The sequence below is a fragment of the Akebia trifoliata genome, chromosome 6 (genome assembly GCF_017979445.1).
Source record: "Akebia trifoliata isolate Shusen 1 chromosome 6, ASM1797944v1, whole genome shotgun sequence".
Taxonomy (NCBI): domain Eukaryota; kingdom Viridiplantae; phylum Streptophyta; class Magnoliopsida; order Ranunculales; family Lardizabalaceae; genus Akebia; species Akebia trifoliata.
The window spans coordinates 8388810-8460898 of record NC_141380.1 but is presented as its reverse complement, the minus strand read 5'-3'; the positions used below and the strand labels follow the sequence as shown (position 1 = coordinate 8460898).

The 72089-nt window shown below is 33.3% G+C and overlaps 4 protein-coding genes, 1 long non-coding RNA gene, 2 other non-coding genes and 1 pseudogene across 12 annotated transcripts; 7 read left to right on the top strand and 1 right to left on the bottom strand.

The window, feature by feature from the left end:
* The first annotated feature begins 3360 nt into the window (after nt 1-3360).
* Nucleotides 3361-8459, top strand: LOC147400081 (dihydrolipoyllysine-residue succinyltransferase component of 2-oxoglutarate dehydrogenase complex 1, mitochondrial-like; annotated as a pseudogene).
* Nucleotides 8460-9119: 660 nt separating this feature from the next.
* On the top strand, nt 9120-9721 carry LOC147400080 (uncharacterized). Its single transcript, XR_015179531.1, has 3 exons — nt 9120-9332; nt 9464-9491; nt 9658-9721. It is a non-coding gene; the product is annotated as an uncharacterized LOC147400080 (long non-coding RNA).
* A 5920-nt stretch (nt 9722-15641) lies between these two features.
* LOC147400079 (uncharacterized) lies at nt 15642-16551 on the top strand. The gene has a single exon (XM_086446642.1). It carries the CDS (start codon nt 15858-15860, stop codon nt 16467-16469), a length of 612 nt encoding a protein of 203 aa, XP_086302768.1. The 5' UTR covers nt 15642-15857; the 3' UTR covers nt 16470-16551.
* Nucleotides 16552-34815: 18264 nt separating this feature from the next.
* On the bottom strand, nt 34816-43056 carry LOC147400078 (uncharacterized protein At2g38710-like). The gene is made up of 5 exons (XM_086445692.1): nt 42679-43056; nt 41737-41856; nt 38503-38617; nt 36024-36117; nt 34816-35266 (listed from the first exon to the last, which is right to left on the bottom strand). Exons 1-5 carry the CDS (start codon nt 42780-42782, stop codon nt 35070-35072), a joined length of 630 nt encoding a protein of 209 aa, XP_086301818.1. The 5' UTR covers nt 42783-43056; the 3' UTR covers nt 34816-35069.
* Nucleotides 43057-52904: 9848 nt separating this feature from the next.
* On the top strand, nt 52905-58369 carry LOC147400077 (DExH-box ATP-dependent RNA helicase DExH11-like). The gene is made up of 9 exons (XM_086446583.1): nt 52905-52971; nt 53941-54025; nt 54218-54566; nt 54751-54906; nt 54998-55108; nt 55780-55833; nt 56266-56512; nt 57748-57857; nt 58078-58369. The coding sequence occupies exons 1-8, from the start codon at nt 52905-52907 to the stop codon at nt 57777-57779; spliced, it is 1101 nt and encodes a 366-aa protein (XP_086302709.1). The 3' UTR covers nt 57780-57857; nt 58078-58369.
* A 3064-nt stretch (nt 58370-61433) lies between these two features.
* LOC147400074 (Pentatricopeptide repeat (PPR) superfamily protein) lies at nt 61434-68053 on the top strand. Of its 6 annotated transcripts, none has more exons than XM_086445691.1 (5): nt 61434-61610; nt 63346-65506; nt 65749-65797; nt 65891-65937; nt 67433-68053. In XM_086445691.1, the coding sequence occupies exon 2, from the start codon at nt 63457-63459 to the stop codon at nt 65350-65352; it is 1896 nt and encodes a 631-aa protein (XP_086301817.1). In that variant the 5' UTR covers nt 61434-61610; nt 63346-63456; the 3' UTR covers nt 65353-65506; nt 65749-65797; nt 65891-65937; nt 67433-68053. The 6 variants fall into 6 exon arrangements, with proteins under 6 accessions (XP_086301817.1, XP_086301815.1, XP_086301813.1 ...); XM_086445689.1 differs by having other exon boundaries at nt 65691-65797; XM_086445687.1 differs by having other exon boundaries at nt 67390-68052.
* LOC147400076 (small nucleolar RNA Z195/SNORD33/SNORD32 family) lies at nt 61968-62045 on the top strand. The gene has a single exon (XR_015179566.1). It is a non-coding gene; the product is annotated as a small nucleolar RNA Z195/SNORD33/SNORD32 family (small nucleolar RNA).
* On the top strand, nt 62145-62230 carry LOC147400075 (small nucleolar RNA Z196/R39/R59 family). The gene has a single exon (XR_015179567.1). It is a non-coding gene; the product is annotated as a small nucleolar RNA Z196/R39/R59 family (small nucleolar RNA).
* Nucleotides 68054-72089: the final 4036 nt, after the last annotated feature.

The window sequence follows — 72089 nt, the reverse complement described above, 5'->3', positions numbered from 1 at the left end:
AAATTGTAGATCTTTTCGCCTCGGGATACACAACTCCCTCGGGAGACACTTTTATGGGGAATTGCAACCGTGTATACCGAGGCATACAGATCTACAATTCCGAACTTATCACATCAGTGAGTCAATTGAGTATGCCACCTGGTGAGTCCTTTTATCACGACTCCATTTTTAAAGGAGTTACAACTCCCACCTATGTAGGTGGGTTTTACAACTCCAAGCAAAAAGTTTTAATCGCAAAAATCGAGTTAACTCACCTAAGTCATCTAGTATATAAATCATTTGACTTACTTTGCACATTTATAATCTAGATTCCTATTTAAATAATTGTAATTGTTAAATAAAATAAGGTGATTAGAATTAGGCATAAATGGGTTGGATTTTATCCGAAATTCGATTGATCCGAATATGAATTTAGTGGGTTTGGATCTCTTGGAGTAGATCCAAATAAAAATATGGGTTGGATAAGGGTTGATGTCCTTTAATCTGAGTCGCATTCAGGTCAGATACGAATTCATCCCTATATCTGCCTACATCCGAATGATATATTGTTTTGAAGATTATTTTTTTTCCTTTCAAAATAGTTTTTATCTACTAGTTTAATATACGATGAATTCTTAGAAAATAAATATATTATAATAGTAAAATCGAATAATATGGAAAATAGAAAAAAAAATATAATAAAAAAAATATTGAACAGTTCAAAATTAGTCGACCCGGATCAAGTAATTCGTTGGGTCAGATCCGAATATGGATTTAATGTAATTAATATGGTTTAGATATGGTTTTAACTAATAAGATCCGAGTTGGATTCAAAATCAGATATGGATATAGATATACTCAGATCCGGCCCGAACCCAAACCATTTTAAACCCTAAATTAGAATATGTTTCATCACAAAATCATATTTATTTAAGATAATAAATATTTAAATTATCAAAAATTAATTATTTTATCAAAAGATATAAAATCCAACTAACTTTTTAGAATTTTATTGCCTATGACAATAATTTTTCAAGTAGTAGAGGAGTCATATCGGATCTCAGTCAAATGCAAATAATTCATCGACTGAATTCCTACACAAAACCAAACACTGGAGTTTATTACAACTCCAAATCCAACTAACTACCGCTTCCAAACACACCCTAAATTGATTTCTTGATTGACTCAGGCACGTGGTGAATTGCAATTTGTGATTTTACAATAGTCATTAATGACTAGAAACATAGGCCATCATGTGCCACTTACTAAGATTTCAATGTAGTAATTATTGAACATTAAACCTAATCTACTGACGGATGAATGTTTGTTATATGGAATTGGTTAAATTAAAAAAAAAAAAAAAAAAAAAAGAATAAAAAGGGTATTTCTTCTTTCTTTTTTTGCTAAGCAAGCAAATGATTTTATAGATTAAATAAATATATACAAAGATAAGAGGGCATACCCCTAGCATTTTGTTTAATTGGTAAAGCTGCTCTCAATGAGATCAATTATTGGCGATTTCAAGAATTGAACCCAGACATACGGGTTCAATTACATCTTTGAATATTTGAGATGTGGAAGATCCATCAAATCTCCAAATAAATTCTTTCTAACTCGGGTTGATGTAATTGAACATCCACAAGAGGTAATATAATTTCCAATATCTTCATGATCCTACTTCAATATGGTTGAACTCAGGTCATTACAAAATCTACAAAACTGGGTCCTTGTTATCTAAAATAAAAATATGATATTAAATATGTTACTAAGATGTAACATTTAAATCATCCTTCCTTGGACGTATATTTATCCAAAATCTTATCTTGAAAGACATATTTTTTCAAATACAATATTTTAGAAAGGGTCACAAAATCAAACAACTTACTTGAGTCAATAATGGTTGAAACATTTGTTTTCTGAGAATTAATGATTCGTTGGATTCCAACTACGATTCTATTGAAGTTTGAACTGATCTAAGCATCTTCATGTGCCCTATGGCACACGTTACGGTGCATTAAATACACATTGATGGATCTTAGCGTGTGCCCCCATACGGCACACATTTACAAAACCCTTGATCAAATTTGGACAAATTTTAATAAAAAAATCGTTGGATCTGTAAGGCTATCCTTCGGTCTAGTTTGTTTGAAAGATTGAGGTTGATGCATTTTATTTGCTTATTGATAAGTAAAATTCTAGTGTGGGACTCTGAGGTGCAGCTGGTATGAAATATGAGTCCATGCAAATTATACAAAGGTGAAATTTTTTTATTTTTTTATAAATAAAAATCATTCAATTAATCATGTTTGGTTTAGTAATATAAAATCACCATTCCTCTATGTTTTTAAGGTTAATGGATTTTTTCCAAGGGTATTTTGGGTAATGTTATTTCATTAGCTTATGATGGTAGTTGTTGTCTATAAAAGGGATTTCTCTTTTGTTGAGTGTGTGAGAAAACATTGAGTCTCTATGTGAGTATTTTTTTCTTCTCTTATAAAACCTAGAAGCTCAAGGTTCTTGAGGGTGGTCGTCACCATGGTTTAAAATTCCATTTTGTTCCGGTGTTTCGATTTTTTTAAAAACTGAAACGAAACCGAAACATTCTCAAAACACTAATAGTATTTAAAACATAAAGTCTTTCTCAAGAAACTATGGTCAAGGGTCATGGCACCAGTCTTAAAACACAAGGGTATATCAAGTATTTACCTAAACATTAGGAACTGGTCTAAATGACACAGTCTTCTATAGGAGATCAATGTCAAGGGTATCTCCACTATGTGAAAATACCCAAATATCGACGGCCCAAAATCGTCGATCAATTCGACAGTCTCAACCGTCAAATTGGACCATCGAATTGAGGTTTGTCGAAAAAATATTCGGCGGCTGAAAACCATAGAATTTTATAAAAATTCAACTATTTTTGACCATCGAATATGTGATATAAACATCTATTTGACGGCTATAGGCCGTCGAATAACGTATTTTATACGGTTATAGGCCGTCGAATCTGTAATTCTTACCATATTGTCGATAGAATAAGGCCGTCGAATTAGTTTAAACACCATATTAGATTGAACTCTTTTTTTCATTCCCAAATGCTTTTGTCTTCAACCTATACCTGCAAAAAAAATCACACATTCATATTCATATCCCATCCCATCCACTCTCATCCCCATCCATTCACATCCCATCCACACCGATTTGTATTCAATTCATAGTATCGAAAAATAATAAGATTAAAAAAAAAATTACTTATATAAGTCAAAGTTGTAAGTCACATGTTGGAAGAATTCCTGAGATCATGTTCACATACATCAATGTAATGAAATATGAAAAAAACAAATCCTACTTTCAATATTCCATTTCTCATAAGATTGTGAGATGCATACGACATTAGCACCCGCTACATGGGCAGATAGCTCTATTGCACTTTGCAATATCACCAAAGCACAAGAAGATGGGCAGATGGGCAGCTTCACAGACCGAAAAGATGGGCAGCTTCACAGACTGATGCAACTGACAAGTCCTTGGGGGAGCTGTGTGTAGACACCCCATTTTTGCATCTGCCTAATTCGACAATTCGTCACCCGATTACCGCAAATTCCTAATAATGATCACAAAAAACTCGAAGGCTTGTGAGTATTATCCCTGATTCCCTCCATTTTCAATCTTTTCATCTCCCCTACTCGTTACGACTCGACATAGAAATTTACGCACGCTTACGATCGCTACACCTTATACTTGACTTAGTAAGCACGTACGCCTTAGGTTCGATACACAGTTCGATAACTTAGAGACTTCGTTACGCTAGAAAAATATGACTTTGAAACTTAGAAATAATCACATCGGAACTGAAAGAAACCTCACGTTAAATTCGTAAAAATCTGCAAAAACTGACAAAATAACGAAAATACCCCTCATAAATTTTGGACCTCCGAAAGACTTCGAAAATACCTCCATTGCACTAAGAACATGATTTCAAGTCTAACGGGACCCAAAACGACGAAAACAGATAAATTTAGGAAAAATCATAAAAATGACCGAAATGCCCTCAACCTCCAAATTCAACTTAGAGATCCCAATCCTTAAGAAAATGTAATAAAAATCGAAATCCAGTTAAAAATCCAATCTAACTAAAAATAAAACTCAAATTAAAAATTAAACAATTCAAATTCAAACGATTGAAATTAAAAATTAAACAATTAAACAATTCAAATTAAAATCAAGCAACAATTAAATTAAAATTAAAACATAATCAACAAATTAAATCCAATCAAAACTTTTTCAAATTGATCAACTAAAATTCCAATTAGCCAATCATCAAAATTAAACTCAAATCTAATCGACAAATTTAAAAATACAAAATTAATCCAATCCAAAATCAAATTCGATCGATAAAATCAAATTGAAATTAACTTTCGTTTTCCAACTCTCTCACTCTCTCTCAAACCCTAACTTTATATGGAAGAAAATGATGAAAACGATAGGGAAGAAAAGTATAGTGTAAATCAAGGAACAACCTTTCGTTTGGATTAGAGCCTTAGAGTAGAGAAACAGATCTAGATTTGAGAGTATAGAAATAGATCTAGATCTGGTCCCAAGTGCTCCAGATCTCCAATGTAAATCTTAGGTAATTTTCAACATATTATGTTGTGCTATGTGCATTTTCACTTTATTTAAATTAATTTCTGTTAATACGCCCTTGATTTCAGGTTTTTTTTTTCTCCTTATTTCCATATCTAAGTATGAATCCTTAGATTTATGGATTTCTTCTTGAATTTCATAACTCAGATTTGAGTTTTTGCCAAAAGAAAATTTTAATAGCAAAATGCAACGATTTGAATAGTTTTCTCTTCTCTTTGTGTGTGTGTGTGTGTGTGTGTGTGTATGTATGTGTATATTTATGTATGCGTGTGCAATTTATATAGGTAACCCTCATTAGTTTGAAGAATTAGCTGAGAAAAATCTCCATCTTTTTCTGGGAGCCCTCCAAAGATGATCTCTTCAGGTCATCCTTTCTTCATCAAATTTTCTTCTTTTCTCTTTCTTTGTTCTTTGAAGAAATTCTAATTCGTAATTTGTTTTTAATGGAGGAAGAGGAGATTGATCGAAGCCTGAAACGAAACAAGCGTGAGCTACAGGTTTGTGCCTCTAAGAAGTATACATATTTCAAATCTAGGGCATTTTTTAATATTCCAATTGATTTTAGGTTTATTTTTGTTGTTATTTTCTTATGATTACCAGTTTTGATCCATCTCCTAAAAAAATAAATGAAAAAAGCAAGACCTATGTTTAGGTTTATATTAGAAGTACATGAATCTTTAGCTCTCTTGGAGAGTTCGTTATAGATTCTAACCACTTGGATTAATCAAACAATGCATGCCTTGGATTGGCCCCAAAGAAATGGTCATACAATATCTGTACGTATATGTGCACTTTATTTTATTTTAATTTCTTAGAGGAGAAGATCATAGTATGATATTTAGAAAGGTTTAAGCGAAAGAATCTTCAATATATCTATTATTGTTCTAATGAAAAACTTACATGGAAATAGACTAATGTGTGGTTGAATTTTATGTATTGTACTGCCTCTAGGATTAAGGGTGGAGGTAGCTCATGAAAGATGATTACTCATCCTCCTACTAAAGATGAAGCATGGATTTAATTGGATTCTTCCAGTGTCACCTATTAAGTTCAACTTTCTCCCTGAAAATCTCTCCCCAATGGGCACTGCAAAGTATTTTCTTCATACTTATTCAACTTCAATTGCACTAGTTAAATACCCACATGTCAGATAGTTGTTAGATTCTGATCCCTCAATAATCATGAACTGAGAGTTAACTAAGCATAATATTCCAAAGCACAACATTCACACAGATCTTTACGTGGTCTTGGGGGGGGGGGGGGGGGCTACATCAAATTGAGTCTGATTTTTTGTTTGGATGACATCCTCACAGAAAACCATTCCTTAATTAGCCCATTCCAAAGAATCCAACCATATGAAAAGTGGTCTCAAATAACATTTAAATGGGCGGTCTGAACTTTATAACTTGTAAACTAGTTTTGTAGGATAGAATTTTCAGATTTAGCTGAGTTTTATTGTTGATAATCTCCATGATGAAGATATATAAATATAAATTCCCAAGACGGATTACTTTTGGTTCATCACCAACACACATACATATATGTGCTGGAAATTTCTTTGTTGGTCCGCACCTCAAATGTGAGGATATGGTTGTCATGGTTCGAATTGGGTGGTCCTTTTCATCAAGGAAACTAAAAATTAACTAGTAAAGTATAGAGAGAAAGATGGGGTAGTGTAGGCTTGAATTAGATCTACTAGTGTGTCTGATGGGCTTAGCTCTGATGCAAGTCCTTACTAGAGAGTTCCTATGTGTGTCTTGTTTTGGGTTCTGATGTGGAATAAGTTGGTTGATTTCGTTTGTCCTGTTTATGTTCTTGTTAATTATGATTTTGTTCGTCCATGTCGCTAGTACTGATTAGTTTAAAAAGGGTGTCTGCTCTTGTGTCAACTGTTCATTGGACACATGAAATATTTTTCCAAATATAGGACCCAATTAATATTTTCCCTCTAGACTCACTTGTTGGATATCAGGTTTGGCCAGTTTTTATTTTTTTTAAATTTCTTTTTTGCCCATTTCAGATCTATATTTTTACGGTTAGAACTTAAAACACTGGGTCCGATTTTGGAAAGTTTGAATTTCTGATAATGCAAACTAGTACCATAATTTTACAAGGAGTATTTCTAAAATACCCATAATTTCAAGGAACACTTTTTGTGAGGATAGTAATTCATTTTCTGTAACTTATAACACTTCCAAATTGTGGCTTTTGAAACTTAAATTCATCTCAACTCAACCAAAAAGGGGGGAAAAAAACGGAGGGAGGGGGGGTTGTGGGGTGTGGATTCTTCATTTTTTTTAGCTTCATGCCTTTCGCTCAGAATTTGTATGGGGAATATGCAGGGAAGTTGTTGCATCCCTTCAAAAAGACTATCCCATCCTAATGTGGAGTAGGTCTTCAAACAATGGTACGATGTTTCACATGTTACCCTTGGTAGTTTTTTCATTTTTTGATGTATTCCAGTAAGTTCTTTTGGTTGGAACCAGTGTAATATAAAATGCTTTATTTCCTAGATGCAAGTGACCTGGTTGATGCGGTTGTCCCTTACATGGGGGAATCTATTACTGACGGCACTCTAGCAAAGTTCTTGAAAAATATGTTTTCCTTGTAACCATCTTGCAATGCTTACGCTCAATATAATGGTTAGTCTGTGTATGTCATCGAGTTTATGTGCATAAATATACATAAAATTTTATTTTGTAACTCATTCCTGTGATATTGGTAACAGAAGCTGGTGACAGTGTACTAATTAATTAGCCAATTGCTCAAGTTGAAACTGGTAAGGTATCTACAATTAACACAACATTTGTTTTTTAATGTTGTAAAAATATGAAACATAGATGGCCACTGTCACTATGGAATAAATATAAATATAGTTCTTGACTTGTATTAACTGTCAGGTAACCATCGATGTTGCTAGTCTTGAAGCTGGAGTTATCCAGAAGGTGTAATATCTTTTAATCCTAGATTCCCTTGCTTTCCCTTGTAAAATAGGCGTGCTTTTGAATTGAAAGGCTTTATGTTTTTTATTGATAATTGATAGTTTGTAGCCAAGGAAGGTGATACTGTGGTACCAGGAACCAAGATTGCTGTCATTTCGAAATCTGGTGATGGTGTAGCACATGTTGCTCCATCAGAGGAAAAATCACAGGTTCCTATGACGAGGCTTAGAAAACGAGTTGCAACATATTTGAAAGATTCTCAGAACACATTTGCCCTGCTGACCACGTTTACTGAAGTTGATATGTAAGTTTAGTTTCATAAATTTCATATTCACTTGGAATGTGGACTGACCATCTTTGGTTTTCACAACCCTTCATGGCTTTGAAATTTTCTGTTTAGTCTTTCCACCTCTCCGCACTTGCCACCATTATCAAGTCTAATTACGATGACAATGCCAACTATTTTTCGAAGGCGGTACATTATGCTACTCTTCTAGTAAATTTAAATACTTTGAAACTCTGTTTGATGCTATATAAATTTACTTTAGTTTTAATCTTCTATACTATATCAGTTGTTCATAGTTTATGGGGAAACCAAGTCCTTGAAATAGATTTCCATGATACTTGATATAATAGTACTTGATCTTCAAAAATGTGACCGTGATGAGTAATGGGTAGGTCGCTTGGCAGTCAGAAGACACAAATTATAGATTAGCCAATGCATTTTACGTTTGGATGCTAGATTCATGAAGGATATTTCCTCTCAAGTTCTACATTGGCTACCTTTTTGTGTTGCCAAACCTTGAAAGACTGTTTATACTTTGGCTTGTCTTCTGTTGGAAGGTTTTCCTGTTATTGTGGCCCCCTTTTGTGTAAACTAAGCCCTGATATATCTGGGGTTCAAGCAGAGCTTCATAATTTCAGCCAAGTAAAAGGCATTTAAACCCAACTGTGAAAGGATTATAATTTAATGACGAGAGGAGTATGGTTTATTTTGGGCCCATACTCACTGTTTGGTTTCATGTCGAATATGTAAAGCTGTGATTTTTCATGTGTGTGTGTGTGTGCATACGTGTGCATGTGTGTGTGTGTGTGTGTGTGTGTGTGTGTGTGTGTGTGTGTGATTTCTTTCTTATTCCTTAAGGTAGCTCATTTGGTATGCATACATAAACTCAAGAGTGCTCTATTTCAGGAACTTCGGGTTTGGTGTCAACTCTCAAATGGTCAGTGGGAGTTTGGAAAAATTCAATCAACTTCTGAGGAGGATGCTCTAGTTTTGCTTTCAGATGGCAGTGTGGGTTTACTTTTTCTTTTTATATTGTCTGAGTTACACTTATCCAATTTCAAGAACTTAAGCTAGTGGAGTTTAAATTCACTTGTGTTATGTTATTTCTTCAGGTTGAATCAGTGCCTACAAGGAATCTCTTGCCTGAAAACCCATATATACTTGAAGGCATTGATGATCTTATACAGCCAAGTTACTTGAATGAGCCATCCGTTCTTCACAACTCCAATACAGATATTGTCATGATAGGATTTATGTGAGTTTGATCTACAATCAAAATTCTTTTCCACTACCTTACTCCTATTATTGATTCTTGTTTATATTTCTATAGACTAAAGCTGGGCCTGTTTTGGTTGCAATCAATCCCTTTAAAGATGTCCCAATTTACGGAAACGAGTTCTTCATAGCTTATAGACAGAAACTTACGGACCATCCTCACGTTTTCTCTATAGCAGACGCTGCCTTCAGTGAGATGATGAGAGGTGAACATAACCATACATATTTGGAGATAATTTGATTCTTTGGTGGATTACCTATTGTTTATTAAGGAGTGCATGACTTGTTTCTGAAGTTTTTATGCTTTTTTTCTTTCCCTATTTTGTGGATTCTGCAGACAAAACAAACCAATCCATCATAATTAGGTAAGTTGGAAGTATCTGCACCCTATTGTTCTTTGAGAGTATATCTTTTTTCTTGCCAAGCTCCCTAGTCCCCCCTCCCCCCTATCGTTGTTGATCTATATCTGGAGAGATTATGCGTAAAATATTGTGTGCAGTCTTGGTGATCATATTCAACTTTCTACCACAGTGGGGAGAGTGGAGCTGGGAAAACTGAAACAACAAAGACTGCGATGCAATACGTGGCTGCATTTCCTGTTATTGGACCTTATGTTTGTGCTGAATGGAATTATGGGTAATTTTCTTTTTATACAATTAATTTATAACTATATATTTATATCATTGATTACTTTGCTATTTTTTTTTTCTATTAGGGGATTTCCTGTGTGGTTACACAATATGCCAGGTGTTGAAATCAGAACAGATAATGACGTTTTTAAGGTTATTATTGTTATACAATTTTATTTTTTGAAAGTTTTTTATAGTTCAAATTCTTGACTATTTTCATTTAATTACCTAGAATGAGATGCAAATTTTCACAACCTTGATAGTCGACATGGCGAAAAAGGAGAAGCTCTTTGCCTCACAAGGTGGTCCTATTATCATTGCTCAGGTATGTTAAGCTTTCCATAATATTTATTATGGAAATAGTTTATTATTATTATTTTTTAAATATTTAGTTATTAATATTTTTTATTTATTTATTGATACATAATAGATTGAGAATGAATATGGTAACGATATGTCTCCTTATGGAGATCCTGGGAAATCATACATTGGCAAGATTGGCAAGGTGGTCCTATCATCATTGCTCAGGTATCTCTTGCCTCACATTGTGTGAAATATTACCGTTGTGGAGACACACATGAGCTTCTGAAGAAGCATGATTGGCAAGCGCTTCTAAAAAAAGACCAGGTAAGAGATCTCTCTTGAACAACTACCATTTGATATAGTAGATAACAAAACTATAATATTTCACACAATGAATTTGAAGGCACAAATTTGTTGCTTTAGGAGAATTTTAATGTGATATTCCTTGAAATGCCCTATTGGACATTCTTTTGAACCAGCAGTGAGTAAAACACTTCTAAACTATTCATTTCTTGTAAGTCATTCTAAACAAATTTCTGTTGCTTAATTAATGATATATAGACATTAGATATGAGTATCCTAAAAATATATAATTAAATTAAGGTCTACGAATAAATTAACAAAATTCTTGAGGATTTTTAGGGAACAAGTACTTGTCTCTAGGAAATCTTTGTTTTTCCTATCATCTCAATCTTGTGTTTGATGGGGAGCCTCAAACCTCGTTTGAGGTTAGGGAAATCTCATGTTACCCATTATTATTCTCTTTTCTTTTGCTTTTCTGTAAGTTTCATATGCTTTTAATCAGTTTGTTGAAGCTTTTAACTACAATCTTAAATTAATTGGCAGCTCTGAATAGAGAGGAGAGCGGGTCGCGTATTTGAAGGTTGGGAAGAAGGGAGGATATATTTCGCTCCTACCTACAAATACCTTGCTAACTCCGACCATTATGTCGTCCAAAACTCCAAATCTAAATAAATAAAACGCACTCCTGCCTAGTAAAGTTCCTTCTCTTTTCCAATAATTTCCAATTTATTAATTACCTCATATAATGCCTAGTGTAATTATAATATGCTGACCATGGAGTATAATGCCCTCCTTACACATTGTACATGTTAGAACAATAGTCCCACATTGCCTGTGGGAGCCTAATCCATGGGTCCGTAGAGAGAATGAGTTTTTCACGTAAGATAATATGGAGTCATGGAGTTGTACATCACTTTTATATTTCTCACTCACTCACATCTTTGCTTATTAGATGTACAAAGTCTCCTAGTTTTGTTGTTTATGTATACATGTCGATTATGAGAATTGACGATTATTCAGTTCAATTCTTTGGATCACATATTCATCCTTACATTAGGTAGTAGCTCTGTCAAACCATACACACTACTGCCCTTGACACTTCTTGACTATGTTTGTTTTCTTATGATGTCAAGCTACTTTTTCCCACCTGCAAAAAGAGTCTGTTGCCTACTCTATTTATAACTTTTGGTGCTTGGTTTGAATTGGCTTAGACATGTTGGTTTGACCATCTTACCCATAAATGAACACTTAAAATAGTTCAATTTCTATTTTTGGATGACCCTCACACTCCCAACATAGACTCATTGTAGCACTAGGCCACTCCCAACGTAGAACCATGTTGTAACACTTTCAGTAACTAAGTTTTAAACTAATTATTATTGGCATCTGTTTTGTGTATTTTCTAAGTATTGAGCAATGAACATTGGTTGTGGCATATCAAAATAATTGGTTCTTATGTTGGTAGGTAATGATTGCTTATAGCCTTTTTTCATTAGTGGACTGCTCGATTACAACTAACCAAGTTAGCCTGGAATTGGTTTTCTATTGACTTATTTCACAATTCTTGAAGATTTTAATAGTATTTTGCCTTCATACAGTATTTCTTATTTTTAACATTTGTGAATAAAGTTTAATTATGTTCTTCTATTATTTTGGGTGGATATCTCGATGTACCAAACCTTTTCCGTGTAGGTACGAGAGCGTTATTAGGATTTTTTTGAGAACAGTGGTAATGTAAGGGAAATCCAAACCTTGAGGAAAATAAGAAGACATGATAGAGCTGAGAGAGCCAGAAGAGATCAAAGGCATCATGACTATTTGCTTCTAATTGTATTTTATTTCTAAGTAATTATGTAACATAATTTCATTTGTAAGTGCCCAATTACTTCAATTAGAGCTTGTTTAGTAATGAAATTTCAATATATAATATGAATTTTGAATTGTTTAGTTTAATTTGGAGCTTGTTTTATGATTTTTGTTTTATTTTTTATTTTTCTGATTTTTTTATTCTATTGTGATTGGTGAATTAGAGGACCGTCCTATTGTTTGTTAAACCTTCACATTCGACGATCATACTCTATGGATTTTTTTTTTTATTTGAAGCTCATTCTCCAATAATTTGATAGTTCAGGACCATAAAAAAAAAATTCTACAAGAAAATATTTAACAGGCATGTTTAATGGGATGATCCATCAAATTTCTCAAAATTTGACGAACTTAGACCGTCAAATATGGGTTTTTTTCACATAATGGTGGCTCCCAAATTTAGAGTTAGGATTAGAGATTAAATAGAAAAAGAAAGAATTGAAGAGGGTATACAAAGGGTGGGAGACAATGAGAGAACATAGGCAAATGATAGGAGAGAGAAATAGAGAGAGGAAAGGAAGAGAAAAACATATGGGAGAATTACAGCGATAAGTATAAGGTAGAAAATGTGGGAGATATAAAGAAAGAGAAAAATAACAAGGCGTTGAGGAGAGAAAAAAAAATGTAGGAATTTGGCTCCTTGGATATGGAGAAGATAAAATCTTTTACAAGATTTTTTTTTCTTTTCTTTCTTTCTTAATTTCTTTGGCACTCGTTCTTCTCTAAAAAATTTCTTCAACCTTTTGATGTTGAGTAATGATAATCTGGCACCCCCATGTGGCATACTTAAAATACACTCCTAACGTGGGATGTGTCTGAACCTTAAATTTTCTTTCAACGGAATACATAATTGCACAGATTTATGGGAATGTGCAGTTGTGTATCCCGTTGCATAAAGTCTATGGTTCTAGCACATGTCACATCAAGAGATTATTTTGAATATGCCACATGGGGGAGTCAGATTGTCATTATGGTTCTAGCACATGTCACATCAAGAGACTATTTTGAATATGCCACATGGGGAGTCAGATTGTCATGATTCTTTGGTGTTTTATTGCATCAAAAATATATTTCTAACATTTTTCTTACACTTAGAGCTTTCCAACCCTATAAAAATAAAAGTTAATCCAATTAATCCCAAATAATAAAATTAATAATAAGTAATAACTATGAATTAAGAAAATTATTCATCAATATATGCATTTATCACTTTTTTTCCATTTTGCTATCGTTTCTTTTACTGTTTTAATTTAAAACTTGTTTGAATTCGTTCAAAAGGGTTTGATTGATAGATGATACTAGATACTGGGCTTAAAAACTATGAATGATATCAGTATTCACTCCTACGAATAACTGAGACGAGAAGAAATTTCCTAGTAAATTTATCGTCAAAATCTTTATTTATGTTCTCATGCCAACCATCTGTTCAACTTCAGTTGATACTGTGTCCAAAAGCGCCACAGTAGAAAAGTTCAAAGGAAAAACTTAGTGGTGATTGGGTACACGGCCAACCAATCAATATATTTCTCCTCTCTCACTTTATGAGGAAAGGACATTTTTCATCTCAACCCATGATTGAGCCTGTTCATCAAACAGACGGTTGAGAAAAAAGGGAAAACAAAATTTTCTGAGTAACAATATAAATCTCAATCAAAATATAATCATATCTTTATATAGGGAAGCGTTCAGACGCCTTAAATAGAGCCAAATATTTTTCAAAATAAGGGTTAGAAGCTTCAGAATTGGCTGATTTTTTGTGAGGATGATCTATATGCTGAAGAGATCATCCTCACCAAAAATCAGCTCATTCTGAAACTTCTAACCCTACTTTACAAGTTGAAGAATAGTAGACCATTGATTTTTGTAAATTACTTTTGATGGGGTTAGAAGTTTTGGAATTGGCTGATTTTTAGTGTACTAAAGACTAGTCCCGAGGTACAAGTAATGCCCGCACATCACACGCATCAAGTAAGTGAGGGTGCACGACCTACGAACTTTTGCCTTGAGCCAACCCATGGGGTTACATTAACTCAAATGTAAAGGCAAAGTACAAGGACTTGTAATTTAAAAAAAACTAACTAATGTAGATTTGCATTAGAGTCATGATAATATGACCTCCCCCCCCCCCCCCCCCCCCTCCCCCTCTAACAAGCCCCCATCAAAGAACCATATATCATTTGCCTTGGGATATACAAGAAAAAGATTTACAATTATATGTATCTCGAGGCAAATGATCTACAATTTTGTGATAGGGACATGTGTTAAGGGGGGCGTCAGAAAATCATTACACTTTGTATTAATATAACTTTCATCATTATAATAAAAATAGTGCTAATTTTCTAACTAAAAAGTCTTCACTCCGTCAATCCTCGGCTAATGTGGCATGGATATAAAACAATAGATCTTTTCCTCAAGATACACAATTGCACATCCCCATAAAAGTTGGATGGTTGTGTATCCCGAAGGAAAGATCTATTATTTTGTATCCATGCCACATTAGCTGAGTATTGATGGAGTGAAGACTTTCTAGTTAGAAAATCATTATTCTAATAAAAAAGGACCTAATATTTTAGATATACATTTTTCTTGGGAATCTCTAGCATCTCAACCGTCTCTTCGATAGAGAGCTTTAACCTAGGTAGAGTCCAGTAAACTACTAGGTCCAACCGAATGTTTTAACAAAATTGAATCAGTTCTATCAAATTGAACCCCCTCCCACCCTAATCCCGCCAATTTGAAAAAAATTTGCTTCAATCATAGGTTCAGTTTTTCTTTTTTTCTTTTTTTTTTATATTTTATTTGAATGATTATTACACAAGTGCTTATAATACGATGGACTTTTGGTGGATGGACCTGACACATACTGAAGTGGAAGCACATAACTTATTAAAAAAATAAAAAGAGAAAAAAAGAGTTTCTCTCTCCTACCCATAGTGAAAACAAAGAAAAAACTTTCAGATCTGACCACCTTGTGACATCCAAAATCATAATAAGATGAAATGGCCGGGGTTGTAGAAGATAAAATTATATGAAGTTTAAAAAAAAATTATTATTATTATTTTTTACCGTTGAATTTTATTTTTAAATGTGGGTGTTCGGTAGCCATCCGTTTTATACACCCGGGATCAAGCTTGAAAATCAACTGTTTTTTTTTTTTTTTTTTAATATGAATATTTTTATGAAATCTAGATTTCTATGTTGTTGGATTGCCAATGTGATAAGCAATGTGCCCCAACGATCCTTTTTTAAATTTGAAATCTAAACAAATAAATATGCGAGCAAGAACCGGCAATAGAGAAACTTTCTCCTTTTATTTTTTAATGAGTTATGTGGTTACATGTCAACGTGCGTCAAGTCCGTCCACCGAAAGTCCGTCTTATTTATCAGCACTCTTATTACACAGCGGAAGCCTTTCAAAAAGAACACAGGTCACAAACTCACTCTTAGTTGAGAGGGAGAGAATCAAAACGGCAACCAACTTCCTTGTTTTCACTGCTAGTGACCATTCTTTTGTTACTTGTCAATCCTTTCTACTCTCTCTCTTCTCTCTCTCACACACACACACACACCTAACCCCTCTTTTTTCTTCATTCTGTCACTCTGCCCTTCCCTGACACTCCTTTGGTAGCCATGGCTAACAACGGTAGCCTTCAACAAATCTTAGAGAACCCATCACGCAGCCAATATTTGGATAATAATCAGATTCAATCCATAAAACCTTCTGAAGACTCTTTTTGCTTCGAAATCTTTGGCGAACTCCATTTCAAAGAAATCCACGAAGAAGAATCATCATCATCATCTTTTCTTCCCAAGAATGATTGGTTCTCATTCAAGAAATTGGTAAGTTTACAGAACTGCACTGAAAGACTTGGATTCGAAAGCATCAATGACTATGTGGAGGAATCCAAGAATAATGATAGCGAGGAAGATAGGAAAAGCCATGAGATGGAGAAGAAGAAGGAGAAGGTGACTGTTACGAACGACGATCTGAATGAGTTTAGGAAATCAAAGACAAGCAACAAGTGCTTTCCTCCTCCAATTTCTTGTCTAGGTAGGAGTGGAAAGCCAAGGGTTTGCCTTAAATCTTTTCGCCATGGTGGGAGACTTATTCTCAAGGAGATCAAGTTTTCCTCTCAGAAATCCTTTCATGCATGCAGAGAAGATGGAACTCTTAAGCTGCAATATGTTCAACCAGTCGAAGAAATCCCCCAAGAAAAAGAAGAGCAAGAATTAGGAGTGTAAAAAAGATGATGCCGAGGAGGAAGAAGAATTTTGAATAAGATCTTCAATGATCAACTCTGTGTCTTCTTGCATCTTCAGAGAGATTGCAATTAATAACAAGGGAAATGAGTCATGAGTTGTGTTTGGTGTTTCTTGGAAAGATTTGATTGTGGAAAAGAAATGTATTCCCTTTGTGGTTTTCTTCTTTTATTAATTATAGTGTTAGAGGTTCCTCAAACTCATCTGAGGCTTAATTGAAGTGTGCAGGTCGGGATTAATATTGCAATGGCTAGCTATAATGCTAATTAGATTTTGTTGGGCCTTCTCACTGTGTTCTAAATTGTTACAAATTAAATTCTATCCCCACCATTTTTTATCCAATTGGGTAATTGTTTTTAAACATATTGATTTCCCCAATTACTTCGAATATGTGATCGAAGTCAATTTTGATGATTTACTTTAAGGGTAGCTTGGAAGTGGAAGTGGTAGTTGCTGGGAGTGTTTGGTTCATCAATTCCATTAGAGTTGCAACTCTAATTACTGCTTCCAAACACACCCTAATTGATTTCTTGCATTTTTTTCAGGCACGTGTGTGAATCACAATGTGTGATTTTACTATAGTATTAATGACTAGAAACATAGGTCATCATGTGCCACTTAATACGATTTCGACGTAGTAATTATGAACATTAAACCTAATCTATTGATGGATGAATGTTTATTATATAGAATTGGTTAAATTTAATGAAAATAGAAGGGTTTTTTTTTTTCTGTTAAGCAAGCAAATGATTTTATAGATTAAATAAATATACAAAGATAAGAGGGCATACCCCTACCATTTGTGTTTAATTGGTAAACCTGCTCTCAATGAGATCAATTATTGGCGATGCCAAGAATTGAACCCAGATATGGGTTCGATTACATCTTTGAATATTGAAATGTGGAAGATCCATCAAATCTCCAAAATAAATTCCTTCTAACCTGGAGAAACAAGTCGGAATTCCCATTCCAAAGATAGAAGTTATAGTTATGTTCATTGAAAATAAGAAGTGGATGCAAGGAAAAAAAAATGAAGAGTAAATTATTTTTTCGCTTTTTGATCTTTTGAGATATCTAATCAATTAAGTCATCTCTTATTAATTCTAGTTAAGGTTCTCTAGTACTTACTTTTACAATTGCTCTCTCGTTATTTAAAGAATAATAATGACTCAAGGAGATCAAGTTTTCCTCTCAGAAATCCTTTCATGCCTGCCAGAGAAGATGGAACTCTTAAGCTGCAATATGTTCAACCAGTCGAAGAAATCCCCCAAGAAAAAGAAGAGCAAGAATTAGGAGTGTAAAAAAGATGATGCCGAGGAGGAAGAAGAATTTTGAATAAAGATCTTCAATGATCAACTCTGTGTCTTCTTTGCATCTTCAGAGAGATTGCAATTAATAAACAAGGGAAATGAGTCATGAGTTTGTGTTTGGTGTTTCTTGGAAAGATTTGATTGTGGAAAGAAATGTATTCCCTTTGTGGTTTTCTTCTTTTATTAATTATTAGTGGTAGAGGTTCCTCAAAACTCATCTGAGGCTTAATTGAAGTGTGCAGGTCGGGATTAATATTGCAATGGCTAGCTATAATGCTTAATTAGATTCTTTTGGGCCTTCTCACTGTGTTCTAAATTGTTACAGATTAAATTCTATCCCCACCATTTTTTATCCAATTGGGTTAATTGTTTTTAAACATATTGATTTCCCCAATTACTTCGAATATGTGATCGAAATCAATTTGTGATTTTACTTTAAGGGTAAGCTTGGAAGTGGTAGTTGCTGGGAGTGTTTGGTTCATCAATTCCATTAGAGTTGCAACTCTAATTACTGCTTCCAAACACACCCTAATTGATTTCTTGATTTTTTCAGGCACGTGGTGAATCACAATGTGTGATTTTACTATAGTAATTAATGACTAGAAACATAGGTCATCATGTGCCACTTACTACGATTTCGACGTAGTAATTATTGAACATTAAACCCAATCTATTGATGGATGAATGTTTATTATATAGAATTGGTTAAATTTAATGAAAATAGAAAGGGTTTTTTTTTTCCGTTAAGCAAGCAAATGATTTAATAGATTAAATAAATATACAAAGATAAGAGGGCATACCCCTACCATTTTGTTTAATTGGTAAACCTGCTCTCAATGAGATCAATTATTGGCGATGCCAAGAATTGAACCCAGATTTATGGGTTCGATTACATCTTTGAATATTTGAAATGTGGAAGATCCATCAAATCTGCAAATAAATTCTTTCTAACCTGGAGAAGCAAGTCGGAATTCCCATTCCAAAATAGAAGTTATAGTTATGTTCATTGAAAATAGAAGTGGATGCAAGGAAAAAAAAATGAAGAGTAAATTATTTTTCACTTTTTGATGTTTTGAGATATCTAATCAATTAAGTCATCTCTTATAAATTCTAGTTAAGGTCTCTAGTACTTACTTTTACAATTGCTCTCTCGTTATTTTAAGAATAATAATGAATGTGCACAGTTTTGGTATGCAGTTAACGTCGCAAGGGCACAAAACCACACATCTTTTTTATGTGTATCCTGATGAAAAAGATCTATGATTCTATGCCCTTGCTATGTCAACTGCGTACCAAAACTACATGCATTCATCACGGCTCTTATTTTAATTAGTAGCTTTTGTAATTAATGTAAGCCAAAAAAATCAAGTCGATGATGCCAACTTAGTTAAGTTGGTGAAGGCATGTGGAGTGTTGATCCTATAGTTGTGTTCAAATCTCGTTCAACCCACCTACACACACACACACACATATAACTACCTTGCTTGCCTAGCAAACAAACAAACAAACAAAAAAAGCCAAAAATCTAATGAATTCTCATTTGGATCAAGAGAAATTGACCAAAATGGAGAACTTTTCAAACTTATTTATCAAAATGGGGCATTGTACATCTTATTTCTGAAAACGGTAATGTAAACTTGAGATTTTCGAGTTCGAAGATCTCTACTAGTTGGATTTGGAATCACCACCATTCTTTTCTAGAAAAGGGTGTGAATGGGCATTTGAAAAATGATTTTGAAAACTTATTTTTATTTGTATTGACTTTTGTACATATAAGGGTATTAGTCCACCTAAGATTTAGGTAAGAGGATCCATGTTAAGAAATAGGAAAGATATTAGACACCATATTCTCTCCACCATAGGTGGTAACCTTAGATTCGATCGTTTTTCAAAAAAAATAAAAGTTGGGAAAAATTGGTTTGTGCCTTCGAGTGGGAGGGACTTCGATTTTGGCTTAAATCAAAAAGGTGTTTCTTTATTGAGGAAGGGGCCTTATCATGATTCATGCCCTTAGAAATTTTGGAAAACTTTATACTCTTTGGTCAATGACCCATTTTCATAAGAAAATAGCTCAAGGCCTTGATCTCAAAACATTTTGTGGTATGTGCAAAAGTGTAGGGATTTTTAATAAATATTTTTGAAAAGGGTTTTTCAACCCCTACCCTTAAGACCAAGACGAAGTTCAATCTATCAGAACCATGGGGGTATACACTACATCTTAAGGTAGTTCTAGAAAAAGTAAAATAAAAAGTAAAGAGGGGAGAAGTAGAAGATAAGAGAAAATAAGGGGGGGGGGATTATCTTTTTTTATTGTCCTCACTCTACCTTGTTTTTTTTCTTCTTTAAGTTTACTTTAGGTCTTCAAGATACAAACTTCTTTAACTTTACACTTTTGAACTTTGAAAGTGAAAATAAGAAGGGTTTTGGTGTGTGGATTGAGGTTGTAAATGAGATTGACTTTAGAAAGTTGAATAGGGCTTTACGAGAATTGAGATAGTTGAGAAGTGAGAGAATTTTTAGAGTAAAAGGAGAATGAAGCTAGGTAGGAAGATTCAAGTCTTGGGGGATTTGTGGTAAGAATGAATATAGGTTTCTGGAGGTAATTTTTAGGAGTAGAATGGGGTGAAAATATAAAAAAGTAGAGAATTGCATGAAGTTTATGGGTCATGTGTGTGAAATTTAAGCTTGGGGGAAGTATATGTGGAAAGGGGTGTAAGTGGATTGTTTTTTATCTAAATGGTTTAGATCTTTTTACCCATTTGGGTTGAATGTTAGGTAGGATTAAGGGAAATGGGTTTTGGTAAGAAGAATGGTAGTGTAAGGGGGTGATTGTTGATATTTTTTGAAAGGTAGAAAGGATGATGACAAGTATCCAAAAGTGTGACGATGTGTGTTAGGTGAGTTGATTAGGGAGAAGAGGTGTGGGGGTGGCTTGTGATGAGGGATTTAGAGAGAATGATGAGGGTAGGTTATGACATGGGTATGGGTTGAGATGTGGGTTGGTTAACTTTTTAGAGAAATGTGATGGGGTTCGTAAATGAATTTTGGAGGTGAGTTTTGGTGGTGACATGTGTCCCATTTTGATGATCATTGATCTCTATGGTAATTGGTGGTGATCATTGGGCTTGGGTTGAAACTTGGGCTTAGGAAAGTGGTTTTGAATTAGATTTTAAGTCCAATGGACTTAGGGGTTGGGTTGAATTTGATTAGGTTATGATATGTATAAGATTGGATTGGGTTAAGAGGTGAGGTGGTGATGGTTATGTGAAACGGGAAATTCTTAGCCCATGGGCCAAGCAAAAGGGGCCTTAGGCCATTTATTAAAATAAAACAAGTTTTTTTTAGGGTTTGGATTTTTAGCCCATTCCGAATTTTAGGTATTTTGGATATTTTGCAAGAGGGGAAGTTCAAATTAGGGTGTCTACAAGCAATGTAAACACCCAAATTATACCAGGCCCTCGATGCAGAATACCCCAAAATCAATAAAAATTAGAACGGGCCCTAAGGCCCAAATTTTCAAAAATCTAATATTTGTTATCTTTTTTTTAATACATGGCCTAAGGCCCTTCTCACGTAGCCCATGGACCAAAAACTCCTTACCACTCTTCTCATTTTTCAATACATCCCAACCCTAATCCAAATCTATAATTATTCAACTCACAACTTAAGCCCATTGGATTCAAAACCCAACACCATACATATTCAACCCACTACCCAACCATCTTTCATAAGCCCAACTAATCTACCTAAGTCTAACATCACAACCAATCACCTAAGATCATTAAGGTGGGACATATGTCACCACCCCAACTCACTTCCCTCATCCAACTACCTACCCCCATTACTTTTCTCTAAAAAATCATCTACCCACATTTCAACCCATACCTCTCTCTAACCTACCCTCATCATTCCCTACAAGCCTATATTTACAAACTAAACCCATACCCCTCATCTCCAATCAAATATTCATTCTCTCCAATCAACACACCAAAATACTCCGTCTCCAAACCTTTGGGACACATGTCACCACCTCCTTTATCCTCTCAAAACCTAACCAACTAATCTTTTACACAACTCATTCTCCTAACCTAAACTACTCCATTCAACCTACCTAATACTCAACCAACAAATCAATCTCTTACACTCCCATTCTCCTAACCAAACACCATTTGGGTTACAAATGATTCACTTAAACCACCTTCCACAAATGCCCTTCCATCACCTTCAATTTACATACCCCCCTCTCACAAATCTCAAATCATTCTATCCCTTTTAGCATTTGAATAATAGTTTGAAACGTGACTTGATAAATGAAAATTCATCCAACTTGTGGCAAAAACGTCTAGGGCACATCTCTAGAGTTAGGATAAATAAATTAGTGAAGAACAAAGTTCTCGATAATTTGGACTTCAAAGATTTTTTAGAATGCATGGATTGCATTAAAGTAAAACAAACTAAACATATTAAAAAAGAAGTCACAAAAAGTAAAGAATTTCTTGAAATCATACACACTAATATTTGTGGATCTTTTCCCATAACATGTATAAGTGGAGATGATCTCTCTAGGTATGGTTATGCCTATCTAATATATGAGAAATCTCAGTCTACAGATATCCTTCAAATATTTATAACTAAGATAGAAAGACAATTAGATAGGAAAGTTAAAATAGTTAAGTGAGATAGAGGATGTGAATATCATAGTAGATTTAATTAATCATGCCAAAATCTTGGCTTATTTGTTAAACACTTAAAAAAGTTAGGCATTTGTGCACAATACACAATGTTTGACACGCCTCAACAAAATGGTGTGACTGAAAGACGTAATCGTACACCTATGAATATGATTAGAAGTATGTTAAGTCATTCAATAGTTTTAAAATTCTTATGGGAAAGCATTAAAACCACTATATATATCCTAAACACGATTTTTAGTAAGGTGATTGCCAAAACTCATTTCAAGTTATGGACTGATAGAAAACATAATTTACAACATTTCTAAGTTTGTTGTTGTCCCAACGGAAGTAAGGATATATAATTCACAAGAAAATAAATTGGATCCCAAGATCATTTCTAAATATTTCATTAACTATCTAAAAAAGTATAAATGATACAAATTCTATTAACCTAACTATAATACGAGAATAGTTGAAATCAGAAATATCATATTCCTAAAAAATTATGAGATCAATAGGAGTGTAGAACCACATAAAATAACTCTTGAAAAAATAATAATGGATATCCTATCACCTCTTAATTTTCAAGAAATTATTGATTCCCAGGATGCTCAACAACCTGGGAAAAATGAACAATAGTTAGAACAAGTTGGTTCATTAGGACCTAACCACTATGATTGAAGATTTACCATCAATAGTTCTGAGAAAATCTCTTAGAGAAAGTAATGATTCTTCTAAGTAGATGGATGTCATGAAAGAAGAGTTAAAATCTATGTACTATAACCGTATTTGGGATCTCGTTTAATTGCCTTCTAAAAGTTAAAAAAAAAATCGATTGTAAATGGATCTTCAAGACCATGCACGATGTAAAAAGCAATATCGAACAATTTAAAATCAGATTTGTGACTAAAAGTTTTACTCAAAAGGAAGATATCGATTATACTAAGATTTTCTCTCCAATTTCAAAAAAATAATCATTATGGCATTGGTGGCTCATTATGATTTGGAGTTACTCTAAATGGATGTGAAAATAACTTTCTTAAATGGAAGATTGGATTAAGAAACCTACATGAAACAACTTGAAGGGTTCAAAGAAAAAGAAAAAAAAATTAGCCTATAAACTTAAGAGATCCATCTACGGACTTAAACAAGATTCAAGATAATGATATATAAAGTTCAATGATACTATTACATCTTTTGGATTTTAAGAAAAATATTATTGACCAGTATATATATTTGAAGGTTAGTGAAAGCAAATTTATTATGTTGGTCATGTACATGGATGATTTGCTGTTAGCTAGTAGTAATCTTGGTTTGTTGCACGAAACCAAAAATTATCTCATTAAGAATTTCAATATGGTTGATATGGGAGAGGCAACTTATGTCATTACCATAAAAATCCTTAGGAATCGATTAGAATTATTTTAGAAAGGATATATCAATAGAGTCTTAGAAAGATACAACATATAATCTTGTTCTATCGATGATGCGCTTATCGAAAAAAAAGATAAATTCAACTTAATGCAATGTATACAGAATAATTTAGAAATGGAACAAATGAAAGATATTCCATACACCTTAATTGTTGGGAGTTTGACATACGCTCAGACCTGTACCATTCTAGATATCAATTTTTGTTGTTGGAATATTAGGTAGATATCATAATAACCCAAAAATTAACCATTGGAAAGCTGCAAAGAATGTTATGAGATATCTACAAGGGACGAAGGACTATATATTTATTTAGAAGATATTAGATTATCTAGAGGTGATCGAGTACTCAAACTCAACTTTTTTCAAATGTTTTGATAGCAGAAAGTCTACATCAAGTTTTATATTTCTACTAGCAGGTGGAACTATCTCATAGAAGTACGTGAAGCAAAGTAATATTACTTCATCTACTATGGAGGTTGAATTCATGGCATGTTTTGAAGTCACGAGTCACGCTTTGTGGTTGTGGAATTTTATTTCAGGATTTGAGATTATCAACTATATAACTAGGACGTTGAATATATATTGTAATAATACTACAATTGTATTCTTTTTTAAGAATGGAAAGTACTCAAATAATTCAAAACACATGGAGGTCAGATACTTGGTGGTTAGAGAAAGAGTCTAAAAACAGTTAGTATCAATAGAGAACATTAGTATCACTCAAATGATAGCTGATCCACTAACAAATGGGTTATCACCAAAAGCTTACAAAGAACATATTATCAGGATAGGTTTTGGAGAAATCTCTTATGTATTTGGAATAGGTTATTTTGAAGTGATTATGTAATTGACATTAATATTAGTATTAAATAGAGTTTTGTTTCTGCTTATTTTCTCTTTCCATTTATCTTACGATCATATTCTATTTAGATTTAAGTAATAGAGGAAATGTCTTGACAAGACAAATATCAAGTGCATAATTAAAAATTATATTAGAAAGAGTATTAATAATGTGGTATATGAAAAGAAGTATACCATAGATGACATACAACCGTCATGACTCACGTTAGTATCTAATTGAAACATAGTATTATAATATCTAATTGAATATTGGGAATATTAACAAGATTTCAATATTCATAATCATATGTAAAAAATATTTTTGGTTATAGAATCTTAAACTGAGTCTTTTTAAAAAGAAAATTATTTTGTAAAAGAAAATTCACTTTAACACAATTGGTCTAATGGATTAAGTGGAAGAATGTTAGAACCCAATATCTTGTGACCCAATTGACCTACACGTTTTGTGTATTTAAAAGAAAATTTACTTTAACACAGTTGGTCTAATGGACCAAGTGGGAGAATGTTAAAACCCAATATCATGTGATCCAATTGACTTACACGTTTTGTGTATTTAACTTACACAAAGGTTATATTCAATTAAAGACGTTAATAATTAATGTTAAATCCAAATAAAATCAAAATTAGAAATACTCTTTTGGTTTTAGTAGGAATCCTACTAAAAGAGGATATCTAGGCCCTCTATTTTCATCTATTTAAGTGGATCGGTATCCCATAATAAGATAGAGACAAGCATATGCATAGGGGTTCTGAATCGTGGTGATCTCCATCAATTACTAGAACTTTTAGCCAAGCCAACATAGAGAATGTGAGTCTGGAAAATTAAAGAATACATAAAATAAAGGTTCAGGATTGAGGATTTGCACACATTGGATCATTGGCATATGGATTACAAAAGGCACATCTCCAACTATATTTGGATCATCGATTTGACTTATAGCACAAGATAAGTACCCTAAACCTTTTAATCTTTAAGAACATAAATAGATTTCTTGAGATATATGAATGATTCTTGATCTTGAAAATTATAGACTAATAGTTATGTGATTAAAGATTTTGTATGTTATAAATCTCACAATTTTGTCTTTTATGTTATATATATATAAGATATAAAATTTATTTATTGATTAAAATGAAATTAGGAATATTCAACACCTGCCCAAAATTACCTAACTCGAGCTAACCCGAGCTCAACCTGATTTTAGAAGATCAAGCTTGGGTTCACCCTCCAAAGTTGCAGCCCTAACTATAGCACTACATTTTTCATTTTTTATTATTTACTATAGCACTCCATTTTTCTTCTTTTCCAAGAAAATCACTTAAACATTGTTTATGCAAACACTCTATTCAAAGAGAGAGAGAAATTTGTAGTTCAGAGAGAGAGAGAGAGAGAGGCAAACATTTCCTCTCCTCCAAATGCTATTTTCAAAGAAAGGAAAGAATGGACGTATTCATTAAAGAAGTTCATTCATAAAGGAATCTTGGAATCTTGGAAGAGAAAAGGGGGTGACCAACCTCATTTCTTCTCCTCCAAATGCTCTCTTCAAAGAAAATGGGAAAATGGATGAATTTTTTTGTTTTCTTTTTTTTGTTTTTTTTTTTTTTTAGATTTTCATTGGTGTGTGATTTTTGAAAATCTAGGATTTCCGAAAGGACTCATTTCTGGTTTGAAAACAAAATTATTATTTTTTGGAATCTAGTTGAAATAAAATTCATTTTCACTCTCTTTTCTCCTGTCCCCCCCCCCCCCCTTCTTCTTCTCATGTTCCCTCCAATTCTCCTTTCAAGATTTATCCTTTTAGATTCATCTTAAAATCATTTCGAAGATATCCTAGAAAAAGGCTTTGATGTCTATTTAATCTTATAAGCATGGGTGTAGAGTATAATTTCATTAATTGGTGTATTATATTTAAACTGTAGAGTTTTCTTGTGCCTATCAGTAGGCACAGGCATCCACTTAGGGTTTAAGGTGGTAGTTGAGTAAATGCAATTAAGTTGGGGAGATATTGTTGAAAAGGGGGGAGAAGAGGAAAAACAATAAAATTGGAGGGGTGTTGGAAAGGCATTTGAAAAGGAGGGTAGAAGTAAAAAGGGAATAAAGTTGGATGGGTATTCTTGCAAGCAAATAGAAGAGAAAAGGAAATGATGGAGAGTTTTTCTCGATTTTCATGAAGATCTTAAATCCCAACCCTTACATGTTGGGGGGACGAGGGGTTAAACTGTTGTGTTTTATCATATAGAATGGTGCTGCAATAGCAATTATCTTTCTATTTCTAGGTGAAAAACAAAGCAAAGAATTTTGGCATAATGATTATTAAAAATCAGTTTCTTGACATGGGTGAGATGAAAAACTAGTCATACAAAATATACAAGAAATACATTGAACCGGAATAAGTGAAATTGTAGTGCTATAGTTTTAACCATCAATGGATGCCCCTTCAACAAACATAGCTACTCTAACAATCTGAGATACGAAAGTTTCTTCTTAAATAAACTAAGCACAATGTCACTTAGTGAGTCATATCAGAATGATCAAGTACGAGCCGCAAAAAGAGGGCAACGTATACCTTTCCAGTACCATGAGGCAGAGAGGTAGCACCACACACCATCTGCAATTTAATCTATACAAGAGCTCTGTAAAAAAAAGCAATCCATTGGAATGTTGAAGATATTAATAAATCAAATTATGGAAATACATAAAAGTAGCTAGGTTACATCAATTGAAGAAGACAATAGAAACTAAGGACCAACTCATTTGGAATTTAAATTTGTTCTTTCCTTTTGTAACAAGCACATTTTTCCTCTAAAGAATTACCAAATGCTGATCACATATGATAGACACCTTTCACTTATAAGCTTCAATATTAGAAATACCTTGTTGGGCACACGTGGAGGCATACTTCCAAATAGAAATTACCTCTTCATTTCACAATTTTGAATGCATTTCATTCTCAACAAAGTAACTAAAATCGACTAACAATCATTCTTCCAACCAATATACGAATCAAAAGAGCATATTTGAGAACTATGTCTGTGTGACGATATCCTAATTTCTAAACCACGACAAAACAAAATCCCTCCTTATTGATCTTGATTGACAAACCTTATGGCACTACCTGCAAATTCCTAGTATCTTCAAGAATTTTTACAAGATTTTTCATACTCATGATGTTTTGGTTAATTTTAAGTTTGCGGAAGTAATTTAAACATCCCACAGTCCAGCCCATGAGGGCGCTTTAAGAAATAATTCATGTTAGAGGTATCCAGACTCCACTTGACAATGTGGGGGATTTTTCTTCTTTTTTTTTTTTTTTTTTTTTTTTTTTTTTTGCTAAACAAGCAAGGTGGTTAGATGTCAACATGAAAGTGGGTTCAATGAACCTAAGTCATAGGATCAACTCTCCACATACCTTTACCAACGTAGCTAAGTTGACACCTTCAGGATTTTCCTATTCTAATAGGATGTTTAACAGTAAAAAAATTAAAAATAACTAAAGAACCAAAAACACTCTTATCTAATCAAATATTGAAAGAATTACATAAAGTAATTGTAGTTGGGTAATGAATACTACAAACTTTCCTATAGCAAATTAGAAGGCTTATAAGAAACCATACCTGGTCACCTCGATGTCGATCAACACTCAAGTTCACTAGCACTTCAATAACTAGAAATGGCTTGGGAATTAACAAAGATTGAACTTTCACAAAGAAAGTCAAATAGTAGGAAAATAGTGACTGAGGACCAGTATAAAGATTCCTCAATAAAAAGCGTAAATTTTGCGCATATGAGATTCACTCATTATTATCAAAGACTAAAACAAGATCAAACCAAATAATGAACAACGAACATTTCTTTAATGACATAGAAAAGTAAATAACAAATTAATAATTAAAGCATAGCACAAGAAAAAAGGATCCCAATCAACACTTGAATGATCTTTTCTTCACCCACCAACAAGTTACAATTGGATTATTTTGTGAGTTGATGTCATAGGGCAGAAATCTAGCTATCCTTGAAATCAGAATAGGACTATTTTGTTACTTACATTGACAAAGATAACTCCAAAAAAAAAAAAAATTTGAGGGTGACTTTAAAAACTTCATCTTTTAACATAAATTTTTTGGACTTTAAAGCAGATTAATGACAGAAATTACAGGAATCAAAAAAGAATATTTCACTTTACTTTTAGTCATCCAACCCAATATAAAACATCATCTAAAATAGAAATCAATTTATAATATATCAAAAATCAGAAAAAAAAAAAAAAAAAAAAAAAACATTTTTCATCGCCATAACAGGTATCCAAATAATCACACTTGAGGTTGTTCCCTATATTTAGTTAGATTTTCTGTTTCAATCTTTTTAGGTTTTCTAAGCTGAATAACAGAAACAAGCATCAAAAGCTTTTAATTGCATAAAGAAACCATAAAAGGCATCAAATTATTGCAACTCTACAATGTCAATGTTAAATAAATTTTCGTGGTAAATGAATTAACTTGATTTGTAGGTCGAAAACTTTGGTTTCTAAAATCAAATAAAAACATAAACCCTAATATATCAATAAAATCGATGCAAGGGGGCAACCTGAAACTAACCTCATTCTCCAGAAGATCGAAGGGGTTTTGAGAAGGTAGTTGTGAATCGAGCAAGGCAGATTCGGGCTTCCTCGCCTTATTAATATCTCCACCTCTAAAAAATGAGTTTCTTATGGATACTTACAGGAATGTTAGGGTTTTTTCTTCGAATAAGTTGGAACTAATATGAAAAGCAATAATTTTGAATCCAAAATTAATGAAAAATAGGAGTATATCAGCATCTTCTATGAACTTGAAAAAAATGAGAAAAAAAAAATTCTCTATAAACTATTTTAATAAAAATACAAGAAAATCCCTTTATCCCCAATTACCAACCATAGATTCTCCCAAAACTAAAAAGACCCAATTTTACCCAAACAGGAAATTAAAAATGGTAGAAAGTGAATCTTTATAAACAATTCGATGGAGAAAAGAGAGAAACCCTAGGGTTTACTTCTATGGAGGAGCTTAATATCCTTTGAAATTGCAAAAATCCCTTTGATAGAAAGATACCCTTTGAAATTGCAGAGTTTCTAATCAAAAATCTTGAAATCAAAGGGTTTCTACTTGAAATCGCTAAGAAATATACCCTTTGGAGGCGATGATACCCTTTGTGAGAGCTTCAAGTGAAAAACCAGAGAGAGAGAGAGAGAGCAAATTCTTCTCTTCTTCAACCTTCGAATCAAATTTCTTTGAAGCGTTGTAACAGGATCGAAGCATCTATCTCATCAAATCGAATTTACAAAATTTTGACGGTTTATAGCACACAAACCATGCCATCAAACTTGGAATTTTTCACGTAGTGAGAGAGAACAGAAAGCAAAGAGTGAGAGAACAGAGAGAGAGAGGTCTCTAAATTGATTATTAAAAAATTGATAGAGAGAGAGGTCACTAAATAGAGTTTTTTATATTTAAAAAAAAAAAAAAAATTAGTGACGGATATGTGTTTCCGCTTCTATGTGTACATGAATCAGCGGGAAACTATTTAACGTGAATTTTTTTTTGCGTGTGAGGCATGAAGATCTTATGCACAGTCCCTATAGCGTTGGATAAAGTTGTCTGCTGAAACAAATGTATCATACTAAAGTTGATATAGTCATCCACTGCTATAAATCGCTGCTGTAGATCAAAAATGTTGTAGTGACATCTGGGTAATATACGAGTGGAGGGAAATCATAGCAAAATGATTGTGACAATTAAATTAGGCTCATTTCTCCAAAAATAACTGTTTAGATTTAACATATTAGACTATATCCTTTGTAGGAGACGCATCAAATGATTGATGCTACTGACCATATATTTTTCCAATTGATAAGCTGAGTTTTAGGCTATGTTTGGATTGAGAGAAGTGGCGAGAAAAGAAACTCATTAAGAGAAGAGAAACTAAATTCCTCTCCACCATGTTTGGATTGACCGGAGAGGAATTATAATTTGGAGAGAAAGAAAACTCACATTCTTTTCTTTCTTCCTCCCTCCAATTCTTTTCTCTTCTCTCCCTACTTAACAATCCAAACAAGAGAAATGAAGAGAAACACATTTATTTTCTCCTCTCTTCTCTTCGCTTCTTTCCATTTCTCTCAATCCAAACACAGTATTAATGGGACCCCACCTATTCATTAATCAGCCAACAATTACATACAAGAATAGTTGGAGGTCACATCATCAATCAAAATTTTCAAAAGCTCGGACCGAATGTGGTGTTCACTAAGAATGATTGTTTAAGAAATTTCTAAAGTTTGCATGCATTCTTGCTAGGTAATCAGCGACTCTATTCATTTCTCGCAAATAAAATTCAGAAGATCGAGTAGAACATAAATGTCTGACTAAACCTCTTAATTTGTTACACCATTAACACATATAGTCATATGCCATTACATCTTAGAACTACTTATTAAACCTTAATAATAGGGACCGACTAGTTGCACACCAATAGTGGCTTGTTGCACCTTAATCTTAAAAAATTACCTTCTTTTTTTTTTGTATTTTTTTATAATCTATCCAAACCTATAAGTTGCACTTCATTAGGATAATCCACTTGTTCATCTTCTTTATTCTATATGTTTCCTCTTTGTTTTAAGATATTTAAATATTTTTAATGATTTAGTTAAAATTTATTTTCTTTATTGAAATTGAAAATTTGTTTTGATCTATTGAGGAAACTAATAAAAAATTGATCACGTACCTTTCGCACAAATTTATGAACAAACAATAATTTTTATAGGCATTGTTGAAGAAGAAGAAGAAAAAAAAGGAAAAAAAAAATGTGCAACCTTAAGGTAAGGGATAGTTGTGCAACTGATCCACCCCTAATAATAATATTAGACTTATTTGCTCTTTCAAAAGAACCCATATAGCACTTTTTTTTTAATTTTCCTAAATTAAGGTTTAGAAATTTTGGGTGGTATGGCTAACTGGGTTTGCTCCAGTCATGCCTTCAAAACTCTATCTGCCCTTCTACCAAAAGGTGATTATTTAATGATGTACACGTGTCGAGTGAGATGGCACGTGCGGCCATCAAAGTCAAAAAAAAAAAAAAGTTTAGAAATTTTGGGCACCTTGATGCAATATGCCAAAATATATGAAAAGTTGAAAACCACCGTGTCATCTCGTGGTAACTGGTAAGTTTCAGTCCAATACCACTCCACCACATTATAAGGGAAGAGAACGACTAATGTCCTATGGGTCAAAACCATGACATAAAGCAGAGCACCATACTCAAAAGCATAGTCACAAAATTCTCCAATTTTTTTTCAAAAAACCATAAAATTCTTTGAAGAAGCAACTAACTGATTAAAATGGCAAATTGAGAAATTAATTGACAATTTATCAATTAATGATTAAGCACCAATAAGGCTACATTCTTATTCCCTACCAACAAAATTTTATTTTCTCCAACAAATTCAAATTTCAAGAACAAGATAAGATTTTAAGGAGGTTGACGATATTGAGTTTTAGTAAGAAATCTAAAAACATCATTTGTATATTTCGTGAAATTTTCCCGATTCATTCATAGAGCTTTCATCAAATTAATTGAATTGAAAACCTACCGAATAATTATTGAATACGAACTTGGTTACCAGGCTCAAAAAAAAAAAAATCATCGATGGATCCCAAAAGATAATAGATGGATGGCCAGGATGACTCCATCCTGTAGGGACATCCAGCCAAGTATTGATACAGCCCCGATTCCCTTATCAATATCAAAGAGTAGTTTTTTTTATTACAGGTTGAAGATGAGAGCATTTAGATCATTTTTTATAAGCTCGTTAGAGAAGACTGAGGTCAAAGGCCAAAACAAATCACAATACGACAAAAGTGGAATGTAGAAGTCACTTTCAGATTGCCTAAGAATCAATTTCCATCGTTCCAATGGTTGGAATGAAAAAGAGCTAACCTATTTTTTGTTCTTCATTCGTGTTTATAGCACGACGCCGCTGGACAATGAGACAAAAAAACACGTTGAAATGTAGAATCAAACAATTTAAAATAATATAAAAAAAAATGTGAGGAATTATTTAAAGGACCCTGGCCGAGGGATTTTTTTCTAAATAATCTTTTAATTTTGGATGGTCTTTTAATAATATATGTAGTAAACTTTTCTTTTCTTAACGGTCCATCAACCTCATCTCTTATATTTCTCATGATTGAATGTCTTAATTATTTGAACTCATCATTTTTATCCCAAAAAAATTAGATTTTTACGTCTCAATCAAATTTTGAAGATTCTATTCCATCGAAAAGAATTTAAGAAAGAAGAAGAAGTCATTTTCAAGAGTTCTTTCAAACATTTTGAAGATATATATAAAAAATTAGATTTTTTTTACTTTTTTTTCTTAAATTTTTTTATGAAAATCAGTAAAGAATGATTCTTTTGATTTGAAATCATCTAAACAAGTCATCATCTCAAATTTTTAATTGATCTTTCCATGTATTTTAATCGGAAAAAATTCAAGAAATTGAAAATGGATGAATTTTACCAGTGGTGAGTACGACAATAAATAAAAAGTGGTGAACTCGACAATAATAATTGTCAACTCCCTAAAAAATAAAAAATGGTGAGTTTGCCAATAAATAAAAAAGCAGTGAGTTCGCCAATAATGAAGGACCATTAAGAATTAAAAAATTTACTAAATATTCTATCAAGTTACCGTCCACAACTTAGGAATTATTTAAAAACAAATCCCTTTGCCAAGGTCTTTTGAATAATTTTTTCAAAAAAATCAACTAAGAGAACTTTTGTGAACCTTCAACCATAGTTTTAAAACTCGTTGAGTCAACTAAAACTTGGCCAAGTCAAATCAACTCAACTTATTTGATTTTGAGGTGACTCAGATCCAATACTCGATGTCACCAAGTCAACTTAGTAAATCAATAGATCAACTCAGAAATTTGGATGAGTCAGCTCAAAAATGTGCCGAGTTAGATCATAGCTACTCAACTATATATTATTTCTTCTAGGGGAGAAAATATCTTATTCCATAAAAAGTAATTTTAAAAATATTAATAGATCTAATATATTTTTATTTTATTAAATTTTATCTTATAGATAAGATAGATTCAGATTCGATTGAAGAGTCGCTCTTGTGAGAGAAAGTAAAGAGAAGGAACCACCGCCCAAAGGTACCAGCTTGGTCGGTCACCGGTGGCTACCTCTAGACTTTATCGCACCTGAATGATTCCTTCTTATGGATGGCGACTCTCCTCGGTTTAGCTTCTCTTTAGCTGATCTTGACGCATAAGTTCAAACCAACACCCACACATTCCAAACTATTTACTCCATTTCACTTATTCAAGAGAGCTGATATTGCCACACCAACTTTTACTAATGGCACACCAATTCTTATGTAAATGACTAAAGAACTAAAAGTTGGTGTGGCAGTAGTAATTCTCTTATTCAATTATGCTTTCTATTTTTTCTTCTAAACTAGCCATGTAACACTGTTAGAATTTGCTTTTCTCCTTTTTCCTTTTTTCCCTCTTTTTTCTTAAAAAGTCTATTGGCACCCCAACTTTTACTTATTACAACCCAATTGTTTAATTATTTATCACTTCCCAACTGAAAGCTAAATCATGCCGTTTAAAATAAGAATTAACATTTTTACATCAAAATTTTCCTAAATAATACTTGGACAAGATGTAAAAATCATGAATTGCTACTATCAACAATAATAACCCATCAAAACGATCAAGTTAACATCAACAACAACCGTGTACTACAACCTCTTGATATTGATCTCGTGCTCTTCACTCTTTTGATGTTTCTTCATCAAAGAGAAGAAAATATCATACCTAATGCTCTTTCCTATAGTGAGAAAATGTAATTTAGTGGATGAAATAAGTAAAAGTTGGGGTGCCAATAGAAGTTTTTTTTGTTTTTTCATTTTATTTACCTCATTAAAATTTTCACATTATTTAGGTGAGATGCGATCGATTCACACAGCCAAGAGTTGTACACACATTATACAGCTTTGCAAGTGAAGCTGCAAGGTCTGAATATAATAGATAATAGTCACTGTTAAACACACATTAAATAGAGTTTCGGAGTCTTTTTCCTCTTCAAATCAAATGAATTTGAAGAACAATGGAGAGAGGCATGAGCCAACAGTAATTAAGCTTAGGGATGGAACACAACCAAATCCTTTTCCAACCCCAAATGCTCTTAATTTAAGTCTTCCACACTAAACCAGCTTTTGTCTTTAATGAAAGCTGATTGAAATAATCAATGGTTGTTAGGCTTTGACCCCAACAACAGTTGGGGCTTCCCCTCTAATTCTCTTAACGTAAGAGGTGTAATCATTGTAGTTCATGGTGCACAATGTGCTCTGGTAACGAGTCAGACGGATCCGCTTCCTGAGTGATTCAGTGATTGTGCTGTTGCAACCAGCTTTGCGCATCAGTGAGTCAATTGTCTCAATTTTTGTCCAACCTGCAACCAAAAATAACATACATGAAGAGTAAAGAAATGTAGAAATATTTTTTACAGTCTATATCAACTATTTCAGGTTCCTAAGGAGAAACCCTGTTCAAATTGAGTTAACCATTTGCAAAACCATTTTCTTCGATTTAAAATCTATGCAAAGATGAGGTTTTTATCATGAATTGTTTTTCTTCTTTTCTTTTTTCTTTTTTCTTTTTTTTTCAGATTGATAAGCTGGGGTTAACAAGGGACCCCACCCCCTCCCTAACAATACAGCAGACTATCAAGAATAATTACAGCATAAGTGCTCCACTAGGATTCTCGACAACTCTGGAGGTAAGCAGCTTGCATCCTCAATTACATAGAAATTATCCCCCACAAGACCCTAAATGGGATAAACAGTCTGCAGCTCTATTTGCTTCTCACCAAAAAAATTCAATACCACACGATAAAAAAAGATGATGCCATAATCTGAATTTCCAGACTATCTCAAGATACTTAACAAGAAGTTTCAACCTCATTCTTGATGCTCTTAATTGAGTTAGAAAAATGAAAATAATGCTCAAATTAAAGATGGAAATATATTATGCTTTGTACTATCTAAAAATTTTCAAAAACGATGTTGTAATTGCTGACATTAATAATTGGGATGGACGGGAGCATTTAAAAAATCCAGTTAAAACAGGTTTCAACACATGGTACAATTATGTTGAGGGGGCATACGAAGGTTTACATGGAAAGGAGAACATGAAACAAAAATATATACCTTCATTTGCCGCTACCTCAGGAAGGTAGGTCGCACTTCGCCTTACATTATAATCAGGATCAGTAAACTCGATAATTATACCATGCTTTCCAACCTGGAACAGCAAAGCATAAGATTAAATCAAGTTCATGCAAGTTTGCTTCTAGCAAATCTTGGATCCTTGTCATCATATTCGCCCTCATACAGAAAAAATATATATATTCTTCAATTCCACTTTTTGTAATTATAGTGCAGAGTAGCTGCAGCGCAATGGCACCAAGTTCAAAAATATCTTAGGGAGTAAAGTGTCTTGGGAGTTGGGAGCATTATATGTTACGCGACTATAGTTGATCTATACTTACTCTCTATTTGTACTCCCGCTTGTGGGTTTACAACTCACAAGGATATCATGGTGTACGATCCAACTGTTAGTGACAATGTTCAACTGATGATCATAATCACCAAAAATCAGTCCAGCAGTGGGAATATAAAGGGGGAGCTAGTATAACCATAGTGATAAATATACGCACTCAAATGTTTATCATACAAACACTTCTCATGAACCTTCTCAGCTGACTGAAATATTAACTTAGTTGATGCCTTAATTAAGTTGTTATCTTAGCTACTCCTTCAACACTAAATCTCTCCTATGAAAGAAAACAAAACCTCCTAGCTACGATAATAACTCAAATTTCATTATAATCATTGCTTTTGTGCACATAATTTAAATAAGCAAGACTTTTTTAAGAAGAAGTAAAAGTAGTTTCCAACATTTTGAAGTGGGGTTTCAACATTTGGAAGCTGTGTTTGGAATTTGATCAGCTCCCAAAGCGTCGGTGCGATGTTTGGGAGCAGGTGCGGCACCTCAAACAGAAAGATTGGTCACTAAGGTGTTGTTTGTTAAACTGAAAAAAATAAGTGTTAAATAGCATTAAGCGCTTAAACTTATAAGCGTTGAATTTAAGTGTTGAAAAAGTTGTTTGTTTAGATACTGAATCATGTTTGTTACACATTGCGGAAGCTGATAAATTGCTATTGTTACCCTTATAATCATATTATACATTATTTGCATGTTTCAAATGCCTATTTCTTATCAAACACAATAAAATATATTATTTCTTATAAAATTAAAATACAATTCATTTTTAAATAATAAATAATATTCAAATCTTCAATTTATAAATAATAATTTCTATTTATAAAAGCCCACAAATTTCAAATTAAAAATAATAATGTCATACAAGTCACCAAAATTTAAAATCAACATTAAAAGAACTTAATTTTGGATAAATAATTTTCGATGAAAATGAAGGATGTGTAATTATAAAAGCACCCTATGAATTAATAAGTGCAACCCACACTATAGCCAATTTTTTTTGTTTTATATGGGTTAAAGTTTTTGGAATGTGCAAAATTTTAGTGAGGATGGTCTATATGGTCTAGAGATCATCCTCACAAAAAATTACTCCATTTTGAAACTTCTAACTCGTCAAAAATAGTTTTTTTTTTTAAAAGGGGACGATTTACGGTTCTTGATCTTGTTTTGATAGGATTAGAAGTTTCAGGATGTGCTGATTTTTGGTAAGATGATCTCCTCATTGTAGAGATCATCCTCATCAAAAATCAATTTATTCCAAAACTTTTAACCCATATAAGACAAAATAATATAGCCATGGTGTGGATTTATTAATTTGTAGGGTGCTTATATACTAATGAAGAGATCATCCTCACCAAGAATCAACTCATTCCAAAACTTTTAACCCATATACGACAAAATAATTTAGTCATGGTGTGGGTTTATTAATTTGAAGGGTGCTTATGTAATATAAGAGGTTATATCCTTTTAAGATAAATGTATACTTGTCCATGCTCAAAGAAATGAAGGGCATACTTGTCCGTGTCAAAAAAACCAAGTACTTACCGCTTCAGCACTTTTTTTCAGCATCAAAATAGTGCTGAATTTTTTTCACTTATTTTCAGCAATAAGCGCTGAAAATATAAAGTAAACAAACGTGCTATTTTAACAAAAAGTGCTAAATTTAATTTTTTTCAGCAATAAGCGCTAAAAAATAGTGCAAACAAACACTGCCTAAGTCTCCACTACTTGATGACATCTGAAAACTATTGTATACATACAAAACCAAAGAGAGGACAGAACACATCTAAACTCCAATACACATGGTTAACTTACAGAAGCATCAGAGCCCACCATTGAGTTGTCCCTGCCTACGAAATCATCTTGGTAGAATGATGACCAAATTGGGTTATCTTATCAATCAGAGATGGGACAATTTTTTGTGGACATTCATCATATTTTTCTGTTTATCCAAAATCAAATTGCTTCATATATTTTACCTATAAGATCTGGCTAGTAGGACCTATCATGCTGTAGGTAACTTAAACATCTTATAACAGATAATGCAGAAATCCTAACCCAAGTGTTATTCAAATTGAAAAATAATCAAAGGTAAAGAAAAAGAAAAAAGAAAAAAAAGCAAACCTCCCAATCAAGGTAGTGGAGAGCAGTTTCATAATCAGTCAGAATGGAAACTGTACATTCCAAATATGGCAATTCTTTGGGCTGTATAGGGGGGAACCGGCGGTCCCTCAAAGCACTGCAGCAGATAACATATAAGACAACCCAAAACCTGGTGTGTCAGAGACAAGCACATACATGATCAAAAATAACAAACCCTTTAACAAGCAAGAGCAGGCCTTTTTCAATTCATGATAAACAGTTCCATAAAGGCAATGTTCAACAAAAAAAGAGGAATAGCTAAAACCAAGGTGCCAGTTTGTAATGTTGGTAAAGCTTGTGGGAGCTGAACTACAAACGTGGGATCATAAGCATCTTCACTAACCAATAATTCACTTGCACACCAGCCAATCCCAACAAGGAAAAACAGGCTAGGACTAATGCCCAAAGTATCAGTATCCTAAGGTAATGAAATAAGACAATTTAGAAGAGTCAAATTGTCCATCTCAGTAGCACCATTTTTTATGAAGAATATCCAAGGTACCAATTGTGCGAACACGGGACAGACTAACAGCACTGCTGTAGATGATTGCCTTGCCTTTTGATGAGTCTCACCTAGGAGATCTCCTGGACCAAAAAATTGACCCTATCCAGTAAACATAAAATCAGTCTACAACAGTTTTTTGAACAGCCAAAACTTATGTAAATGAACAAGAAGGATTCAGCCTTTATTTTATTTTATTTTTGCAAGGTTTTTTTCCCCGTTTGTGGAAGGATATGGTCCAGTGCTAAGGTTTTAAGTTTTAAGAGTATTGTATTATCATTGCATATCAAGCATTTATTTGTCTGTTTAATATGACTATGTATTTTGGTCTTCTAGAGTCACATGTGTTGATACTTTGAGTCCAAAGACAAGCCACGAGCTATGAGCAGAAGTAAGTGATGGCAAGTCCTAGTCCTTTCAAACCAGATACTTCACAACCTGGACCTAACATTTTCAAAGTTCAAACACAGGGCTTTGCTTTTGGAGCAAAGCAAAACATGTTTGAAAGAACAAGATCTTGGTGATCAAAGTCCCTGGCAAGAGATCCCAAATGAATTCACTAACATTGCTTCTCACAAAGATTTCCTTGTAAAGGTTGCATAGCTCTAAAGATCATTTCTTTTATCTTATGTAAGCACTAAACATAAATTAATGTAACATAACTAGGTGTATTTTATTTGCCAGCGTACCCCTAATTTATTTGCATGTATAACTGGATGCCTATTGAGCTTCGTGTTCACTGATCTGCACCTCAAAACCAATATTTTTTTATAGGTACCTCTATACCAATATTTGAAACCTTACATATCACTAAACCTAGTTCTGGTTGATGTATTTTAGTGCACCTTAAATGTTTTTACTTTATCTTAATGACAAATGCAGTTTATGTAGTTTTTAACATAATTTGAGGACACCAACATGAACAATAATAACAATATTTTAAATCATGGTGATGGACGAGCAGACAATAGATGGAGAAAGAAAGAAGAATAATGAAAATAAGTGAAAAAATAGAAAATAAATAAAAATTAAAGAGTAACTAATTACCCTCGTCTATAATTCAAAAACACGAAACAAGGGACCTTTTCTACTCCAAATAAAATTGGGATAGCATCTACATCTCATCAAGGGTAGGAACTTTAGGATTACCAATTAGTAGATAAATGTAACACCTATCAATAAAAAATTATTTTAAAAAAAAAAGATATTGACTGTGCCTTGTACGTACATTTACACACTAATGCACATACTTACAGTGCATGTTAATAAATCAACACATGGTTGCGTTAGTGAACAAAAAGGACCTTCCATTCCATTCAACTACATTTCAAATTTTGTACAGTTTGGCATGAGATGCAACACAAATGGTGCAAAATCATAGTTTTATAGTCTGCCTCTGCCCTTTCTAATATTTCTTTTCCTCAAACATAAGCCCCAATCTCTGAATGCATAAACTATTTACCTTAGATACCCTAAATGCCCTCATATAGACAAATCTAAGAATAGATTATATTAATGAACAAAACAAGAATGTAAAAAATCCTGAGAGGTCAAGGATGACTAACTATCCATGATCCAGCCATCCCAAACCAAGAGAAAAATGAGACAACCAAACTTCCCTAGCCACGTCAAAATGCAAAAGTTGATGATTAACAGATTCACCATTGCACAAAAAACATAAATCAATAATATTCTTCTACGAATACTCCAATGATCAATGATTAATATCTCTTATCAAACAGAGCAGTACAAAGATGATGGATAGAAGGCTGCTTTAGAAGGAACTTTGGACCCATATATTTTTTTTGATCAATTACTTTGGACCCATATATAACTAATCAACGATTTCCTTAGGCACTTAAAAAGTGGTCAATGCAAAGAAAAAACCCATCTTGACATCCCCACATCAACAAAATTTCAAAAGACGCCAAAACACATGAAACAACACAGTTTTTGTTTAGTTCCTTAACTTCCTAGACACTACTTCAAGGGAAGCAAGTTTGGTTTACTACACTTCACTTGATGGCATATACCCAACAACTTATGGCACAAGCTGATGACAGCCATGCACCATATGTATCCACATTCCCAAAGGCACCCCTCTCTTGCAAGAGGATTCCCGACATGTCAATGCTATTCTTCCCCAAAATTCTGTAAATAAAACTGATGCAGGACGATAAAAAATATCCTAAAGTTACCAAACTACCCCTAAATATAATATTAAGACCATGGGCTAATAAAACATGAAAATAAGCCTAGAAAACATAAAAACAACAACCCAAAATAGAAAATTAAATAAACATAAAATCTACTCTTCAAGCTTTGATGTCCCCATCAAAAGCTGCACTTGCAAGCAATATCTACCAGTCTTAATAGTAGGCTAGTTAACACAAGGGACCTAGCAAAACACCTAAACTCAAGCCAAGCCTAAACAATTATTGGTACATTAATATGAGATAACCATGCGATGATTTCCAAGATAACACCACCAGATCATGTCTTATGAACTATGATATGCCTTAGGAAATCAAGAGTAAGGATTAATGGTGCTTGATCTAACAAGTATGTGATACGTACAATAACAGAATAAGAATCTATCAAAACTTTAATTTTTCTACTTTAAAAACAAATAATAAAGACAAAGAAAGGAGGCGGGGGGCTTTGGTGATTGCATTCAAACATGCACAAACCCAATGATTTCAAATGTATAATACCTTGTCAAAGCATAGTCCTTAAACCCATTAATCAAAGCACGGGCTTCTAAAGTTCCAATGCATCCACGTAAACGGGGCTCCCCACCATTCACGGTTTTCTTCCATGTGACAAACAATGGGCTGAAATAAATGAAACAGTTCATATTAGATAAAGACCATAAATCAAAAGGAGGCTCTAATAACCAATATAAATACAATAGAGCTAAATTGTATCATAAGTAAGCTTCCACAGAAGGACAATGCATCATTCAAGTTAGATCAAATAAAGTGTATTGACATCAATTTCAAAGGGTTAACTACTCATAAAGGGAAAAAACAGTTTGAATTATTGAACTGTTAAATGAACATATTTAGAAAGACCAACAAGAACAACCCAGGTCAGAGGGATGAATTTTAGCACAACTTCTGTCTCCTCTTCAGCTAAAATCTAGTATACCCTTCCACTACTAATGAAGCATTTTCTTAATGATCAGAGATTGCAAACTAAATTAGAACGGATGAGATGGTAAAAAAACAAATATAGAAACAAATGAAAGATTTACAAAAAATAAATTTAACAGCAATGAAGCAGATTATCACAAAGAGGGCACAGAAACCATATAAAAACATTAATGCAGATTTAAGCACCAGTAAAAACACGTATTTCCCATTTAAAGAGACAGTAAAGAACCCAAATTATAAAATAATAAAACAACCCTTTACAGACATAAATGAAAACGAAAAAGATGAACTTATTATCACTTTAGAACACTCAAAAGCACATATTTTTACAACTAATTCAACCAAATATATATATATATATATATATATATCAAACATGCAACTAAACGATGTAACGCCAAAACATATGGATTAACAGAATCGGAAAGTCTCAAAACCATCAAATTGAGAAAGAAGAGATCACAAAACTCTCCTCAAATCGATCAAAATCGAAAAACTTACTGTTGCCCTTCATCGAAAGCTGGTGCAGGAGTCTGATCGCTGTTATAATGAGCGACAAGCGTATCGAAGCAGTAAACCACCATTTCCCGATTTGCAGACACCATTTTCAAACACGAAAAATGAGGAATCAAGGAGGGGAGAAAATCAGAGATTCTGAACAAGGATCTGAAGGTCGATTGAAGTTGAAATCAACCGAATTGAATTGGGAATCTCTGGATGTTAGGGTTTTGGGGGATCGATAGCTTTAAAGAGATTGAAAAAGAAATAAATATGCTTTTCTTTATTTCTTTGAGCTCTCTTTCGTCCCCAGTGAGGACTCAGAGAAAGAAACGAAAATAAAAATAAGCTTTTAGCTTTCCTCTCTCCTCTCCAAGTCTCCAACTGTACTGTTTCTTTGTCATTAAATATTTGTTGTGTACCCAAATTACCCTTATTATTATGCGGAAATGCCGATTGGAGCCAGTTTACTTTAGATTTTCTGACAGAGAAAATGACCATATTAACCTTGATATGTGACTACAGTGTTCCCTGTATTTTAGAACCTAAAGTAAAGAAAAGCTGAACAGTTCATTTTCTTGTTAACAAATGTTATTTTTACCCTTTTACGTAATCGATTCCTAATGACGCAATTGATTTTTAATTGTGGGCCCACCAATCATGATTTCAAAACTCATTCAAGATCGAGGCATAACGCTCGAATCATCTCAATATCAGGCAAGGACATTCCGGACAGACAAATCAATTTTTTGGACGAAATTTAAAAGCTCGCATTCATTTTTCAAATTTTTTAACAAGATTTAAAAGCATGTCTCGAATGTATCAGAAAACTCATCTGAGACGACTAGTTATCTGGCATGGATGAGACAAGATGTGAAACCGAATTTTAAAACCATGCCACCAATACTTTACAATGCATCTAGTCTTTATCAATAATAGTAATAATATGAGCACTACTGTTTGATTAGAGGTCCAGAATCATCTTAAATGATTTCTTTAGGATATGTTTGATTAGGCATGAAAAATGGATGAAAATTTTATTTTTAATTATTTGATTGTTTTTTTTTTTTATGAAAAGGAATTTTCATCCTAATCTAAAAAGAATCATGATTCAGGACAGTGTCCCGTTCCTATTAAAATGTTAAGTGTCTACGTAGCACATTATTGTTGGAATTCAAACGCAAACACCAACTAAAACGTGTCACGTAGACACCCATCCTATTTTATAGGAACGGGACACTATATCGGATCCTGAGTCATCTAAAAATCTACTCTTTTAAGGATTTCATATATAAAAAAAATAAAATAAAAAAAATTATAATTATTTGAATAAGATACATATAATTATAAATCAACTTAAATGACTTATTTTGTCCAAGACAAGATGACTTGGGGAATCAACTCAAAATCAGTGGAGAGCGAGCGAGACACGATGGAACACAAGGTTTTAAAACTATGGTAGGAAGCCTCTTAACTCTTCCCATATCAGCATTAGACTTATATTGCTTGGAAGATGTGTAAATCATGTGAAATTACTCCGTAGCTCATGGGGTTAAATGCCAAGGGCCTTGGACTGTCAAGGTGATGTAAGGGCCCATGGGCCTTAGTAACCATTTGGATCTCTAAAACAGTCTTGAGACGATTTACCTTATGAGTTAAGAGAATCTAATGCTTAATTTTGACTTTCTTGTGAGTCAAGTTGATAGTTGATATTTTCTAAAATTCTTGAAAAAATGTAAGGTTGATTGGTCTTTGGATCATTTTTATTTTATAATAATATTATAGACACCCCAATTTGCCCGAACCCAGCCCGAGAGCTTAACTAAATTCAATAAGAAAGATGAACTCGAGAGAATTTCAATCAATCAATTGAAACCCACTAATCAAAAGTCAGATTTTCTTTTTTGACTTGCGCCTCAGTGACCAACAACCAAGTTTACCCACACTTTTGTCGTTATTCACCAAGAGGCCATTTGGTTTACATTGGCTTTCACTTACCTACATGCAAACTATTTTTGCCTTAACATTCACTTACCTAGATGCAGACTAATTTTGTTTTAGCCTTCAATCACCTAAAGTCAATTCAGTTAGACATTTGTATTGAGAATGTTAGCACATTTGTGCTCAAGATTTGCTTAAGAAAATGACTTCTTAAATCCCCTCTTAAGTAAGACTGCAACTTGGGCCTGTTAACCTGATTGATGGGCGAGCCTATGTTGGGTTATATTAAAAATGAGTTGAGCCTGAGTTAGGAAATCTCAACCCGAATTGAATTCGGGTTGAGGCCCTAGGCAACCTGACTCAACCTAAACCCAATGCTATATATTTACATATAAATATTTTTATTTTTATTTTAAAAAAAATATATTAGTTTTCTATTCCTAAGTATGTTTGTAAAATTAAGGAAAAAAATTATAATATACAAATTAATAGATTTGGAAGTTATGTGCAAATTTATTTACTAGTGATTTTATTTTTTTATATTGAATTTATTTTTTAAGATATAAAATAAAAGTCATGTGTTGATCAAAATGAAATTAGGTTTGTTGAATGAACCCAACCGCCCAAAATTACCTAACTTGGGTTAACCTGAGCTTAACCCGATTTTAAAAGCTCAATCTCGGGTTCAGCTTGGGTTAATGACTTATAACCTAATGATTAAGTTAAGTTGAGCTCAGGTAAGGGTTCTACACCTTGGGTTGAGCCTAGGTTGATCCTCCAACCCACTCAGGTTCTAAACCTACTCTTAAGTGGCTTATTCCTCAAGAAAATCCTATTTTTTCCCTCTTTGCCCTTGGATTAGGCTTTACATGATCTCTCCAACTAATTTTTTTAGTAATTATCTAAATTTTTCAATATTGACACATGGTCTAATTATTAGAGTAGCAGTTATGTAATAGTTATTAACATGTGTCGAGATCCACTGAATCATATTTATGATAAGATCATGTAGTAGGTAGTTAAGCAGTTTTACAGCTTCTTGTAACTTGTTCTTCTATTTAATGCAATCCTACCAGAGAACTATGTATTTGGGTTAATCCATTAATCAAATCTTGTCATGATATCAAAGCCATGACTAGCTCATATCTTACGATCAGGCTGGTCACACCCTAGATTCAAACTCAGGGTCATATACGTATCTTTGTTTCTCATATGATAATCATTGAGACCATCCAACAAACACATCTCAATAAACTACTACATATCTACTATTCTAATAGAAAATTGAGGTTGGTCTCAGTAGTCATGAGACTACAGACTATGGGCCTTATGAAGATTTGAGTGGACTGTGGGCTTTTAAGTATACTTTTTGGTTTTTTTTTCCCTAATCTATTAATTGAATTCAAGTGGGCTGAAACTATCTAAAAAAAGAAGGGTTTGGGAGGGATTCTCTAACAATTCTAACCTCAAAACTATTTAGAAATTTAAAAAATAGGAGACCACAAATCTTATTAGTGAAAGACTTTGAAAAGATAGGCCCAATGCTTAAGAAAATTGGTATTCCACTAATGAAGATTGTTGACAATGGCAATGGAATTGACAACATAAACTATTGACAATGGTGACCATAAAGCGTAGTTGACAAGGAAGAGAATGGGTTGTTTTTGGTAGGCCTATCAAGAGAATAGACAAGACAAACCAAGAGAAGAGAGAACATAAATTGTTTACAAAGGCTCTTGATCTTGGTTTTGGGAATGGTAATATAGGAATCAGGTATAATCATATATCATGTTATCACCATTGGTTATAAGTAAGTCAAGAATGAAGTAGAAGTAGACTAAACAGAGTACCACAATAAAAGGTGGTGGAGATAGTAGAGAAAAATTCAAAAGAGAAAAGTAAGATGAATTGTGGGACAAAGAGAATAGAAAGACTATATAATCTATATTGAAGAAGTGCATTTGGGTTGTGTGAGTGATCGATGGAAGGGATACAAGTATAAACCAGATCTATATTTTTTTTTTGTCTAAGTTCTTAGTTCAAGAACATGATAACAGGAGAATCAAGTTTTGGAAAGTAAACATGAAAATGATTTGTTTGATAACATGCCTATAAGACAGGACCTGACAAGAGAAACAAATGAACAAACAATTTTTTTTTTTTTTGTTCGACAACGACAGAATTGTTGTTGCTGGAAAAAAGCATAGGCTAGATCAAAGTTATTCTCAGAAGAGTAAAGGCTTTGATACCATGAGAAGATTTGATAAATTGAAATCCCATATCAATTGGTCTCCGATGAGCATTTTATTAAATAATCAATGGTTGGTTACATACGTTTGGTTAACAAAACAAATATGATTCAGTGGATCTCAACACGTCTTAATAAACTTCTACATAACTACTATTCTAATATTAATTTGGTCCCCCACAAAGAGTTAATCCCTTTTTTGCCATCAATTTGTTGAACTCAATTAAGGAAATTGACACTTAAACCCATCCTTATAATTCTTAATTCAAGGCCTTACCTATACAATTCTTTGTACATTGACCAAGATAAAAAAGTCATAACATTTTTATCCAACTATAGGAATTCTTTAGAATTTGTATATAATAACCCTTATATCCTTAAGTTTATTGGAGACTCTATCAAAGAAAGTGACTAAAAAGTCTAAAATCCCAATCAACAATTACAGATCATTGGTACTTGTTTTATAAAGATAGAGATTGATCCAAAGTCAATGGACTTAGACATTTGTATCCATCAATTAAGATTCTCTAGAACATTTGAGCTTTGACTCCTCTACCCATTGATGATCCTGATTGATAAAACTTCAAAGAGGTGTAAAGACATACATTTGATGGAAGGTATTTGGAGCCATTCATAAAGGTTTTTTTAGAAATATTTGAAATTAAGAAAATTGGACAAATATATCCCTTAAGGGTTTCCTATAACCTATAAATATAGAACCCATCCAAAGCAAAGGGAAAAACAAGTCTAGAACCCAAAATTCTGTCATTTTTTTTCTTGAGCCCTCTAGCATCTCAAAACCATGTCTATTTGTTCTCTCAAATCATCCCTAAACTCCAAACCAAAAGGGAAAAGAAAGAAAATAAGCTTAAGATGGAGAGAACTTAATATTTTTATTTTATGTAATAAATTCCTCTAATTCCTCATTTATACCCCTCCATTTCATTTACTTTGAGCATTTTAATTCTTAGCCACATAGTTATAGCTAGTTTGTTTTTATTTTCAATGACACATAGTGGAAGAAAGTAAATCTTCACTATATGAAATAATTTTCCTCTTTTAAGTCTATAATAAGCTCTTTAAGAGCATTTAATTTCATTCAATTTATTTTAAGTTTATTTCAATTTCAAATACTTTAAATTTCTAGTTTAGCTTCTTGTTATATAAGAACTTAAAGAGGAAAGAGTAAAACTTCACAATGTGAAACAATCTCCCTTTTCTAAGTCTATTTAATAAGTTTATTAAGAACATTACATGCATATATATTTACACACACCATTCATTTTATTTTCTAAAATGATTGTGAGTCAACAATGTAAATCTACCTAGATTTATTCTTAAACTCTAAACTAACAAAAACAACTTCTAGTAGACACATTTTTATGTATAATGCATGAACCCTCCAAAGAATCTATCCAACCCATGGATATGTTCGTAAATGTCCAGTCAACAGAAACATAATCCTAAAGGAGTACATATATTTGAGTTAAGGGTTTGAAGTTCAAAGAGGTGAAATCTATTTAAATTTTCACTTAATCCAAGCTCACAAAAATTCCAACAAACACAACATTCTTTCTAAGTTTACTTGTTGGATCCATTTTGAGTCTTTGTAAGTCAAACTATAGTTTATTTGACTCTTAACTTCTCTTATTTTCTCTAACTTCAAAAAATCAGTTTTCTACTTCACTTTAGCTATGTTGTAGTAATCACGACTTTGGTAGGTGAGACAAAGGTGCCTAATACATTCCTTGTCTCTCAATCGAAGTTCTTAATTTATGACCTCTAATGATTAGACCAATTGCAAATCATTATAAGCTAAAAAAAATATTTCTAAAAATTATATTTATGATGTCCATTCATACATCAACTCTTTGAATAGTGGAGATTCCTAAACCCACGTAGTTAAAGTCAAATCATTTGAACCTCACGTATCGACAAATATAATTTTATTTTCTATATGTATGTTTGAGTTAATCATTTTCACCATTGCATTACAATGGACTTGACTTGTCACGCCCTCGATTTAGCATCTAAATTTTTCCAAATCTCGAGGGTTGAAGTAAAAAAATCAAAATCTTCAATTGTAAATACGATGTGAATTTTAATAAAATTTTCCCTAAAAATTGAACTTATAAAAAAATTTCACCTATATAGACATACCTATATAACAAGATCCATATATCTAATTTCATTTCAACGACCATATTATATCGATATATATATATATATATATATATATTATTTAAAAAAAAGTATAACTATAAATACAACCCAAAAGTATTAAATACGTCAACTACAAATCCCATATGAATCAATAGTTGTTCACATCATAAACACTAACTCTTACTTTTTAGACATATACATATAAGAAGACACAACACACGTGATGCTAATAATACAAAAAAATTCAAAAGCACATAAAATTAATTCTACTAAATTCTAATTTTAACTCACATATAATAATAATAGTGCCTATTATCTTAATCATGTGATCCATTTATATAATATTCCCCATTAAAAACATGTGTCTCAATAGTTGGGATATTTGTAATGTTTTGTTGGTAGGATGAGTAATATAAAAATTACTCAATAATAAACTCACATTTTAAATTAATAGTCTTAACATGAATGATTAAATAAACTAATCTATTATAAATAATGTAGATTTTTAATTAAATAAATAAAATGAATAAAATTGAAAATACCTTAATTATTAATAATCTCACAATAAAATATAAAAAATATAAACATGTAATAAGAATATTAATATTGATAGTGTATTTGATAAGAATGACAAGATATACGATCAATACAAAAGTATCGATCTGTATATCGATAATTCAGTACTTAATCGGTGTGAAATTCACTATTAGTTCATAATTTTATGGTCAATTTAATAATTTACCATAATTTGATAACCACATTTTTTTATTCAAGTTGACTGTTGATCCTTAATAGAGATTAATCATTTGACTACTATAGATTATAAATGATCATTTGACAAATAAATTTCATTGTACATCTATGATATGAATATATTATCAACTAATCCAATCATCTACAAATCATCTTTACATTATAATTTATTATTTTTCAATGAAAATAATATATAAATCTTCCAAATAATATGTATAATAATATTTTCAAGTTGTATTCATACCATTGGGGATAATATCAAATTCCTATTATTCTAAATTAATTGATTACTTTGAAAAAAAACTATCGATTAATTATATAAATATTTATTATCCCTTTAATAAATAACAAAAATAATAATATATATTTTTCAAAATTTATTTGAAATAAATTAAAATAAATTTGTAAATGTGGTGATCTTCCCAAGTTTTCTAAAATTATATACATGCATCAGTATATTGAAAGTAGCAAATTATAAAGTAAGAAATATGCAAATACATCATCCCACGGTTACATTATCTTAATTATATTTCATGTATTTATTATATAATGCTCAAAATCACTCTAAACCTGAAAATCCCTCAACACAACCACATATAGTTGAGAATCCCATTTTCGATTTCAAACAATCGAGAATCTTATTTTCAATTCTAACTAGACTTTCATTCTATATTCCAATTTAATCTTAAACAATTCATTTTTTAGATTATTATCCAATGAAAATACATTTTCAAAATAATGCATCTTAACAATTTTTAAAATGAATACTCTACAAAAATAATTATAAAAATTAATTTGTTTTGAATTGATTTTTTGATTAAGTGCATCCAAATTCATTCTTTTGTTCCATAATATTAAAATATTATAGAAAACATATAAAACGAATTACTCTACATTTTGATACATGGATTTTGAATTTAAATGATAATAAATTTAAAATTAACTATCGAAATTTAAATAAAATAAATATCATTGAAAACTGTATTACGAATTTAAAATTATAAGTTTCCTACCTTTGCAGTTGGATTTTACACTTCGTTACGATATTAAAATAATTTTTCAATTAATTTTTTCGGTGATTCGACAAAATATTATGGTGATTATGTAGATTTTGATGTCATGGATATTTTATTCTTTAATATCAGATATTAATTTATGTCTGATATATATTTAAATCGAAATTGTAGGTTACGTCTACAATGTTAACCTTATGTCTGTGTTTTTTTTTTCTCTTACATGAATAATGTTAACCTTACGTTACATATCTTATATACCTAAATAACTAAATTGTTAACACAAATAATATAATATAATATAATAATATTAATATTAATATTAATTATACATCACCCATTTAATACTTCAATAATTTTAAATTAGCCACTCTTTTATAAATAATTATACATGAAGTTAATTTTATAAAATAATATTTATTTTAATATTTTAATAATAAAAATTAATTAAATAATACATTTTTTCATGTATTTTTTTCTTTGTTATGTCTGTTGCATTAGACCTCTTTCTAATTGTATGTCTTGAATTTTTAAAATTCCTCATCCTTTTTTCTCTATTGACTAAAATATCTTTTAAGTCATAAGTTTTCTATACAAAATTAATGTTTTCATAATTTATTTTACTAAATTCAGATTTAAGCATGCTTACAATTTAAACTATATTTTTTAAATACTTTTGAAATCAACGGTAATGTCCATTTGACAAATATAATTTCTTATAAAATTTTGAGTTTTATCTACTTTGACTAAATGTTTTAATTCTTCAATCATAATTAAGTAAGGTTCTCTGAATTATATATTTCCTTTGTCAAATTATCTTTCTAGTAAATCTTTGTTTTAGATTGACAATGTTACGATTTATTTTTAATATTTTTTTCTAAACTTAATAGGAAGTCATGTCAATATAGTTGACTTAATTTCTCGATATATGTATTAAAATTTTATGGTATTACATGACTTTTGATAATACTCCTTCATATTATTTGATGCCCCATAACTTATCATTGTCCTTGTCTCTTTTAGTTACTTTTTAGGGTCTTTCATTTCTTGTGCAACTAAGGGTGCATCTTTTTAAAACTCCAAATATTTATCATTTTTTTGTTATGGAACTTTTCATATCTAACCCTAAGGTTTTCGAGTCTGATTTTGAAGCGGAGAAGTCGTTTCAAAATTTTGAAGGAACCATTTCCATTGAGTTATTCACTTCAAAAAAAATTTTCATGATTTCCCTAGAACGCACTACAAAAAAGACAAGAATTAGAGGCCAAAAATAAGGGCGTTTATGTAAAAAGCCATAAAAATGAGGGATTTGCCTGCGTTTTATAGAAAAACGCCTCCTAAACCCACGATTTTTTTTTTCTCTGTAAATCTGATCGATTTTTAATGGCGTCTTCTCCTAATAGCCACGAAATCAAGAGTGATGGGAGGCGATATTTCAAAAACCGCCGGAAATTTTATAGATTCAGAGATAATGGCCGATCGATTGGAGGCGTTTCCAACGGAAACGCCTCTAAAGAAGGAAGAACCTAGGGCTTGTGATTTTCTTCAATCATCGAGGTGTTTCCAACGGCCATTTAGTGAACCGCCATTAGAAACCCCAAATCGATGCTCCGCCATTACAGAGACGACGAATCGAGGCATTTTCAACATAGATTCTTCGCGGGTTCCAATTTGACGGTAAATTTTCGTTTCCTCTTCTCCTCTCTCACTATGTCCCACTCCCACTATTTATTTCTATCCCATTCTGTAATTCTCCAATTCTCTAATGATTTATCAAGGTTGAAGAAGAAGAAGAAGAAGAAAAATAAGAAGAAATTTCAAAACCCCAATCTGTCGATAGTTGGAATAGGTATTTTTTTTTCTCATTTTCTCTGTATCAATTGATTTTGTATGAATTTTTTTTAATCGTTAGGTACAACATTAATTCGAATTAATTTAATTTTTTTTTTCAGAAAATTTTATTTACAGTATTTGGTTGATCCGAGAGAACCAAATCTTCAAAATTTTCGTTGTATTATTCTCTCTAAATCATGTAAGTAGTCACCCCTCTTCTCAAGCCCTTTGTTGCTGTATTTTTCAAAAAAAATTTAAATATTTATTTTAATTTGTTTATGTTTGATGGTCAACTGAATAGTCCGGATTACTGTCATAGGGTTGCCTTTACGGAAGAAGCTTTCTGTAAAATTATCTTTGTCTATCAGAAAAAAAAAATGTAACTATTTGATAAAGAATGACCTACTATTATGAATGAGTTGATTCTGCAAGATTCATTCGATTTCATACCTATTGTAAATTAGATATTAAAGATATGCATGTTTACTAACCTAAACTCTTTTGTTGTGCTTATATTCTGTTATTTGATTCCTAGTCAGTTCTTCAAATAGATTAATTTAATGACTAAATCCATTCCACTGTTAACTTATATATAAACAAAATTTGCAGTTCCAAGTTCAGCACCATAGATACAGCTCTACATCCCATGAACTTAGCAGTCATGAGCTTAATTATTGGCTGACTTTTTGTGAGGATGATTTCCTCACCATAGAGATCATCCTCACAAAAAATCAGGTCATTCCAAAAATTTTAGCCCATGTAGGACAAAACACTTTGTCTAGAACTTTGTCCAAGGAACCCGACCCTATATATATATGGGTAGCGTTCAATGGCAAACTTTTTGGCAAAACATTTTTCAAAACATGAGTTAGAAGTTTTGGAATGGGTTGATTTTTGGTAAGGATGATCTCTACGGTAATGAGATCATCCTCACCAAAAATCAGCCCATTCCAAAACTTCTAACGCATGTTTACAAGCTGAAAAATCGTGGACCGTCCATTTTTTGTAAACTGTTTTTGATGGGGTTAGAAGTTTTGGAATGGGCTGATTTTTGGTGATGATGATCTCCTCACCGTAGAGATCATCCTCACCAAAAATCAGCCCATTCCAAAACCTCTAACTCATGTTTTGAAAAAAGTTTTGCCAAAAAGTTAGCCATTGAACGCCCCTATATATATATATATATATATATATATATATATATATATATATATATATATATATATATATATATATATATATATATATATATATATATGTTTTATTGTTTATTGAGTTTGCTGGTATATCAACTGGGGTGTTGATGTTTTATAGGTACCGAACACAGTAGAATTTGCCGACTAGATTGGTCGGACGAAGCAAAAGAAAATTCGTGTCACTGGGTAAGAAGCCATTTATGGTACCAAAAAGTCTTTTACCATCCTCAATAACAATGAAATCCTGTTAATTTTACTATATTCACAGTTTTATTTTTGCTAAGGTGCTGCTCATATTCCCCATTTGAAGAACTACAGTGGATGTTTTTTTTTTGACATTGTCATAATTTTTTTAAACTCATTTTTCCAGCATGTTGGTTTGTGTTGTTTGTCAGGACCACAAAAAGACCTGTTCCTCTGGAACATTGTCTATTCTATTCTGGAGAACTATACAAAGTATGCGAGAATGAAAATTTTCAGCCTCTAGGATTTAGAGCGGTTAAAGATGCTTACAAGAAGAAAAATCCAAGTACAGCTGGAAGTGGTTCTGGAACATATTCAGGATCTGCACAAGCTCGGCAAAATCCTAGTCGTGGTAAACAGCAGAAACATTCTGGACCCCAAACTGTAGGCAATTTTTCAGGGACAAATGGGGCGAACCAAAACAATTGGGGATCATGGAGATCAGAAGCTTCTTTGTGGCTGTTGCTTATAAACAAGCTTTCAAAGAAGTCCCTTTTACCTGTAAGGAAAGATCTTCTTGAGATGGATGTGTGCCATCCCTGTACTTTCTATTTCTTCCATGAATGATATTTTGTTTTTCTGAAATGCATGACTCATGCTGCGTACTGGAAATTACCACATCGATATATCGGTTATTTGTACGATGTGATAACTTACATAGTTCTGGCATGGCTTGTGACCCTAGGTGATTATTTTTTGCTTCTCAAAGAATCGTTGTGACAAATCAGCAGATAATTTGACTGGGACAGACCTTACAAGTAGGTCTGAGAAAAGTGATATTCGTGTATTCTGTGACAAAGCCTTTTCTCACCTGAAGGGTTCGGACAGGAACCTTCCACAGGTTTTCTAGTGCTCAGACTAGTTCACTTTTCTAGTCTTATTAATTTAATAAACTTCAGGAGACAGATACAGTATATGAATATTTGCTACAGGTTGTCAGAGTTCAAAACCTTCTACTTAGAGGGATTGGTGTGCACCATGCGGGACTGCTTCTAATTGTTAAAGAAGTAGTTGAGATGCTCTTTTACCGTGGTGTGATTAAGGTACTTCTCTATACAAATTGCATGCCATAGCTGACTGAAATTTTTTGGTTGCATGTGGATTCTTTTCTTTTCATTCACACTCTCTAATCCAGCAAACAATATATATGGGAAGATGTCTGAAACTCCCAATAGGATGGCCAAGAGGATGTTTCTGCAAAATGAAAGAACTTAAAACAGATTTACGGTTCCAAAATATTACAAAATGAACAGATTGCTGTTCTTCCTATAAAATTGAATTTTTGCATATTTACAAACACTCAAATTTGTAGGATATGGATATCATATAAAGCTAGCCGCTTATTGAGAGGTACCTACCTTGGTTAACCATAATACCAAAAATTGGTAGGCATTCTGAATGTCGACATTTATCACAGTTTGCTGCCTTACCCTTGCCCCATACACATCCCTTTGTATTTTGGTCAATTGGTCATATCCTTCTCGAATCTTGCCATTTCCTGAGATTTTACCTGATATGGACATTGTTTGTGCTATTTGGGGTCTCTACATTGAGCATCTCTGTTTATCTTTTACGAACAATTTCAATCTTACTGGTAATGCCCTGAAGAGTTTACATTTAAAGGTCCATTGATTTTGTTTTGGCATGCAGTTGAGTTGTTGTCATTGTTGGCAGGTTCTCAATTAATTATTATTTGCTTTTGTGCTTTATGTAGGTGTTATTTTCAACGGAGACATTTGCCATGGGGGTGAATGCCCCAGCCAGCACCGTAAATCTTTTCTTGTTTGACAGCATGGATATGTTAATATTTTCCTTGTATTACACTTCTACTTGCTTTTATTGTATATATTTTCTAACCTTACAAGTTCGCAGTGGTGGATAAAAAAATCTGCCACCATTGCCCCCCCAGCCCTCCCCAATTATTTTTTTCGACTCTTAGTTGCCCCCACAACTATTTTTTTTGCACTCTTAATTGTCCCTACAAAAAAATTTATACTCTTGGACAAGGGAAAAAATAGGAAATTGATAGACTGAACTAATTTTAAACCATGTGCAATGCTCTTCATTCTTATAATGCATTAATGTTCATCCTTACCCAAAAAAAAGTATCACATTTTTTTTAATATGTTACAACTTATTGTATTATAAGGAGAGATTGTATGACTTTAATCTCCATTCCTTTTTACCAATTTTCTTCCAGGTTGTCTTTGATTCTTTGAGGAAGTTTGATGGGAAAGAATTTAGACAATTACTCCCTGGAGAATACACTCAAATGGCTGGTCGTGCTGGCAGGCGGGGACTTGATAAGATTGGTACAGTAGTTGTCATGTGTCGTGATGAAATCTTAGGCGAGATTGATTTGAAACATGTCATGGTTGGTAGTGCAACGAAGCTTGAATCTCAATTTCGATTGACCTCTTCATCTCCTTCGTGTCGAAGAGTTGAAGGTACTTCAAAACTCAGTTATGTTTGCATAAAAGTTATGCTACCTGTAATTTTATTCTTAAAAATTGATGCATCTCCTACTGTCTAAAATTAGTTATCTAGTGTTTGTGTTGTGATTCATAATTATAAATCAAGTGGCATATTCTTGGCTTCTTCATTCTCTATATTGTACTTTGTGTACAAATGAGTTTCACTGTGGTTTCCTTGATTTTAGTAATTGTGATTGCTCCATGGTTACAAATGCATGTCTATGTAATCATCCTCTTTCAAGGGGTCCAAGGGCTCATGCATCAACTTTATTCAATGTCAATACAAGTTAGATCATTCAGGTTCAGTTGTAATCAAGTTCTTAAATGTCAGGCTGGATTTCTTACGGTTATGGTAGAAACTGATTTCATGATGGGTTCAATTTAACCACGTGGACCTCCTTTTCTTAACGTATCATCAAAAAGCTGACTGCGGACATATATTGATTTTACATTTATGCTTTTGACGAGTAATTGAGGAAGAAGGTTTTTTTTTCAATGTTTGTTGTAATCCATTTCTATAAATGACTTAGCATCAAATATCTATGTGCAATTTAACAATGATCTTGTAGTTCTTTCTTAGTAACTTAAATGTAGTCTACGATATAGATTTTTTATTTATTGTAAGACATGCAGTGTTATATCCATTTGTTCTATCAACTGTAGTCTATAGGGTCATGATCAAGGGTCTTAGTGTTGGTTGCTATGGGTCATATATATGTTGCCTTTTCTACATTCCAATATGAAATGGTTGTGCGAGAGAGATCCTTTATAATGATTTTGGAACTAATTTAAATATCTATTCCACTTTATCTGCTCATGGAACCCCCTTGGTTTTGATGCTGGACAGAGAGCAGTTTTGGATTAGAAAGAACATTAATGCATTTGACTCATTTTCTGTAGCTTGTGCAATGTTAGCCACTGAATGCAACATGTGGAACCTATAATTAAAAATTAGTTTCATAAGTTATCTCATATTTCTCCTAATTATGAACATGTCAGGCTTAGTGACCATTCTCTCATCTTGTGTTGGAAGTTAAGATTGTTAGTAATTGAAGCTGTAATCTTTTTGTCCATAGATGGATTTTTATGTCCTTGCACTTGCAATGAATTTTTTATAGGTGAAAAAGTTATTAATAAGAATGACACACTTTTGAAGCTGGATGATCAAGTTGGTTGAAATGCTTTCTGATAGATAATCGTCATTGCAGGTGGAGGACATGTTGAAGAGAAGCTTTGCTGAATTCCATGCTCAAAAGAAACTTCCAGAACAACAACAAAAACTCATGCTAAAGCTTGCTCAACCTACAGTAACTATTGAGTGAGTTTCTCAAATTTTCCCCAATTAGATTTATAATTCTTCATTTTATAATTAGTAATTCAATTTTATTGTATCAAACTATTGTCGGTGATTCTCTTTCCTCAAATGCCTCCTTGTTGATTGAGGTGCTTGGTTAGAGCCTAGACATTTATTAATCATCCTTGATCTTCACCTCGACATCCCCATTGTCTCATGTTCGACCTTTGTTTTGAAATTGCAGCAGCCATTGGGGTTCTCAAAGCTGGACATTTAAGGATTATAAGGCTCTGTCGCTGTGTTTACCAGGTGGTTCAAGCTTCGAGCAGTTAAGAGAGTAGCTCCGCCAACTTCTTCTTGTTGCACTTATAATTAAATCTACAAGGTGACCAGCAATTTGTTTTTTTTTTTTTCCTTAAAAAAAATTAAATTACCATTACCATTTTTTTTTTATAACTATAGGTAGTGTATTAATGAATTTTCATTGAGTACTCTTTAATGCATGAACAATCCACTTAACTTAAAATGCAGCTAAGGTAGAAAATATGGACTAGAAGAGATGATATTCATATACAAATTATTAGGTTTTAAAATACTATTGATCAATGTTTGAGTTACTTATTTTGTTTATAATTCATAGAGTTGCCTTTTTTTTATAGTGAAAATATTCGTGAATACGTACTTTATTTTTTAATTTCGCAAATGCATGTTTGGTAGATTGTAGTTTATGTGGTGAAGACCTCCACACAGCACATTTACAGGTTTTGGCATCGTTTTATAAACATGTGATAAGTGAAATGTGGGGTGTTAATAGTAGCTCTTTTTAAAAAATATAATTGCAGATTTTATTTTGGAATAAATATTTTATTAAATTTTTATTACAACATTAGAGGCGGTTTTGAACTGCCTCTAATGTTGTTTTTTTTTAAACTAAATTTATTATTAAGGGCGGTTTTTAAACTGCCTCCAAAGTATAAGAACCGCCCTTAAATCATTATCTTTAGAGGAGGTTTTAAAATTGCCCTTAATTCATTATTATTAGAGGCGGTTTTCAAATAGCCTCTAAAATATAATAACCACCCTTAAATCATATTCTTTAGAGGCGGTTTTCAAACTGCCATTAAATTATTATTATTGGAGGCGGTTTTCAAATAGCCTCTAAAATATAATAACCACCCTTAAATCATATTCTTTAGAGGCGGTTTTAAAATCGCCATTAAATCATATTCTTTAAAGACAGTTTTCCAATAGCCTCTAAAATATTAAAAAACGCCCTTAAATTAGTATTTAGAGGCGGTTTTAAAACCGCCCTTAGTCGGCCACTAAAAGGAATCAGCGACGCCACTATAGTGGGCGGTTTAACAAAACCGCCCTTAAATATATTGGAGGCAGTTTGTTCAAAATTGGTGGCGGTTTAAAACCGCCTCTAAAAAACTCATATTTTGTAGTGACATCATTTGTTATTATTGATTTGCAAGTTGTCAATTTCATTCAACATTGCACACTCATAAATTAATGTCTAGATACCACTTGTCACAAACCTAACCTAAAGGGTATCAATAATGTGACAATTGAGTTAGCATTCCCTAATAAATCCCAATAGTTAATGTCAAAAACTCAACTCCCAAGGCACTTACTTTCATAATTGAATATATATTAATTAACTCTAGGGTGTTCCTAGCATGTCCTTTGTTATTATTGGCTTGCAAGTTATCAATTTCATTCAATATTGCACGTCTAGATATCACTTGTCTCGAGCCTAACTTCTTAGGCTATGAATAATGGGAGTTAACCTTTCCTAATAATTCCCAAGAGTTAATGTCAAAGTTTCAACTCCTAAGGCACTTACCTCGATTATTAAATACATATTGAAGTTTTGGAACAATAATTTGCATTGCATACAATTCTAAGATATAATTATGGATGAGCACCTCTCCAGAGCTTCACTCCCCCTTTTACGTGAACTTGGGAATTGAAACAAATGATTTACATCTAACGAACCAATAAAAATTCAACAATAATGAAATTCCTAAGAAAATTATTACAAGCTTTACACTTCTTGAATATATCCATGGACCTTCTAAAGTTCCCTTTTTACGTGAACTTGGGAATTGAAACAAATGATTTACATCTAACGAACCAATAAAAATTCAACAATAATGAAATTCCTAAGAAAATTATTACAAGCTTGACACTTCTTGAATATATCCATGGACCTTCTAAAGTTCTTCTAGACATATGGACTTTTAATAAATATTATGCCCGACTTTATATAGAAACTGTGATATATGCAATTTCCTCTACTAGACTTCTCCATGTGTTAGTACATTATATAGATTTTAGGATTTCTTTACATGCCTCCATCTTTCTCTAAGATTTGGTGAAAAGAGGAAAAAAAAAAATCATAGATTACAGTGTAGGATTGTAGCAATCTCTATTTTTGTATGAATTGATAATATTTTCATAGGTATTTATTACTCATTACATAAATTTTAGCGCATAAAGAAGATGTCGTCTAACTTAGCTGGTTAAGTAAGTGAATGTTGATATTATAGACCTTGGTTCAAAACCCACTCTCACTTAATCTAGTTATCTCATTAAAATACGCTTTCGGTGACAAAAAATAATAATATGAAGGGTGTTTTTTAATTTATTTACGTTCGCAAGATCTACCAAGCTTGCTTGAATAGTTAAATGTGAAAAACTCCATATTTGGGCCATTCTATCTCTACTAAGATTGGGTGCATAATTGCTACTCATGGTGGTTCTCCAACGCTACATCTGCCATGGTTGGATGCATAGTTGCTGCTCATGGTGGTTCTCCAAGGTGTGGGTTTCTCTCTCAATCTCTCTTTGTCCCTCTAACCTATATTACCTCCCCAATTTCTTTTTAAAAAATTGGTTTTCTCTATTAGGAAATTAGGATCGGTTCGGTTTCGGATTGAGAGGAACATTAATCGGATCAACTTTGGTTTAAAAACTACATGATTGGATCGAATCGAATCAGATTTGGATCATAGGACACGCATTTCTGATTGGTAGTGGTTTGATACCAATCCGGTACCAAACCGATCCATTGCTAGCCCTAAATGAGAAGCATCTATGGTTCTGTGCACACAAATGTCCCAAAAGATATCAATTTCAATGTTACTCCAGCACGACTCATTTATATAATATGATATAATATAGAGTCGTGCTGGAGTAACCTCAAGATTGACCTCATTTTACACTTTTCTAATGTAGAGGTGAGCACAAGATCATAAATGCTTTTCACTCGTATCTCGATGAAAAAGCATTTGTGATTCCCATATTCTTTTACATGGGAAAAGTGTGAAATAAGATCAATCTTGAGGTGACTTCACCATTATTCTATGATAAAAGTTATTGACATGGATCATGGCCATTGGACGGGTCTTAGCACAAAGCCCGGACCTTAACAAGAAGTCGACCTAGCCCGACTTGATAACTAAACGGGCCCAATTACGCTACCCTAATCCGGCCCATTCCTGGCCAAACTCCGCCCATGGACAGTTCTAGCCCCGGTGATCGGCCCTGAGCGCTGTCTTCCGCAGCGGACTTTAGTCAAATCACCCAAAACCCTAAAATATTAACCTTCAGAAACCTTATACGAGAACGAAGAAGAGTGCCCAATGAAACACCTTCTGCAAGTTGCATTCTCGTTGAGTTTCGGTCGAAAACCCTTGAAATCGTCACAGAGGCGTCGTGATATAAATCTACAACTCTCCTGGCTGAAGGAAGCAAGGGAAAATGTTAAAGGTTGGAGGGTGTTTTTTAATTTATTTATGTTCGATAGTGTAGAATTTGTAGACTTTTTCGACTTTTATGGGAGAAATCTGAGTAAATCGAAGCTAAAGCACCTGTTTTCGATCGAATGTTGTCTTCTGGTTCTCCATCTTGCCTTCTTTTGTTTTTTGGTTTGAATCGATTGAGTTTGGTTTTTCAGATTAAAAAACGTTAGATAGTCGTTATAGCATCTCCTGCTGCGAAACATTGATCGAAATCCAGATTTGATTCCATCTATTTCATGATTTTTTAAATTAAAAAAAAATGAAGTTTTTTTACCAATTTTTTTATTGTTCTGTTCTGTCAAATCTTCAGAATCTGAAAGACTCAAGGTGAAATGATGAAATACATCCATCTATTCTGTAAAGAAATGATGAATATTTAACATGCACTACCATCTGATCTCGCTTGCATTCAGAATCTGATTTATTTCTTCTTTTTTTCAAATCTTATTCTCTGATAAAACGTTCTTGATCTTAAAGAAACATTTTTTTTTTAACTTCTTTGTGCAATCGATGATGAACATTGTTAAGTTGTTCTGATATACTAGTGATGATCATCTCAATTATCACCATCTTTCGGCTGAGATTGCACATTTACATTGGTGTTCAACTGTTTAGGGCTAGAAAAAAGATTTTTTTTTAAGTGCCAGAAATTGGGTATCTATTTTGATTACCATTTTAGGGTTAAAAAAATATATCTTTTTTGCTCTTTTTTTCTAAGACTTATTACTAGATTGATTGTTGAGCAATGCCTAAGGTATCTGATGCCTTGACTCTTAGAAATCCATAGCTGGGCATCTCGTTTAAAGGGCAGAAAGTTAAAAATAAACAGGTCTTGCGACACAGGTTGCTCCAATTCTGACAAGCTTCCTGTTACTTTATACCTGCTTACACACTAATAGGGCTGTCAACCGATGCTTAATGGTTCGGATAAAACAATATCTGAATCCGAATCAGAAATTTTTGTCTGATATCCGAATTCAAATTCGAATCAGATGGATGTTCTAAAATTCTATCCGAATTTGAATCTGATTAGAATTCGAATAATTTATATATTAAAAAAAGCATAATTTTTCCTTATTCAATTGATCTTTTATTATTTAAAAAACTTATTATATATATACTATGTATATAATAAATAAATCAAATAAACTAATATATATATATTATATATTATATATTATTTCGAATTGGATATTATTGGATTTGAAATGTTAATATCTGAATCCGTATTCGATAAGGATTCGAATATATAAAACCATCCGAATTCGAAACCGATATCCAAAAATTTTGGATAATATTCGATTTTTTGAATTCGAATTTTCGACTATCCATTGACACCCCTACAAACTAAACCTCTAAAATTTAGAGAGATTCTATTTGCACACCAAAATTTACTGATAAAACACCGATACTTTTGAAATTATGAGGATGTTTATATGTAGATTGGTGTGTTATAGTTGGTGTTTTGATAGAAGTTTTCTTTTTTTCTTTTCTTAATTTTGATATCAAATTGTTTTTTTTAAACTTATTTTAGCAAATAAATATATTGAAGTATCTAACATTTATAGAATTATAAACGATCTAATTTATTCAAATCATCCATTTTATTTCATTTTGTGAGAATTGTGACCTTTGTTATTCAATTGGACTCTACTTTGTTTCATATTTCATCTCTGTTATACTGATTTTGTATAATTTCTCAGATTCCAGAATTATGAAACATTGAGAACATTATGATCTGTTTTTGACACCCCAGTCTTATACACATCTTTGGTGCGAGATGGTCATCCTCAGCACCTCAACGAAACAATGACATGATCAAACTGTCGATTATTTCTTCTACAAAAAGACTAAAATTTGAATCCACCACACAAAGCAGTAACAACTCATGGAACACCCGCCTAAGAGATCTAGCCAAAGATGGCCTCTTCAAGGAAGCTCTACAACTTTACCAACAAATGCTTCGCTTTGGCCACTCCCCCAATGCCTTCACATTCCCATTCGTTTTGAAGTCTTGCGCCTCACTCTCTCTACCAATTTCAGGTTCACAGCTCCACTGCCACGTCATCAAGACTGGTTGTGAACCCGAACCCTTTGTCCTTACCTCTTTAATCTCGTTCTATAGTAAATGCTCTTTGATTGGAAACGCTCGCCAACTGTTTGAACAAAATCCCCAATCAAGAAAACTAACTGTTTGTTATAATGCTCTACTTGCTGGGTGTACTCTCAATTCTCAATCATACGATGCCATGTCTTTGTTCCATCAGATGTGGCATGATGGGATTCCCTTCAACGCGATCACAATGCTTGGGGTGATCCCGGCGTGCACCATCCCGGTGCACGTTAGCTTCGGTATGTCTCTTCATGCCTGCAATGTCAAGTATGGGTTAGACACTGACCCATCTGTTGGAAATTGCCTACTCACTATGTATGTCAGATGTGGGTCAATCGATCTTGCTAGGAAGTTGTTTGATGATATGCACCAAAAGGGGTTGATCTCTTGGAATGCGATGATCTCTGGGTACGCGCAAAATGGGCTCGCGACACATGTATTGGATCTTTATCGTAAGATGGAATCATCCGGGGTCGAACCTGACCCAGTAACATTAGTTAGCGTTCTCTCCTCCTGTGCCCATCTTGGGGCCCATAGCGTTGGTCGTGACATTGATTGGCGTATAACACGTAGCAATTTTGGTATGAATTACTTCCTAACGAACGCTTTGATAAACATGTATGCTCGGTGTGGAAATTTGGTTCGTGCTTGTGCACTCTTCGATGAGATGCGTGAGAAGACCATAGTTTCATGGACAGCTATCATTGTTGGGTATGGAATGCATGGGCATGGGGAGATTGCAGTGCAGCTCTTCGATGAGATGAGACGGACGGGAATTCGACCCGATGGAGCTGCATTTGTTAGTGTGTTGTCTGCTTGCAGCCACGCAGGGTTGACGAACAATGGCCTTGAGTACTTCTATGAAATGGAGAGGAATTATGGGATATGTCCGGGGCCGGAACATTATGCATGTGTGGTGGATCTTCTTGGTCGAGCTGGTCGGCTTGAGGAAGCGAAGGAACTAATTGAATCGATGCCCATGGAATCTGATGGTGCGGTCTGGGGAGCACTTTTGGGTGCTTGTAAGATTCATGGTGATGTCAAGCTAGCAGAATTGGCTTTCGAGCGAGTAGTTGAGCTCGACCCAACAAATGTCGGGTACTTTGTGTTGCTATCGAACATATACTCTGATGTAGACGACTTGGAGGGGGTAGCAAGAATCCGCGTGATGATGAGAACTCGAAAATTGAGGAAGGAACCTGGGTTTAGCTATGTTGAGTACAAGGGTAAGGTCCATCTGTTCATGGCGGGTGATAGAACTCATGTTCAGGTTGATGAGATACATAGGATGTTGGATGGGTTGGAGGATTTAGTTAAGGACATTGATGGGTATAAGAATAATGATAATGAGAGAAGAAATGGAGAGATCGTACCAAGGACAGGGGTACATAGTGAGAAGCTAGCAATTGCATTTGGGTTCCTAAACACTAGGGCAGGGGAGGAGATTGTGGTGATCAAGAACTTGAGGGTTTGTGGAGATTGTCACTTATTTATGAAGTTGGTTAGCAAGATTGTTGATCGCAAAATCATCGTTAGGGATGCAAGTCGTTTCCACCATTTTAAGGATGGGATCTGTTCTTGCAATGAGTACTGGTGAGGGATCACCAACTTCAGTGGAACTGTGGAAGGTGGTGGTGTCACTACTACACGTTGATTTTTAGGTGCATACCCCTGATCCAAGCAGATATTGGATTGCACATTCTTATGAGGAACGCTTTAAGAGTGGTCTGGAACCTGAAAATGTTGATAAGGTCTGTTTTTCCTGTTAAGTAGCTCGTTTTATACTTTTTGAATATGAATTGTTGCTGAATGTAGGGAGTGTGGTTTGGTTGAAAGGCCTGGGCTATTGTGTCATTTTTTTTTTTACCGTTGCATGATTGTACTGGTTGGTTTTGTGTTTCCTATATGTTTGATGTTTGTTTTTTGCTTTCTTAGTTAAGGGAGCACCCTTGATGGGTTAGCAACAAATTACTGACAAATGAATAGTGATCAGGAGTTCTTGAGTCTGGTTTAAAGATCATTGCAGTCCATTCAAAGATGAGGTGACTCCTAAACTATTTGGATTATGTTTTCCTTTAGCAATTCTATATGTGAATGAATCGTCAAATCTCACTTAGGTGAGCCAAAATGTGTAGGTCCTCCCTGATGCTCTTGAAGAGCTTGTTTGCGAACTTGCTTGGCGGTATGTCTTTTAGTTTTTTGTTCTTTATTGCAAGCCTGGTCATCTCAACTGCCTTTTGTACATATTTCTTTTTTTAGTTCGCATAGCAGTTGGTTTATTAGTTCCTATTTGAATTTTTAAATTAAAGCATCCATGAAATCATCAGATTGCCCTCCTTTTAAAACTGATACATTCTTTATTTGGGGTTTTGGAGGGAATAACATTAGTTCATTACTCAAGGACGAATTTTTTCTCTTACATTGAATTGTGGTTATTCTGAATGACATTCTCTAGTTATTCTTTTACTTTCATCTTTCAAAGTTCAGAACAAATTGCCAAGCGAATGGGTCAATGGATGATGATGACATGACCCCATGGTTATTGAATATCAATGACCCACACCCAAAACTACCATATGGCACTCTTTCGGGCCCACTGACCCATGAAATTTGATTGTGTAACTTGAAATGAATGTTTATGCAACTTTTGCATAGCTTTAGCAAAAAATATCTTGTTTGTCTCAATTTTAAAATAGACCTCATTTCAGAATTTAGAAGTAGCTTAATTTATATAATTGTTTCTAAGTGATGATTTAGATAGGAAAGAAAAACATAAAAACATTTTATTGTTAATGATCCTTAATATAGATAGGAAAGAGAAACACCTAAACCAATCTAAACTGATTGAATTATGCACTTAACAGGGCAATTTGAAACATGGATTGCGTTGGTCTACGTTGGATTCACGTGGGAGGAGTCAAGTTTTAAAATTATAAGAGTACTAGAATCTTACGAGAAATATGGTCCTTAGGATTTGCACCCATAGATTCAACTTTGTGGATATAGAGACACCAAACTTGGAACTTTAGCTCACAACTCTAATAGTATTTATGCAAACCACTTGTTTGGGCACACTTTAATATAGATGTTAAAAGGCTTGGGAGTTGATGATATGTTGAAGGAGAAACAAAGTAGTGACTGCCAACTTTTGAATAGTAAAATTCAGTTAGAGCATGATCACATTGTCTATAAAATATACCAATTACTCAACTCCTTGGTTCAATATAACTAAAAAATGAGGAAGTTCTTGAATTTAATAATTGAAAGAAAAATGAGTTTCTTCTCTTCTCACGACAACCACACCATAGCAGCAAAGCAATCAAATCTCTCTTCTTCTTTCTTTGTTCTTCTATATTTCTACTTGATCTTGATCTTATATCACTTTAATGGGAGATATTGGGTTTTTTTATGGCCTTTTATTTGTGGTATTTTGGTAGTCAGCAAAAGTAACAATCATCCTAAATGGGCACATAATGTCTAATAAAACATTGAAAGTGATGCCCAATCAAGGGTGCAGTCATCATATGTAAATTCATGAAACACCACTCGAAATGTAATAGTTACTTCTCTAAAATAGAGGTTTGGTGATTTGACAACTACTGGTCTTTTGAACTTATGGTCACAATTCTTACAGGTCGACTGTTATTTTGGTTTCATGTTGATTTTGTTAATTGTAGACCTTCACTTAATGTGATTGAGGGATCTATAACAAAAAAGTAGTAGGGGACACTACTCTTGTCCGTGATGGTGAAAAGCAGAGTAAAGAAGGGGACGGCATTTTCACAAATAACTCTAGCTTGATATGAAGTCGAACATTCAGGTTGGGAGAGCCAAAGTCGTTCAAAGCACTTTTCATTAAGAAAGAATTAGAGAATCTAGAGAAATGGAGATTTTATTTTAAAAGATCATTGGCTTTAAATTTACTTATTGGCCTGTTATCGTAAAAGATCATTGTGGAGAATGATTTGTTAAAGAATGAGATGTTTCTTCTGAGAATGTTGAATATCATTCTTTTAGGTCTATCATGGATGCAGGTAGATAAAAACAGCACGATGAGAAGTAAATGAAAAACAAAAAGCAACTTCAGACAATGGTTCTGAAAAAGCTGATGTCTAAAATATTTTAAAAAACTACATTAAAAAAGGATTAAGAACTGTCTGTGGCACGTTTTGGTTGGACTTTAAAAGTCCCAATGTGTTAATCCAATTAAAAATTCTGCTTAGACGTAGACACCCTTTGTTTCTATTGGAACAGAACACCGAAACATTGTACCAGATCATGACTAAAAAAAAGTGGACCATTTTATGGCTCTAATAATCTTTAGACATCGGTTATGTACCAACCGATGTCTAACGTCTTTTGAAAACTAGCTATCCATACTAAAAAAGGATTGAGAACTATGTTATGTGGCACGTTCTGGTTGGACTTTAAAAGTCTCAATGTGTTAATCTCCAATACAAAAATGCCACATAGACACCCTTTGTTGCTATAGGAACTGAACACCGGAACACTTTACCAGATCGTGACTCTAAAAAAATATATATGAAAATTCATTTTTTATCTGCAATTCTTCATATTTATATCTCGATGTTAATTAACTAGCATAAAACTGAACTCATCATTCGAGATACTATGATGTTTTCTTCTCTACTCATCCAACATTGTTTATCTTCACAATATCATTGAATAATTTAGTTAATTGGGACTGTCGTAGCAAACATCACCAAACGTAGTAAAGATTATATATTTTCAAATTCACAATCAGAATTCATGATATAGTGTTTTCACATTTGAATCAATTTACACAAACAAAACATAGGACATGAAACTAATGCTAACTATAAACTTCAAATGGATATATAGTTGAAGATGACCCCAATGCCAAGATTTTAAGAACCTTCCCTGCTGTAACTTCAATGGAGGTGTTCTGCTATCCCTTAGATCCATCAGTCCAATCCTGTCAACTGGGCAAGACATTCTCGAGATGGCAGCAAACAAAAACAAGATCAAGAATCTAAATCATTTTCTCAAGCATCAAACATATAGATGGATAGATAGCTTGACATGGCACACACAACAATGGGCCAAAATACATAGTCGTTGGGACAAAAAATTATTATTGGTTTGAAACTTAAATGCAGAAATTGAAGTTTTTCTCTTGTAAAAATACAACTAAAAATATTTATATATACAAATATTAAAGCAAAAGTGAAGCAATACATGTTCTTGTATTGTAGCTAATGTGTAAGTAGTGGTAAAGTAACATGAAGCTTATCAGAACTGGAGCAACCTGTGTCGCAATGCCTGTTTATTTATCATTTCTGCCCTATGAGCGAGATACCAAACCATGAAAATATAGACAAAGCACCAGATACCCCAGGCGAGGCCAACACAAAAATAAATTTAAGCCGTAAAAGAGAAGGAAAAAAAGTAAACATAGCATAATGCCACACATCAGCCAAAAGATGGTTATAATTAGAGATGCTAATCACAACTAATTCAGCATCAGTTGGCACTTTTCATCATCAATCGAACACAAACCAAATCGAAAGTATACCGAAAATTCATCAAATCTCTTATGAAAGGAGAGCAACATTAGATATTTTACTGGCAGAAAAAAAAAAAAAAAAAACCTGAATTATTGCAAAGAGACCAAAATTTGAATCCACCACGTAAAGCAGCAACAACTCATGGAACACCTGCATAAGAGAACTAGCCAAAGATGGCCTCTTCAAGGAAGCTCTACAACTTTACTAAGAAATGTTTTGCTTTGGCCACTCCCCCAACACCTTCACCTTCCCATTCGTTCTAAAGTCTTGCGCCTCACTTTACCAATTTCAGGTTCACAGTTCCACTGCCACGTCATCAAGATTGGTTGCGAACCTGAACCGTTTGTCATCATCTCTTTAATCTCATTCTATTGTAAATGCGCTCTGATTGGAAACGCTAGCCAACTGTTTAAACAAAGTCCCCAATCAAGAAAACTAACTGTTTGTTATAATGCTCTACTTGCAGGGTGTACTATCAATTCTCAATCATCATATGCCATGTCTCTGTTCCATCAGATGTGGCGTGATGGGATTCCCTTCAGCGCGATCATGATGCTTGGGGGTGATCCTGGCATGTATTGTCCCGGTGCACGTTAGCTTCGGTATGTCTCTTCATGCCTCCAAGGTCAAGTATGGGTTAGAAACTGACCCATTTATTGGAAATTGCCTACTCACTATGTATGTCAGATGTGGGTCAATCGATGTTGCTAGGAAGATGTTGATGAAATGCTCCAAAAGAAGTTGATCTCATGGAACGCGATGATCTCTACCCATGTATTGGATCTTTATTGTAATATGGAATCATTGGGGGTCGAACCTGACTCGATAACGTTAGTTAGTGTTCTCTCCTCATGTGCCCATCTTGGGGCCCATAGCGTTGGCCATGACATTGATCGGTGTATAACACAAAAATCAGTGAGTCAACTTAATGACCATGTTTTAGAAAACGAATTTTGCATTTAAGATGCCACATGCACAACAAATCAACGAGTTAACTCGAGTACCAATTTTGTGAAATCAAATTTTCCATTTTACATTCCATGTGCACAAATTCAATGATTTGTGTAATACGCTGAACAATGTCATGACCAATGCTATGGGCCGCAAGATGGGCACATGAGGAGAGAATGCTGACTAACGTTATTGGGTTAGGTTCGACCCTCGATGATTCCATCTTACGATAAAGATCCAATACATGGGTAGCAAGCCCATTTTGCACATATCCAGAAATCATCGCGTTCCATGAGATCAACCCCTTTTGGTGCTTTTCGTCAGCATTTTCCTAGCAAAATCGATTGACCCACATCTAACATACATAGTGAGTAAGCAATTTCTAACAGATGGGTCAGTGTCTAACCCATACTTGACATTGCAGGCATGAAGAGACATATTGAAGCTAACGTGAACCGAGACGGTACACATGGGGATCACCCCAAGCATCATGATCACTTTTAAGGGAATCCCATCATGCCATATCTGATGGAATAAATACATGGCATCGTATGGTTGAGAATTGAGAGTACACCCAGCAAGTAGAGCATTATAACAAACAATTAGTTTTCTTGATTGGGGATTTTGTTCAAACAGTTGGTGAGTATTACCAATCAGAGAGCATTTACAATAGAATGAGATTAAAGAGGTGAGGACAAAGGGTTCGAGTTCGTAACTAGCCTTAATGACATGGCAGTTTGAGCTGTGAACTTGAAATTGGTAGAGAGAGTGAGACATAAGACTTTAGAACGAATGGGAAGGTGAATAGTAGAACTTCCTTGAAGAGGCCATGTTTGGCTAGCTCCATTAGGTAGGTGTTCCTTGAAATGGTGTTTTGTGTGGTGGATTCAAATTTTAGTCTTTTTGTTGTAAAAATAACCGACTGTTTGATCATGTCATTGTTTCGTTGATGTGCTGAGGATGACCTCCAGATGTAGAAGACGCCCATTACTAAATGGGTCAATGAGTCGGATCCAATTTGGGTATTCACATGCCCCCAAAGGTATGACTTATAACTATATAATAAAACAAGAGTTGTGTGTGATACAAACGTCCAATTAACTATAGTATTATGGGAGACAAATCCAACTAGGACAAATCTCCCATCATTGACAAATTTGTGAGTTAAATATCCCATCAAGCTATAATGTTATGGGACCTATTTTATTTCAATTACTATTCATTTTCTCTCGTTTTACTATATTTTCAAATTAAGTTGAATTCACGCATAAGCTTCAGATTGCCTGAACCCACACTTAATATGATTATGACTTAAATATATTTTTTCCTTTCTTGTACATACGTGGGCTTCGAAATTTTTTGAAGGTTTGAACTCATCTACTTAGGTTTTGAAGTAGTCATCATTCAATTAAGGTGGAATGGACACCATAAAATAAGTATTAAAATTCTTTTAGGCATGACTCATATCCAAATAGATAAGTAAAGGTCTATCTAAAGTTCTAGGTAAGGGAGTTCGATTGAGGGACAAAGAAGGCACCTTGTCCCTCCTATCAAGTGATGGTTACCAAAGAAGCCATAAATGAAGTAGAAAAGTTATTTTTTTTCTCAATATTTTTTAAGATAGAGGGGATTATACAGAAGTTAAAAGTCCAACGGATTATAATTCAGCCTACAAAAATTCAAAAAAGATGTAATGAGTAAGCCATATACAAAAGTATAGGCTTGCTGATTTTTTTTTGTAAGCTAGAGGATTTTGTATGAATCACCATGGATTTCATCCCATTTGCCTCTAAGCTATTTAAAACACTCATGTACCCTTAGGAGGGTTTATTTT

Coding starts and splice junctions, on each gene's coding strand:
- LOC147400079 (XM_086446642.1), top strand. CDS start 15,858: ATGGCTAACAACGGTAGCCTTCAACAAATCTTAGAGAACCCATCACGC.
- LOC147400078 (XM_086445692.1), bottom strand. CDS start 42,782: ATGGTGTCTGCAAATCGGGAAATGGTGGTTTACTGCTTCGATACGCTT. Junction 41,857..42,678: donor GCTTTCGATGAAGGGCAACA/GTAAGTTTTTCG, acceptor CATTTATTTCAG/CCCATTGTTTGTCACATGGA. Junction 38,618..41,736: donor AAGGACTATGCTTTGACAAG/GTATTATACATT, acceptor TATCTGCTGCAG/TGCTTTGAGGGACCGCCGGT.
- LOC147400077 (XM_086446583.1), top strand. CDS start 52,905: ATGTTTGATGGTCAACTGAATAGTCCGGATTACTGTCATAGGGTTGCC. Junction 54,567..54,750: donor CAAAGAAGTCCCTTTTACCT/GTAAGGAAAGAT, acceptor TTGTGACCCTAG/GTGATTATTTTTTGCTTCTC. Junction 56,513..57,747: donor TTCGTGTCGAAGAGTTGAAG/GTACTTCAAAAC, acceptor TCGTCATTGCAG/GTGGAGGACATGTTGAAGAG.
- LOC147400074 (XM_086445691.1), top strand. CDS start 63,457: ATGATCAAACTGTCGATTATTTCTTCTACAAAAAGACTAAAATTTGAA.